Source organism: Schistocerca serialis, chromosome 2 (assembly GCF_023864345.2).
Source record: "Schistocerca serialis cubense isolate TAMUIC-IGC-003099 chromosome 2, iqSchSeri2.2, whole genome shotgun sequence".
NCBI classification, from domain to species: Eukaryota; Metazoa; Arthropoda; class Insecta; order Orthoptera; family Acrididae; genus Schistocerca; species Schistocerca serialis.
This window is the reverse complement of record NC_064639.1, coordinates 1,163,723,104-1,163,795,192: the sequence shown is the minus strand read 5'-3', so window position 1 is coordinate 1,163,795,192 and position 72,089 is coordinate 1,163,723,104.

Below are 72,089 nucleotides of genomic sequence, written 5' to 3'. Positions count from 1 at the left end.
TTATTCCCTCTATACTGCATCCCTCGCTCCCTCACATTGACTAATTGACACAGAAATTGCGTCGCTATGAAATACTTCAGGTTCTATGACTTCTCCTTCTAAATCGAGTAACGTTTGTATGGAGACGACAGGATTTTCTTTGGGATACGAGTATCTCCTTTCCGACGCAATATTCCGTCTTTACTGCATTCCTCCCTCACTCACATTTACGAATTGACACAGAAATTGCGTCTCTATGAAATACTATAGGTTCTATGACTTCTCCTTCTAAATCGAGTAACGTTTCTATCGAAACGACAGGATTTTCTTTTGGGATACGAGTGTCTCCTTCCGATGCACTATTCCTTCTCTACTGCTTCGCTCGCTACCTCTCATTGACGAATTAACACAGAAATTGCGTCGCTATGAAATACTATGTGTTCTAATACAACTCTTTCCAAATCGAGTAACGTTTCTGTGGAAACGACAGGATTTCTTTTGGGATACGACTATCGCCTGTCGATGCACTATTCCTTCCTTACTGCATCCCTCGCCCCCTCACATTAACGAATTAACACAGAAACTACGTCGCTATGAAATAAAATGTGTTCTATGACTTCTCCATCTAAATCGAGTAACGTTTCTATCGAAACGACAGGATTTTCTTTTGGGATACGAGTGTCGCCTTCCCGATGCACTATTCCTTCTTTACTGTATCCCTCGCTCTCTCACATTGACGAATTAACGCAGACATTGCGTCGCTATGAAATACTGTGCGTTATATGACTTCTCCTTCTAAATCGAGTAATGTTTCTATGGAAACGCAGGATATTATTTGGGAGACGACAATCTCCTTTCCGAAGCACTATACCTTCTTTACTGCATACCTCGCTCCCTCACATTCACGAATTAACACAGAAATGCCGTCGCTATGAAATACTATGGGTTCTATGACCTCTGGTTCTAAATCGAGTAACGTTTCTATGGAAACGACAGGATTTTCTTTTGGGATTCGAGTATCTCCTTCCGATGCACTATTCCTTCCATACTGCATCTTTCACTCCCTCACATTGACGAATTAACACAGAAATTGCGTCGCTATGACATACCATGGGTTCTAAGACTTCTCCTCCTAATTCGAGTAAAGTTTCTGTGGAAACGAGAGGATTTTGCTTTGGGATACGAGTATATCCTTTCCGATGCACTAATCTTTGTTTACTGCTTCCCTAGCTCCCTCACATTGACATATTAACACAGAAATTGCGTCGCTATGAAATACTATGGGTTCTATGATAACTCCTTCTAAATCGAGTAACGTTTCTTTGTGAAACGACAAGATTTTCCTTTGGGATATGAGTATCTCCTTTCCCATGCACTATTCGTTCTATACTGCTTCCCTCGCTCCCTCACATTGACGAATTAACACAGAAATTGCGTCGCTTTGAAATACTATGCGTTTTATGACTTCTTCTAAATCGAGTAACCTTTCCATGGAAACGACAGGATTCTCTTTTGGGAAACGAGTATCTCCTTTCCGATGCACTATTCCTCCTTTACTGCAAACCTCGCTCCCTCACATTGTCGAATTAACACAGAAATTACGTCGCTATGAAATACTATGGGTTCTATGACTTCTCCTTCTAAATCGAGTAACATTTCTATGGAAACGACAGAATTTTCTATTGGGATACGAGTATCACCTTTCCGATGCACTATTCCTCCTTTACTGCATCCCTCGGTCCCTCAAAATGTCGAATTAACACAGAAATTACGTCGCTATGAAATACTATGGTTTCTATGACTTCTCCTTCTAAATCGAGTAACTTTTTAATGGAGAAGACAGGATTTTCTTTTGGGACACGACTATCTCGTTTCCGATGCACTATTCCTTCTTTACTGCATCCCTCGCTCCCTGACATTGACGAATTACCACAGAAATTGCGTAGCTATGAAATACTGTGGGTTCTATGTGATCTCCGTCCAAATCGAGTAACGATTTTATGGAAACGGCAGGATTTTCGTTTGGGATACGAGTATCTCCTCCCAAAGCACTATTCCTTCTATACTGCATCCCTCGCTCAATCACATTGACGAATTAACGCAGAAATGGCGTCGCTATGACATACCATGGGTTCTATGACTTCTCCTTCAAAATCGAGTGAAGTTTCCATGGAAACGACAGGAGTTTGCTTTGGGATGCGAGTATCTCCTTTCCGATGCACTAATCTTTCTTTACTGCATCCCTCGCTCCCTCACATTGACGAAGTAACACAGAAATTGTGTCGTATGAAATACTATGGGTTTTATGATGTCTCCTTCTAAATCGAGTAACGTTTCTATGGAAACGACAGGAATTTCTTTTGGGATACGAGTATTTCCATTCCGATGCACTTTTCCCTTTTTACTGCATCCCTTGCTCCACCACATTGACGTACTAACACAGAAATTGCGTCGCAATGAAACACTATGGGTTCTATGACTTCTCCTTCTAAATCGAGTAAAGTTTCTATGGAAACGATAGGATTTTCTTTTGGAAACGAGTATCTCCTTTCCGATACACTAATCCTACTTCACTGCATCCCTCGCTCCCTCAAATTGACGAATTTACACAGAAATCGCGTAGCTATGAAATTATATGGGTTCTATGACAACTCTTTCTAAATTGAGTAACGTTATTGGAAACGACAGGATTTTCCTTTGGGATACGAGTATCTCCTCTCCGATGCACTATTCCTTATTTACTGCATCACTCGCTCCCTCCCATTGACGAAATAACGCAGAAATTGCGTCGCTATGAAATACTGTGGGTTCTATGACTTCTCCTTTTAAATCGAGTAACGTTTCTATGGAAACGAAAGGATTTTCCATTGGGATACGTGTATCTCCTTTCCGATGTAGTAATCCTTCTCTAATGCATCGCTCGCTCCCTCACATTGAAGAATTAACACAGAAATTGCGTCGCTATGAATCCTATGTGTTCTATGACCTCTCCTTTTAAAGCGAGTAACGTTTCTATGGAAACGACAGGATTTTCTTTTGGGGTACGAGTATCTCCTTTCCGATGCACTATTCCTTCTTTACTGCATCCCTCGCTCCTTCAAATTGACGAATTAACACAGAAATTGCGTCGCTATGAAATTCTGTGTGTTCTATGACACCTCCTCCTTAATCGAGTAACGTTTCTATGAAAACGACAGAATTTTCTTTTGAGATAGTATCTCCATTCCGATGCACTATTCCCTTTTTACTGCATCCCTTGCTCCATCACATTGACGAACTAACACCGAAATTGCGTTGCTATGAAATACTATGGGTTCTATGACTTCTCCTTCTGAATCGAGTAACGTTTCTATGGAAAAGGTAGAATTTTCTCTTGGTATACGTGTTTCTCCTTTCCGATGGACTAATCCTTCTTTACTGCATTCCTCGCTCCCTCAAATTGACGAATTTACACAGAAATTGTGTAGCTAGGAAATACTATGGGCCCTATGACAACTCCTTCTAAATCGAGTAACGTTTCTTTGGAAATGACAGGATTTTCCTTTGGGATACGAGTATCTCCTTTCCGATGCACTATTCCTTCTTTACTGCATCCCTCGCACCCTCACATTGACGAATTAACACAGAAATTGCGTCGCTATGAGATACTGTGGGTTCTATGACTTCTCCATCTAAATCGTTTACGTTTATATGGAAACGACAGGATTTTCATTTGGGATACGAGTATCTCCTTTCCGAAGCCCTATTCCTTCTTTACTGCATCCATCGCTCCCTCACATTGACGAATTAACACAGAAATTGCGTCGCTATGAAATACTATGTGTTTTATGACTTCTCCTTCTAAATCGAGTGACGTTTCAATGGTAACGGCAGGATTTTCCTTTTGGATACGAGTATCTCCTTTCTAATGCACTATTGCTTCTTTACTGCATCCCTCGCTCCCTCACATTGACGAATTAACACAGAAATTGCGGCGCTATTAAATACTATGTGTTTTATGACTTCTCCTTCTAAATCGAGTAACGTTTCAATGGAAACGGCAGGATTTTCCTTTTGGATACGAGTATCTCCTTTCCAATGCACTATTGCTTCTTTACTGCATCCCTCGCTCCCTCACATTGACGAATTAACACAGAAATTGCGGCGCTATTAAATACTATATGTTCTATGACTTCTCCTTCTAAATCGAGTAAAGTTTCTATGGAAACGACAAGATTTTCCATTGGGATACGAGTATCTCCTTCCGATGCACTATTCGTTTTTTACTGCATCGCTCGCTACCTCACTTTGACGAATTAACACAGAAATTGCGTCGGTATGAAATCCTATTTGTTCTATGACATCTCGTTCTAAATCAAGTAACGTTTCTATGGAAACGATAGAATTTTCTTTTGGGATACGAGTATTACTTTTCCGATGCACTATTCCTCCTTTGCCGCATCCCTCGCTCCCTCACATTGGCGAATTGACACAGAAATTATGTCGCTATGTAATACTTTGGGTTCTATGACTTCTCCTTCTAAATCGAATAACGTTTTAGTGGAAATGACAGGATTTTAGTTTGGGATACGAGTATCCCCATTCCGATGCACTAATCCTTCTTTACTGCATCCCTCGCTCCGTCAAATTGACGAATTTACACAGATATCGCGTAGCTATGAAATTCTATGGGTTCTATGACAACTCCTTCTAAATTGAGTAACGTTTCTATGGAAACGACAGGATTTTCCTTTTGGATACGAGTATCTCCTCTCCGTTGCACTATTCCTTCTTTACTGCATCCTACGCTGAATCACATTGACGACTTAACACAGAAATTACGTCGCTGTGAAATACTATGGATTCTATGACTTCTCCGTCTAAATCGAGTAACATTTCTATGGAAACAACAGAATTTTCTTTTGGGATACGAGTATCACCTTTCCGATGCACTATTCCTCCCTTACTGCATCCCTCGCTCCCTCAAATTGTCGAATTAACACAGAAATTACGTCGCTATGAAATACTATGGTTTCTATGACTTTTCCTTCTAAATCAAGTAAAGATTTAATGGAGACTACAGGATTTTCTTTTGGGACACGACTATCTCCTTTCCGATGCACTATTACTTCTTTACTGCATCCCTCGCTCCCTGACATTGACGAATTACCACAGAAATGGCGTCGCTATGAAATACTGTGGGTTCTATTACAATTCTTTCTAATTCGAGAAACGTTTCTATGGAAACGACAGGATTTTCTTTTGGGATACGACCATCTCCTCTCCGATGCACTAATCCTTCTTTACTGCATCCCTCGCTCCCTCACATGACGAATTAACACAGAAATTGCGTCGTTATGAAATACCGTGGGTTCTATGTGATCTCCTTCCAAATCGAGTAACGTTTCTATGGAAACGGCAGGATTTTCATTTGGGATACGAGTATCTCCTTCCGATGCACTATTACTTCAATACTGCATTCCTCGCTCCCTCACATTGACGAATTAACTCAGAAATGGCGTCGCTATGACGTACCATTGGTTCTATGACTTCTCCTCCAAAATCGAGTGAAGTTTCCATGGAAACGACAGGAGCTTGCTTTGGGATGCGAGTATCTCCTTTCCGATGCACTAATCTTTCTTTACCGCATCCCTCGCTCCCCCACATTGACGAAATAACGTAGAAATTGCGTCCCTATGAAATACTATGGGTTCTATGACTTCTCCCTTTAAATCGAGTAACGTTTCTATGGAAACGACAGGATTTTCCTTTGGGATACGGGTATCTCCTTTCCGATGTAGTAATCCTTCGTTAATGCATCGCTCGCTCCCGCACATTGAAGAATTAACACAGAAATTGCGTCGCTATGAAATACTATGGGTTCTATGACTTCTCCTTCTACATCGACTAAGGTTTCTATGGAAACGACAGGATTTTCTTTTGGGATACATCTCCATCCGATGCACTATTCCTTCTTTACTGCATCGCTCGCTACCTCACATTGACGAATTGACACAGAAATTGCGTCGGTATGAAATCCTATTGGTTCTATGACATCTCGTTCTAAATCAAGTAACGTTTCTATGGAAACGATAGGATTTTAGTTTGGGATACGAGTATCTACTTCCGATGCACTATTCCTTTTTTACTGCATCCCTCGTCCCTCACATTCACGAATTAACACAGAAATGCCGTCGCTATGAAATACTATGGGTACTTTGACTTCTCCGTCTAAATCGAGTAACATTTCTATGGAAACAACAGAATTTTCTTTTGGGATACGAGTATCACCTTTCCGATGCACTATTCCTCCTTTACTACATCCCTCACTCCCTCAAATTGTCGAATGTACACAGAAATGACGTCGCTATGAAATACTGTGGTTTCTATGGCTTCTCCTTCTACATCAAGTAACGATTTAATGGAGACTACAGGATTTTCTTTTGGGACACGAGAATCTCCTTTCCGATGCACTATTCCTTCTTTACTGCATCCCTCGCTCCCTGACATTGACGAATTACCACAGAAATGGCGTCGCTATGAAATACTGTGGGTTCTATTACAATTCTTTCTAATTCGAGAAACGTTTCTATGGAAACGACAGGATTTTCTTTTGGTATACGACCATCTCCTTTCCGATGCACTAATCCTTCTTTACTGCATCCCTCGCTCCCTCACAAGACGAATAAACACAGAAATTGCGTCGCTATGAAATACTGTGGGTTCTATTTGATCTCCTTCCAAATCGAGTAACGTTTCTATGGAAACGGCAGGATTTTCATTTGGGATACGAGTATCTCCTTCCAATGCGCTATTACTTCAATACTGCATCCCTCGCTCCCTCACATTGACGAATTAACGCAGAAATGGCGTCGCTATGACGTACCATGGGTTCTATGACTTCTCCTTCAAAATCGAGTGAAGTTTCCATGGAAACGACAGGAGTTTGCTTTGGGATGCGAGTATCTCCTTTCCGATGCACTAATCTTCCTTTACTGCATCCCTCGCTCCCCCACATTGACGAAGTATCACAGAAATTGTGTCGCTATGAAATACTATGGGTTCTATGATTTCTCCTTCTAAATCGAGTAACGTTTCTATGGATACGACAGGATTTTCTTTTGGGATACGAGTATCTCCTTTCCGAAGCCCTATTGCTCCTTTACTGCATCCATCGCTCCCTCACATTGACGAATTAACACAGCAGTCCATTCCGATGCACTATTCCCTTTTTACTGCATCCCTTGCTCCAACACATTGACGAATTACCATAGAAATTGCGTCTCATTGAAATACTATGTGATCTTTGACTTCTCCATCTATATCGGTTAACGTATCTATGGAAACGAAAGGATTTTCTTTTGGGATACGAGTATCTAATTTCCGATGCACTATTCCTTCTTTACTGCATCCCTCGCACCCTCACATTGACGACTTAACACAGAAATTGCGTCGCTATGACATACTATGGGTTCTATGACTTCTCCTTCTACATCGACTAAGGTTTCTATGGAAACGACAGGATTTTCTTTTGGGATACGAGTATCTCCATCCGATGCACTATTCCTTCTTTACTGCATCGCTCGCTACCTCACATTGACGAATTAACACAGAAATTGCGTCGGTATGAAATCCTATTGGTTCTATGACATCTCGTTCTAAATCAAGTAACGTTTCTATGGAAACGATAGGATTTTCTTTTGGGATACGAGTATTACTATTTCGATGCACTATTCCTCCTTTGCCGCATCCCTCGCTCCCTCAAATTGTCGAATTAACACAGAAATTACGTCGCTATGAAATACTACGGCTTCTATGACTACTCCTCCTAAATCAAGTAACGATGTAATGGAGACGACAGGATTTTCTTTTGGGACACGACTATCTCCTTTCCGATGCACTATTCCTTCTTTACTGCATTTCTCGCTCCCTGACATTGACGAATTACCACAGAAATTGCGTCGCTATGAAATACTACGGGTTATATGACATCTCCTTCTAAATCGAGTAAATTTTCTATGGAATCAACATGATTTTCTTTCGGGATACGAGTATGTCCTTCCGGTGCACTATTCCTCCTTTACTGCATCCCTCGCTCCCTCACATTGACGAATTAACACAGAAATTGCGTCGATACGAAATACAATAGGTTCTATGACTTCAACTTTTAAATCGAGTAACGTTTCTATGGAAACGACAGGATTTTCTTTTGGGATACGACTATCTCCGTTCCGATGCACAATTCCTTCTTTACTGTATCCAATGGTCCGTCACATTGACGAACTAACACAGACATTGCGTCGGTATGAAATCCTATTGGTTCTATGACATCTCCTTCTAGATCGAGTAACGTTTCTATGGAAACGACAGGATTTTCTTTTGGGATACGACTAACTCCTTTCCAATGCACTACTCTCTCTTTACTGCATCCCTCGCTCCCTCACATTGACGAAGTAACACAGAAAATGCGTCGCTATGAAATGCTATGTGTTCTATGACATCATATTCTAAATAGAGTAACGTTTACATGGAAACGACGGCATTTTCTTTTGGGATACGAGTATCTCCTTCCGATGCACTATTCCTTTCTTACTGCTTCCCTCGCTTCCTCACATTGACGAATTAACACAGAAATTGTGTCGGTATGAAATACTTTGCGTTCTATGATTTCTCCTTCTAAATCAAGTAACGTTTCTGTGGAAACGACAGGATTTTCTTTTGGGATACGAGTATGTCCTTCCGATGCACTATTCCTTTCTTACTGCTTCCCTCGCTCCCTCACATTGACGAATTAACACAGAAATTGCGTCGCTATGAAATACTATGGGTTTGATGACATATCCTTATAAATCGAGTAACGTCTCTATGGAAATGAATGGATTTTCTTTTGGGATACGAGTATCTCCTTTCCAATACACTATTGCTTCTTTACTGCATCCCTCGCTCCCTCACACTGACGAATTAACACAGAAATTGCGTCGCTATGAAATAATATGAGTTCTATGACTTCAGGTTCTAAATCGAGTATCGTTTATTTGGAAACGACAGCATTTTCTTTTGGGATACGAGTATCTCCTTCCGATGCACTAGTCCTTCTGTACTGCTTCCCTCGCTCCCTCACATTTACGAATTAACGCTGAAATTGCGTCGATATGAAATACTATGTGTTGTATGATTTCTCCTTCTAAATCGAGTAACTTTTCTGTGGAAACGACAGGATTTTCCTTTGGGATACGGTTATCTCCTTTCCGATGTACTATTCCTTCTTTGCTGCATCCCTCGCTCCCTCAGATTGACGAATTAACACAGAAATTGCGTCGCTATGACATACTATGAATTCCATGACCTCCTCTAAATCGAGTGAAGTTTCTATGGAAACGACAGGATTTTGCTTTGGGATACGAGTATCTCCTTTCCGATGCACTATTCCCTCTTTACTGCATCCCTCGCTTCCTCACATTGACGAATTAACACAGAAATTGCGTCGCTATGAAATACTATGGGTTCTATGACATCTCCATCTAAATCGAGTAACGTCTCTATGGAGTCGACAGGATTTTCTTTTGGGATACGACTATCTAATTTCCGATGCAATATTCCTTCTTTACAGTATCCCTCGCTCCCTCAAATTGACGAATTACCACAGAAATTGCGTTGCTATGAAATACTATGTGTACTATGACAACTCATGCAAAATGGAGTATCGTTTCTATGGAAACGACAGATTTTCTTTTGGGATACGAGTATCACCTTCCCGATGCACTATTCGTCCTTTACTGCATCCCTCGCTCCCTCACATTGATGAATTAATATAGAAATTGCGTCGCTATGAAATACTATGGGTTCTATGACTTCTCCTACTAAATCGAGTAACGTTGCTATGGAAACGACAGGATTTTCCTTTGGGATACGGTTATCTCCTTTCCGATGTACTATTCCTTCTTTGCTGCATCCCTCGCTCCCTCACATTGACAAATTAACACAGAAATTGCGTCGCAATGAAATACTATGGTTTCTATTACATCTTCTTCTAAATCGAGTAACGTTTCTATGGATACGACAGGATTTTCCTTTGGGATACGAGTATCTATATTCCGGTGCACTATTCCTTCTTTACTGCATTACTAGCTCTCTCACACTGACGAATTAACACAGCAATTACGTCGCTTTAAAATACTATGTGTTCTATGACTTCCCCTTCTAAATCGAGTAACGTTTCTAACGAAACGAAAGAATTTTCTTTTGGGGTACGAGTATATCCTTTCCGATGCACTATTCCTTCATTACTCCCTCCCTCGCACCCTCAAATTGACGAATTAAGACGGAAATTGCGTCGCTATGAAAGACTATGGGTTCTATGACAACTCCTTCAAAATCGAGCAACGTTTGTATGGAAACAACAAAATTTTCCTTTCGGAAGCGAGTATCTCCTTTCCGATGCACTATTCCTTCTTTACTGCATCCCTCGCTCCCTCACATTGACGAATTAACACAGAAATTGCGTCGCTATCAAATACTATGTGTTCTATAACTTCAGGTTCTAAATCGAGTAACGTTTATATGGAGACGACAGTATTTTCTTTTGGGATACGAGTATCTCCTTCCGATGCACTAGTCCTTTTTTACTGCATCCCTCGCTCCCTCACATTTAGGATTTAACGCAGAAATTGCGTCGATATGAAATACTATGGGTTTTACGACTTTTCCTTCTAAATCGAGTAACCTTTCTATGGAAACGAAAGGATTTTGTTTTGGGATACGGGTATCTCCTTTCCGATGTACTATTCCTTCTTTACTGCATCCCTCACTCTCTCACATTGACGAATTAACACAGAAATTGCGTCTACATGAATTACTATGGGTTCTATGTGTTCTCGTTATAAATCGAGTATCGTTTCTATGGAAACGACAGGATTTTCTTTTGGGATACGAGTTTCTCCTTTCCGATGCACTATTCCTCTTTTACTGCATCACTCGCTCCCTCACATTGACGAATTAACACAGAAATTGCGTCGCTATGAAATACTATGGGTTCTATTACAACTATTTCTAAATCGTGTAACGTTTCTATGGAAACGACAGGATTTTCTTTTGGAATATGGCCATCTCCATTCCGATGCACTATTAGTTCTTTACTGCATCCGCCGCACCCTCACATTGACGATTTAACACAGGTATTGAGTCGCTATGAAATACCTTGGGTTCTATGACATCCCATCCAAAACGAGTAACGTTTCTATGGAAACGACAGGATCCTCTTTTGGAATACGACAATCTCCTTTCTGATGCATTATTCCTTCTTTACTGCATCCCTCGCTCCCTCACATTGACGAATTAACACAGAAATTGCGTCGCTATGAAATACTGTGTGTTCTATGACATCAGGTTCTAAATCGAGTAACGTTTATATGGAAACGACAGCATTTTCTTTTGGGATACGAGTATCTCATTCCAAACCACTATTCCTCCCTTACTGCTTCCCTCGCTAACTCACATTGACAAATTAACACAGAAATTGCGTCGCTATGACATACTATGGGTTCTATGACATTTCATTCTACATCGAGGATCGTTTCTATGGAAGAATAGGTATTTTCCTTTGGGATACGAGTATCTATATTCCGATGCAATATTCCTGCTTTACTGAATTACTAGCTCTCTCACACTGACTAACACAGCAATTACGTCGCTTTGAAATACTATGTGTTCTATGACTTCCCCTTCTATATCGAGTAACGTTTATATCTAAACGAAAGAATTTATTTTGGGATTCGAATATCTCCTTTCCGATGCACTATTCCTTCGTTACTGCATCACTCGCTCCCCCTACATTATCGAATTAACACAGAAATTGCGTCGCTATGACATACTATGTGTTCTATGACTTCTCGTTCTAAATCGAGGAACGTTTCTGTGGAAACGAGAGGAATTCCTTTTGGGATATGAGTATCTCCTTTCGGATGCACTATACCTTCTTTACAGCGTGCCTCGCTCCCTCACATTGACGAATTAACACAGAAATTGCGTTGCTTTGAAATACTATGGGTTCTATGACTTCTCTTTCTAAAGCGAGCAACGTTTCTATGAAAACGACAGGATTTTCTTTGGGATACGACTATCTCCTTTCCGATGCACTTATCCTTGTTTACTGCATCACTCGCTCCCTCAAATTATCGAATTAACAAAGAAATTGCGTCGCTATGACAAACTATGGGTTCTATAACTTCTCGTTCTAAATCGAGGAACGTTTCTATGGAAACGAGTGGAATTCCTTTTGGGATACGAGTATCTCCTTTCCGATGCACTATTCCTTCTTTACTGCATCCCTTGCTCCATCACATTTACGAATTAACACAGAAATTGCGTCTCTAATAAATACAATGGTTTCGATTTATTGTCCTTATAAATCGAGTATCATTTCTATGGAAACGACAGGATTTTGTTATGGGATACGACTATCTCCTTTCCGATGCACTATTCGTTGTTTACTGCATCCCTCGCTCACTCACATTGACGAATTAACACAGAAATTGCGTCGCTTTGAAATACTATGGGTTCTATGACATCTCCTTGTAAATCGAGTAACGTTTCTGTGGAATCGACAGCACTTTCTTTTGGGATAGGAGTATCTCCTTCCGATGCACTATTCCTTCTTTACTGCATCGCTCGCTCCCTCACATTGACGATTTAAAACAGAAATGGCGTCGCTTTGAAATACTATGGGTTCTATGACTTGGCGTTCTAAATTGAGGAACGTTTCTATGGAAACGAGAGGAATTCCTTTTGGGATACGAGTATTTCCTTTCCGATACACTATTCCTTCTGTACTGCATCCCTTGCTCCCCACATTGACGAATTAACACAGAAATTGCGTCTCTAATAAATACTATTTGTTCGATGTACTCTCCTTATGAATCGAGTAACGTTTCTATGGAAACGACAGGATTTTCTTATGGGATAGGACTATCTCCTTTCCGATGCACTATTCTTTCGTTACTGCATCCCTCGCTCCCTCACACTGACGAATTAACACAGAAATTGCATCGCTATGAAATACTATGGGTTCTATGACATCTCCTTCTAAATCGAGTATCGTTTCTATGGAATCGAATGGATTTTCTTTAGGGATACGACTATCTGCTTTCCGATGCACTATTCCTTCTTTACAGCATCCCTCGCTCCCTCGCATTGACGAATTAACACAGAAATTGAGTCGTTATGAAATACAACGGGTTCTATGACATATCCTTCTAAATCGAGTAAAGTTTCTTTGGAAACGACATGATTTTCTTTTGGGATACGAGTATCTCCTTCCGGTGCACTATTCCTTCTATACTGAATCCCTCGCACCCTGACATTGACGAATTAACACAGAAATTGCGTCGCTAGGACATACTATGGTTTCTATGACTTCTTCTATATCGAGTGAAGTTTCTATGGAAACGACAGAATTTTGCTTTGGGATACGAGTATCTCCTTTCCGGTGCACTATTCCTTCTTTACTGCATCCCACGCTCCCTCACAACGACGAATTGACACAGAAGTTGCGTCGCTATGACATACTATGGGTTCTATGACTTCTCGTTCTAAATTGAGGAACGTTTCTATGGAAACGAGAGGATTTCCTTTTGGGATACGAGTATCATCTTTCCGGTGCACTATTCCTTCTTTACTGCATCCCTTTCCCCCTCACATTGACGAATAAACACTGACATTGCGTCGGTAATAAATATTATGGGTTCGATGCCTTCTCCATATGAAGCGAGCAACGTTTCAAAGGAAACCACGGGATTTTCTGATGGGATACGATTATCTCCTTTCCGATGCACTATTCCTTCTTTACTGCATCCCTCGCTCCCTCACATTGGCAAATTAACACAGAAATTGGGTCGCTATGAAATACTATGGGTTCCATGACATCTCCATCTAAATCGAGTAACGTTTCTATGGAATTAACAGGATTTTCTTTTGGGATACGAGTATTTCCTTCCGATGCACTATTCCATCTTTACTGCATCGCCCGCTCCCTCACATTGACGAATTAACACAGAAATTGCGTCGCTATGAAATACTATGTGTCCTATGACAACTCCTGCTAAATCGCGTAACGTTTCTATGGAAACGACAGAATTTTCTTTTGGGATACGACTATCTCCTTTCCGATGCACTATTCCTCTTTTACTGCATCCCTCGCTCCCTTACATTGGCAAATTAACACAGAAATTGGGTCGCTATGAAATACTATGGGTTCTATGACACCTCGTTCTAAATCGAGTAACCTTTCTATGGAAACGACAGGATTTTCTTTTGGGATATGAGTAACTCCATTCCGATGCACTATTCCTTCTTTACTGCATCCCTCGCTCCCACACATTGACGAATTAACACAGAGATTGCGTCGGTATGAAATGCTATAGTCTCTATTACATGTCCTTCTAAATCGAGTAACGTTTCTATGGAAACGACAGGATTTTCTTTTGGGATACGGGTATCTCCTTTCCGATACACTATTCCTTCTTTACTCCCTCCCTCGCTCCCTCAAATTGACGAATTAAAACGGAAATTGCGTCGGTGTGAAAGAATATGGGTTCTATGGCAACTCCTTCTAAATCGATTAACGTTTCTATGGAAACGACAGGATTTTCTTTTGGAATACGACTATCTCCTTTCCGATGCATTATTCCTTATTTACTGCATCCCTCGCTCCCTGACATTGACGAATTATCACAGAAATAGCGTCGCTATGAAATACTATAAGTTCTATTACATTTCCTTCTAAATCGAGTAACGTCTCTATGGAAACGACAGGATTTTCTTTTGGGATACAAGTATCTCCTTTCCGATGCACTACACCTTCTTTACTGCATCCGTCGCTCCCTCACATTTACAAATTAAGACAGAAATTGCGTCGCTTTGAAATACTATGCGTTCCATGACTTCTCCTTCTAAATCGAATAACGTTTCTATGGAAACGATAGGATTTTCTTTCGGGATACGAGTATCTCCTTTCCGACGCAATATTCCTTCTTTACTGTTCTCCTCGCTCCCTCACACTGACGAATTAACACAGAAATTGCGTCGCTATGAAATACTATGCGTTCTATGACTTCTCCTTCTAAATCGAGTAATGTTTCTACGAAACCGACAGGATTTTCTTTTGGCATGCGAGTATCTCCTTTCCGATGCACTATTCCTTCTTTACTGCATCCCTCGCTCCCTCAAATTGAAGAATTAACGCAGAAATTGCGTCGATATGAAATACTATGGGTTCAATGAGTTCCCGTTATAAATCGAGTATCGTTCGTATGGAAACGACAGGATTTTGTTTCGGGATACGAGCATCTCCTTTACGATGCATTATTCCTTATTTACTGCATCCCATGCTCCCTGACATTGACGAATTAACACAGAAATTGCGTGGCTATGAACTACTATGGTTTCTATTACATCTCCTTCAAAATCGAGTGACGTGTTATGGAAACGACAGGATTTTCTTTTGGGATACGAGTATGGCCTTTCCGTTGCCCTATTCCTTTTTTACTGCATCCCTTGCTCCCACACATTGACGAATTAACACAGAAATTGCGTCGCTATGAAATACTATTTGTTCTATGACTTCTCCATCTAAATCGAGTAACGTTTCTATGGAAACGACAGGATTTTCTTTTGGAATACGATAATCTCCTTTCCGATGCATTATTCCTTCTTAACTGCACCCTCGCTCCCTCACATTGACGAATTAACACAGACATTGTGTCGCTATGAAATACTATGGGTTCAATGAGATCCCTGTTATAAATCGAGTATCGTTCCTATGGAAACGACAGGATTTTGTTTCGGGATACGAGCATCTCCTTTACGATATAATATTCCTTATTTACTGCATCCCTCGCTCCCTGACATTGACGAATTATCACAGAAATAGCGTCGCTATGAAATACTATATGTTCTATTACATCTCCTTTTAAATCGAGTAACGTTTCTATGGAAACGATAGGATTTTCATTTGGGATACAAGTATCTCCTTTCCGATGCACTACACCTTCCTTACTGGATCCCTCGCTCCCTCACATAGTCAAATTAACACAGAAATTGCGTCGCTTTGAAATACTATTGGCTCTATGACAACTCCATCTAAATTGAGTAACGTTTCAATGGAAACGACAGGATTTTCTTTTGGGATACGAGTATCTCCTTTCCGATTCACTATTCCTTCTTTGCTGCATCCCTCGCTCCCTCACATTGACGAATTAACACAGAAATTGCGTCGCTATTAAATACTATGTGTTCTATGACTTCAGGTTCTAAATCGAGTAAAGTTTCTATGGAAACGACAACATTTTCTTTTGGGATACGGGTAACTCCTTTCCGATGTACTGTTCCTTCTTTACTGCATCCCTCGCTCCCTCACATAGACGAATTAACACAAAAATTGCGTCGCTATGAATTACTATGGGTTCTATGAGTTCTCCTTCTAAATCGAGTATCGTTTCTATGGAAACGAAAGGATTTTCTTGTTGGGATACGAGTATCTCCTTTACAATGCACTATTCCTTATTTACTGCATCCCATGCTCCCTGACATTGACGAATTAACACAGAAATTGCGTGGCTACGAACTACTATGGTTTCTATTACATCTCCTTCAAAATCGAGTAACGTTCCTATGGAAACGACAGGATTTTCTTTTGGGATACGAGTATCGCCTTTCCGTTGCCCTATTCGTCTTTTACTGCATCCCTCGCACCCACACATTTAGGAATTAACACAGAAATTACGTCGCTATGAAATACTATGTGTTCTATGACGTCTCCATCTAAATCGAGTAACGTTTCTATGGAAACGACAAGATTTTCTTGTGGAATACGAAAATCTCCTTTCCGATGCATTATTCCTTCTTTACTGCATCCCTCGCTCCCTCAAATTGACGTTTAACACGGAAATTGCGTCGCTATGAAATACTATAGGTTCTATGACAACTCCTTCTAAATCGAGTAACGTTTCTATGGAAACAACAGGATTCTCCTTTGGGATGCGAGTATCTCCTTTCCGATGCACTTTTCCTTCTTTACTGCATCCCTCGCTCCCTCTCATTGACGAATTAACACAGAAATTACGTCGCTATGAAATACTGTGGGTTCGATGACTACTCCATCTAAATCGAGTAACGTTTCTATGGAAAAGGCAGGATTTTCCTTTGGGACACGACAATCTCGTTTCCGATGCACTATACCTTCTTTACTGCATCCCTCGATCCCACACATTGAGGAATTAACACAGAAATTTCGTCGCTATGAAATACTATGGGTCCTATGACTTCTCACTCTATATCGAGTAACGTTTCTATGGAAACGACAGGAATTTCTTTTGGGATACCACTATCTCCTTTCCAATGCACTATTCCTTCTTTAGTGTTTCCCTCGCTCCCTCACATTGACGAATTAACACAGAAATTGCGTCGCTATGAGATACTATGCGTTCTATGACTTCTCGGTCTAAATCGAGTAACGTTTCTATGGAAACGACAGGATTTTCTTTTGGGATACGAGTATCTCCTTTCCATTAAACTATTCCTACATTACTGCATCCCTAGGTCCCTCACACTGACGAATTAGCACAGAAATTGCGTCGCTTAGAAATACTATGGGTTCTATGACTTCCCCTTCTATATCGAGTAACGTTTCTATCGAAACGAAAGAATTTTCTTTTGGCATACGAGTATCTCCTCTACAATGCACTATTCCTTATTTACTGCATTCCATGCTCCCTGACATTGACGAATTAACACAGAAATTGCGTGGCTATGAACTACTATGGGTTCGATGACTTCTCTTTCTAAATCGAGTAACGTTTTTACGGAAACGACAGGATTTTCTTTTGGGATACGAGTATCTCCTTTCCGATACACTGTTCCTTCTTTACTGCATCCCTCGCTCCCTCACACTGTCGAATTAACACAGAAATTGCGTCGCTATGCAATACTATGCGTTCTATGACTTCTTCTTCTAAATCGAGTAACGTTTCTGTGAAGTCGACAGGATTTTCTTTTGGCATGCGAGTATCTCCTTTCCGATGCACTATTCCTTCTTTACTGCATCCCTCGCTCCCTCAAATTGACGTTTAACACGGAAATTGCGTCGCTATGAAATACTATGTGTTCTATGATTTCTCCATTTATATTGAGTAACGTTTCTGTGGAAACGACAGGATTTTCTTTTGGGATATGAGTATCTCCATTCCGATGCACTATTCCTTCTTTACTGCATCCCCCGCTCCCACACATTGACGAATTAACGCAGAAATTGCGTCGGTATGAAATACTATGGTTTCTATCATATCTCCTTCTAAATCGAGTAACGTTTCTATGGAAACGACAGGTTTTACTTTTGGGATACGAGTATCTCCTTTCCGATACACTATTCCTTCTTTACTCCCTCCCTCGCACCCTCAAATTGACGAATCAAGACGGAAAATGCGTCGCTATGAAAGACTTTCGGTTCTATGACAACTCCTTCCAAATCGAGTGACGTTTCTATGGAAATAACAGGATTTTCCTTTAGGATGCGAGTATATCCTTTCCGATGCACTATTCCTTCTTTACTACATCCCTCGCTCCCTCACATTGAAGAAATAACACAGAAATTGCGTCGCTATGAAATATTATGTGTTCTATGACTTCAGGTTCTAAATCGAGTAAAGTTTATATGGAAACGACAGCATTTTCTTTTGGGATACGAGTATCTCCTTCCGATGCACTAGTCCTTCTTTACTGCTTCCCTCGCTCCCTCACATTGACGAATTAACGCTGAAATTGTGTCGATATGAAAAACTATGGGTTGTATGACTTCTCCTTATAAATCGAGTAACCTTTCTATGTAAACGACAGGATTTTTCTCTTGGGATACGGGTATCTCCTTTCCGATGTACTATTCCTTCTTTACTGCATCCCTCGCTCCCTCACATTGACGAATTAACACAGAAATTGCGTTGCAATGACATACTATGGATTCTATGACTTCTACTAAATCGAGTGAAGTTCCTATGGAAACGACAGGATTTTGCTTTGGAATACGACTATCTCCATTAAAATGCACTATTCCTTCTTTACTGCATACGCCGCTCCCTCACATTGACGAATTAACACAGGTATTGAGTCGCTATGAAATACTATGCGTTCTATGACATCTCCATCTAAATCGAGTAACGTTTCTATGGAAACGACAGGATCTTATTTTGGAATACGACAATCTCCTTTCCGATGCATTATTCCTTCTTTACTGCATCCCTCGCTCCCTCACATTGACGAATTAACACAGAAATTGCGTCGCTATGAAATACTATGGGTTCTATGACATCTCCATCTAAATCGAGTAACGTTTCTGTGGAATCGACAGGATTTTCTTCTGGGATACGAGTATTTCCCTCCCATGCACTATTCCTTCTTTACTGCATCCCGCGCTCCATCACATTGAGGAATTAACACAGAAATTGCGTCGCTATGAAATACTATGGGTTTGATGACCTCTCCTTCTAAATCGAGTAACGTTTCTATGGAAACGATTGGATTTCCTTTTGGGATACTACTATCTCCTTTCCGATGCACTATTGCTTCTTTCCTGCATCCCTCGCTCCCTCACATTGACGAATTAAATCAGAAATTGCGTCGCTATCAAATACTATGTGTTCTATAACTTCAGGTTCTAAATCGAGTAACGTTTATATGGAAACGACAGCATTTTCATTCGGGATACGTGTATATCCTTCCGATGCACTAGGCCTTTTTTACTGCATCCCTCGCTCCCTCACTTTGATGACTTAACGCAGAAATTGCGTCGATATGAAATACTATGGGTTTTATGACTTCTCCTTCTAAATCGAGTAACCTTTGTATGGAAACGACAGAATTTTGTTTTGGGATACGCGTATCTCCTTTCCGATGTACTATTCCTTCTTTACTGCATCACTCGCTCACTCACATTGACGAATTAACACAGAAATTGCGTCGCAATTAAATACTATGCGTTCTATGACTTCTCCTTCTAAATCGAGTAACGTTTCTATGAAAACGACAGGATTTTCTTTTGGCATGCGAGTATCTCCTTTCTGATGCACTATTTCTTCTTTACTGCATCGCTCGCTCCGTCACATTGACGAATTAACACAGAAATTGCGTCGCTATGAAATACTAAGCGTTCTATGACATCTCCATCTAAATCGAGTAACATTTCTATGGAAACGACAGGATTTTCTTTTGGGATACGACTATCTAATTTCCGATGCACTATTCCTTCTTTACAGTATCCCTCGCTCCCTCAAATTGACGAATTATCACAGAAATTGCTTTGCTATGAAATACTATGGGTTTGATGACTTCTCCTTTTAAATCGAGTAACGTTTCTATGGAAACGAATGGATTTTATTTTGGGATACTACTATCTCGTTTCCGATGCACTATTGCTTCTTTACTGCATCCCTCGCTCCCTCACATTGACGAATTAACACAGAAATTGCGTCGCTATGAAATACTATGTGTTCTATAACTTCAGGTTCTAAATCGAGTAACGTTTATATGGAAACGACAGCACTTTCTTTTGGGATACGTGTATCTCCTTCCGATGCACTGGTCCTTCTTTACTGCTTCCCTCGCTCCCTCACATTGACGAATTAACGCAGAAATTGCGTCGTTATGAAATACTATGGGTTCTATGACTTCTCCCTCTAAATCGAGTAACGTTTCTATCGAAACGAAAGAATTTTCTTTTGGGATTCGAGTATCTCCTTTCCGATGCACTATTCCTTCATTACTCCCTCTCACGCTCCCTCAAATTGACGAATTAAGACGGAAATTGTGTCGCTATGAAAGACTATGGGTTCCATGACAACTCCTTCAAAATCGAGTATTGTTTCTATGGAAACAACAGGATTTTCCTTTGGGATGCGAGTATCTCCTTTCCGATGCGCTATTCCTCCTTTACTGCATCCCTCGCTCCCTCACATTGACGAAGTAACACAGAAATGGCGTCGCTATGAAATGCTGTGGGTTCTGTGACTTCTCCTTCTAGATCGAGTAACGTTTCTATGGAAACGACAGGATTTTCTTTTGGGATACGACCATATCCTTTCCGATGCACTATTCCTTCTTTACTGCATCCCGCGCTCCCATACATTTACGAATTAACACAGAAATTGCGTCGCTATGAAATACTATGGGTTTGATGACTTTTCCTTCTACATCGAATAACGTTTCTATGGAAACGAATGGATTTCCTTTTGGGATACTACTATCTATTTTCCGATGCACTATTGCTTCTTTCCTGCATCCCTCGCTCCCTCACATTGACGAATTAAATCAGAAATTGCGTCGCTATCAAATACTATGTGTTCTATAACTTCAGGTTCTAAATCGAGTAACGTTTATATGGAAACGACAGCATTTTCTTTCGGGATACGTGTACATCCTTCCGATGCAGTAGACCTTTTTTACTGCATCCCTCGCTCCCTCACTTTGATGACTTAACGCAGAAATTGCGTCGATATGAAATACTATGGGTTTTATGACTTCTCCTTCTAAATCGAGTAACCGTTCTATGGAAACGACAGAATTTTGTTTGGGGATATGGGTATCTCCTTTCCGATGTACTATTCCTTGCTTACTGCATCCCTCGCTCACTCACATTGACGAATTAACACAGAAATTGCGTCGCTGTGAAATACTATGCGTTCTATGACTTCTCCTTCTAAATCGAGCAACGTTTCTGTGAAAACGACAGGATTTTCTTTTGGCATGCGAGTATCTCCTTTCTGATGCACTATTCCTTCTTTACTGCATCGCTCGCTCCGTCACATTGACGAATTAACACAGAAATTGCGACGCTATGAAATACTAAGCGTTCTAAGACATCTCCATCTAAATCGAGTAACGTTTCTATGGAATCGGCAGGATTTTCTTTTGGGATACGAGTATATCCTTCCGATGCACTATTCCTTCTTTACTGCATCGCTCGCTCCTTCACATTGACGAATAAACACAGAAATTGCATCGCTTTGAAATACTAGGGGTTCTATGACTTCTCCTTCTAAATCGAGTAACGTTTCTATGGAAACGACAGTATTTTCTTTTAGGATACGACTATCTAATTTCCGATGCACTATTCCTTCTTTACTGCATCCCTCGCTCCCTCACATTGACGAATTAACACAGAAATTGCGTCGCTATGAAATACTATGGGTTTGATGACTTCTCCTTCTAAATCGAGTAACGTTTCTCTGGAAACGAATGGATTTTCTTTTGGGATACTACTATCTCGTTTCCGATGCTCTATTCCTTCTTTACTGCATCCCTCGCTGCTTCACATTGACGAATTAACACAGAAATTGCATCGCTTTGAAATACTAGGGGTTCTATTACATCTCCTTCTAAATCGAGTAACGTTTCTATGGAAACGAGAGGATTTTCTTTTGGGATACGACTATCTAATTTCCGATGCACAATTCCTTCTTTACAGTATCCCTCGCTCCCTCAAATTGACGAATTATCACAGAAATTGCGTCGCTATGAAATACTATGTGTTCTATTACATCTCCTGCTAAATCGAGTAACGTTCCTATGGAAACGACAGAATTTTCTTTTGGGATACGAGTATCACCTTCCCGATGCACTATTCCTCCTTTGCTGCATCCCTCGCTCCCTCACATTGACGAATTAACACAGCAATTACGTCGCTATGAAATACTATGGGTTTTATGACTTCTCCTTCTAAATCGAGTAACCTTTCTATGGAAACGGCAGAATTTTGTTTTGGGATATGGGTATCTCCTTTCCGATGTACTATTCCTTCCTTACTGCATCCCTCGCTTACTCACATTGACGAATTAACACAGAAATTGCGTCGCTGTGAAATACTATGCGTTCTATGACTTCTCCTTCTAAATCGAGTAACGTTTCTGTGAAAACGACAGGATTTTCTTTTGGCATGCGAGTATCTCCTTTCTGATGCAGTATTCCTTCTTTACTGCATCCCTCGCTCCCTCACATTGACGAATTAACACAGAAATTGCGTCGCTATGAAATACTATGTGTTCTATAACCTCAGGTTCTAAATCGAGTAACGTTTATATGGAAACGACAGCAGTTTCTTTTGGGATACGTGTATCTCCATCCGATGCACTAGTCCTTCTTTACTGCTTCCCTCGCTCCCTCACATTGACGAATTAACGCAGAAATTGCGTCGTTATGAAATACTATGTGTTCTATGACCTCTCCTTCTAAATCCATTAACCTTTCTATCCAAACGACAGGATTTTCCTTTGGGATACGAGTATCTATATTCCGATGCAATATTCCTGCTTTACTGAATTACTAGCTCTCTCACACAGACTAACACAGCAATTACGTCGCTTTGAAATACTATGTGTTCTATGACTTCCCCTTCTATATCGAGTAACGTTTATATCTAAACGAAAGAATTTATTTTGGGATTCGAATATCTCCTTTCCGATGCACTATTCCTTCTTTACTGCATCACTCGCTCCCCCTACATTATCGAATTAACACAGAAATTGCGTCGCTATGACATACTATGTGTTCTATGACTTCTCGTTCTAAATCGAGGAACGTTTCTATGGAAACGAGAGGAATTCCTTTTGGGATACGAGTATCTCCTTTCGGATGCACTATACCTTCTTTACAGCGTGCCTCGCTCCCTCACATTGACGAATTAACACAGAAATTGCGTTGCTTTGAAATACTATGGGTTCTATGACTTCTCTTTCTAAAGCGAGCAACGTTTCTATGAAAACGACAGGATTTTCTTTGGGATACGACTATCTCCTTTCCGATGCACTTTTCCTTCTTTACTGCATCCCTCGCTCCCTCTCATTGACGAATTAACACAGAAATTACGTCGCTATGAAATACTATGGGTTCGATGACTACTCCATCTAAATCGAGTAACGTTTCTATGGAAAAGGCAGGATTTTCCTTTGGGACACGACAATCTCCTTTCCGATGCACTATACCTTCTTTACTGCATCCCTCGATCCCACACATTGAGGAATTAACACAGAAATTGCGTCGCTATGAAATACTATGGGTCCTATGACTTCTCACTCTATATCGAGTAACGTTTCTATGGAAACGACAGGAATTTCTTTTGGGATACCACTATCTCCTTTCCGATGCACTATTCCTTCTTTAGTGTTTACCTCGCTCCCTCACATTGACGAATTAACACAGAAATTGCGTCGCTATGAGATACTATGCGTTCTATGACTTCTCATTCTAAATCGAGTAACGTTTCTGTGGAAACGACTGGATTTTCTTTTGGGATACGACAATCTCCTTTCCGATGCACTATACCTTTCTTGCTGCAGGAAAATTTATTTGCTTAACAAGAGTGATAGGGCACAAATCGCAGAATATCTGAGTGACCACCATCAAACGTTCATTTCTGAGGAAGAGAATGTGGAACAAAAATGGAAAAAATTCAGAAACATCGTCCAGTACGCCTTAGATACGTTCGTATCGACTAAGGTCCAAAGCGAGGGGAAAGATCCACCGTGGTATAGCAATCATGTACGGAAGGTACTACGGAAACAAAGTAAGCTTCATCATAGGTTTAAGAGTAGTCGAATCATAGCTGATAAGGAAAAGCTGAACGAAGCGAAAAAGAGCGTAAAGAGAGCAATGAGAGAAGCATTCAACGAATTCGAACATAAAACATTGGCAAACAATCTAAACAAGAACCCTAAAAAGTTTTGGTCATATGTAAAATCGGTAAGCGGATCTAAATCCCCTATTCAGTCACTCGTTGACCACGATGGCACCGAAACAGAGGACGACCGAAGAAAGGCAGAAATACTGAATTCAGTGTTCCGAAACTGTTTCACTGCGGAAAATCGTAACACGGTCCCTGACTTCAGCCGTCGCACGGACGCCAAAACGGAAAATATTGAAATAAACGATATCGGAATCGAAAAACAACTGCCATCACTTAGTAGCGGAAAAGCATCCGGACCAGACGAGATACCCTTAAGATTCTACAGTGATTATGCTAAAGAACTTGCCCCCTTTCTATCAGCAATTTATCGTAGATCGCTGGAAGAACGTAAAGTACCTAGCGACTGGAAGAAAGCGCAGGTCGTTCCCATTTTCAAGAAGGGTCATAAATCAGATGCGAATAATTATAGGCCTATTTCGCTTACGTCAATCTGTTGTAGAATAATGGAACATGTTTTGTGTTCTCGTATTATGACGTTCTTAGATAATACAAATCTCCTTCATCATAACCAACATGGATTCCGCAAACAGAGATCATGTGAAACTCAGCTCGCCCTATTTGCCCAAGAAATTCACAGTGCCGTAGACACTGGCGAGCAGATTGATACCGTATTCCTGGACTTCAGGAAGGCATTTGATACGGTTCCGCACTTACGTTTAGTGAAAAAAATACGAGCTTACGGAATATCGGACCAGGTTTGTGATTGGATTCAGGATTTCCTAGAAGAAAGAACACAACATGTCATTCTTAACGGTTCAAAATCTGCAGATGTAGAGGTAATTTCGGGAGTACCGCAGGGAAGCGTGATAGGACCTTTATTGTTTACAATATACATAAATGACTTAGTTGACAACATCGGTAGCTCCGTGAGGCTATTTGCAGATGACACGGTTGTCTACAAGAAAGTAGCAACATCAGAAGACTCGTACGTACTCCAGGAGGACCTGCAGAGGATTAATGCATGGTGCGACAGCTGGCAGCTTTCCCTAAACGTAGATAAATGTAATATAATGCGCATACATAGGGGCAGAAATCCATTCCAGTACGATTATGCCATAGGTGGTAAATCATTGGAAGCGGTAACGACCGTAAAATACTTAGGAGTTACTATCCGGAGCGATCTGAAGTGGAATGATCACAAAAAACAAATAGAGGGGAAAAGCAGGCGCCAGGTTGAGATTCATAGGAAGAATTCTAAGAAAATGCGACTCATCGACGAAAGAAGTACCTTACAAAACGCTTGTTCGTCCGATTCTTGAGTATTGCTCATCAGTATGGGACCCTTACCAGGTTGGATTAATAGAAGAGATAGACATGATCCAGCGAAAAGCAGCGCGATTCGTCATGGGGACATTTAGTCAGCGCGAGAGCGTTACGGAGATGCTGAACAAGCTCCAGTGGCGGACACTTCAAGAAAGGCGTTACGCAATACGGAGAGGTTTATTATCGAAATTACGAGAGAGCACATTCCGGGAAGAGATGGGAAACATATTACTATCGCCCACATATATCTCGCGTAATGATCACAACGAAAAGATCCGAGAAATTAGAGCAAATACGGAGACTGACAAGCAGTCGTTCTTCCCACGCACAATTCGTGAATGGAACAGGGAAGGGGGGATCAGATAGTGGTACAATAAGTACCCTCCGCCACACACCGTAAGGTGGGTCGCGGAGTATAGATGTAGATGTAGATTGACGAATTAACACAGAAATGGCATCGCTATGAAATAGTATGGGTTCTATGACTTCTCGTTCTAAATCGAGTAACGTTTCTATGGAAACGACAAGATTTTCCTTTGGGATACGAGTATCTCCTTTCCATTAAACTATTCCTCCATTACTGCACCCCTAGGTCCCTCACACTGACGAATTAACACAGAAATTGCGTCGCTTAGAAATACTATGGGTTCTATGACTTCCCCTTCTATATCGAGTAACGTTTCTATCGAAACGAAGGAATTTTCTTTTGGCATACGAGTATCTCCTCTACAATGCACTATTCCTTATTTACTGCATCCCATGCTCCCTGACATTGACGAATTAACACAGAAATTGCGTGGCTATGAACTACTATGGGTTCGATGACTTCTCCTTCTAAATCGAGTAACGTTTCTATGGAAACGACAGGATTTTCTTTTGGGATACGAGTATCTCCTTTCCGATACACAGTTCCTTCTTTACTGCATCCCTCGCTCCCTCACACTGACGAATTAACACAGAAATAGCGTCGCTATGCAATACTATGCGTTCTATGACTTCTTCTTCTAAATCGAGTAACGTTTCTATGAAGTCGACAGGATTTTCTTTTGGCATGCGACTATCTCCTTTCCAATGCACTATTCCTTCTTTACTGCATCCCTCGCTCCCTCAAATTGACCTTTAACACGGAAATTGCGTCGCTATGAAATACTATAGGTTGTATGACAACTCCTTCTAAATCGAGTAACGTATCTATGGAAACAACAGGATTCTCCTTTGGGATGCGAGTATCTCCTTTCCGATGCACTTTTCCTTCTTTACTGCATCCCTCGCTCCCTCACACTGACGAATTAACACAGAAATTACGTCGCTATGAAATACTATGGTTTCGATGACTTCTCCTTCTAAATCGAGTAACGTTTCTATGGAAACGGCACTATTTTCCTTTGGGAAACGACAATCTCCTTTCCGATGCACTATACCTTCATTACTGCATCCCTCGATCCCACACATTGAGGAATTAACACAGAAATTGCGTCGCTATGAAATACTATGGGTCCTATGACTTCCCACTCTATATCGAGTAACGTTTCTATGGAAACGACAGGAATTTCTTTTGGGATACCACTATCTCCTCTCCGATGCACTATTCCTTCTTTAGTGTTTCCCTCGCTCCCTCACTTTGACGAATTAACACAGAAATTGCGTCGCTATGAAATACTATGCGTTCTATGACTTCTCCTTCTAAATCGAAGAACGTTTCTGTGGAAACGACAGGATTTTCTATTGGGATACGACAATCTCCTTTCCGATGCACTATACCTTCCTTGCTGCATCCCTCGATACCTCACATTGACGAATTAACACAGAAATGGCGTCGCTACGAAATAGTATGGGTTCTATGACTTCTCGTTCTAAATCGAGTAACGTTTCTAGGGAAACGACAGGATTTTCCTTTGGGATACGAGTATCTCCTTTCCATTAAACTATTCCTCCATTACTGCATCCCTAGGTCCCTCACACTGACGAATTAACACAGAAATTGCGTCGCTCAGAAATACTATGGGATCTATGACTTCCCCTTCTATATCGAGTAACGTTTCTATCAAAACGAAAGAATTTTCTTTTGGCATACGAGTATCTCCTTTCCGATGCACTATTCCTTCTTTACTGCATCCCTCGCTTCCTCACACTGAAGAATTAACACAGAAATTGCGTCGCTATGAAATACTATAAGTCCGATGACTTCTCCTTCTAAATCGAGTAACGTTTCTATGGAAACGGCACTATTTTCCTTTGGGAAACGACAATCTCCTTTCCGATGCACTATTCCTTCTTTTCTGCATCCCTCTTTCCCTCACATTGACGAATTAACACAGAAATTGCGTCGCTATGAAACACTGTGCGTTCTATGACTTCAGGTTCTAAATCGAGTAACGTTTCTATGGAATCGACAGGATTTGCTTTTGGGATACGAGTATCTCCTTCCGACGCCCTATTCCTACTTTACTGCATCCCTCGCTCCCTCACATTGACGAATTAACGCAGAAATTGCTCCGCTATGAAATACTATGGGTTCTATGACATTTTCTTCTAAATCGAGCAACCTTTCTATGGAAACGACTGGATTTTCTTTTGGGATACGGGTATCTGCTTTCCAATGTACTATTCATTCTTTACTGCATGCCTCGCTCCCTCACATTGAAAAATTAACACCGAAATTGCGAGCTATGAAGTACTATGTGTCCTACGACGTCTCCCTCTAATTCGAGTAACGTTTCTATGGAAACGACAGGAATTTTTTTGGGGTACGACTATCTCCTCTCCGATGCTCTAATCCCTCTTTACTGCATCCGTTGCTCCTTCACATTGACGAATTATCACAGAATTTGCGTCGCTATGAAATACTATTTGATCTATGACTTCTCCTTCTAAATCGTGTAACGTTTCTATGGAAACGACAGGAATTTCTTTTGGGATACGACTATCTCCTTTCCGATGCACTAATCCTTCTATACTGCATCCGTTGCTCCTTCACATTGACGAATTATCACAGAAATTGCGTCGCTATGAAATACTATGTGTTCAATGACTTCTCCTTCTAAATGGAGTAACGTTTCTATCGAAACAATAGGATTGTTGGGATAGAAGTATCTTCTTTCCGATGCACTCTTCCCTCTTTACAGCATCACTCGCTCCCTCACATTGACGAATCACCACAGAAAATGCGTCGGTATGAAATACTATTGGTTCTAAGACATCTCCTTCTAAATCGAGTAACGTTTCTATGGAAACGACAAGATATTCTTTGGGATACGAGTATCTCCTTTCCGACGCAAGATTCCTTCTTTACTGCATTCCTCGCTCACTCACATTGACGAATTAACACAGAAATGGCGTCGCTATGAAATACTATAGGTTGTAACCTCCCCACCGTAATTTTAAAAGGAATGAAAATGACAATACTCAATACAAATGGGAGCCGAGTGTAACCTCCCCACAAAAATTTGAAAGAAAGAAACACGACAATATTTAATTATGAATGCTAATGGACATTGCGCTAATTGTAACCTCGCCCACAATGAGAGGTATTGAAAATGGCAACAAAAATGTGAAATTCGCAATCTGACTCAAATATAAATTCCTCATGAAAAATTAAAGTCCATTCAGTGATAAGAAAATTTAATTAAACCGAAATATCGGTCTTTGGCCCTGTGTAAAACAATCAGAATTAAAGTCTTACCTCGGAATAAATGGATGTCACATATCTGCTCTTGTTGTTGCGCACCGCTTGGAGGAACTGCATTGCAAATAATAATATTCTGTTTTTTTTTTTTTTGATTCTAGTGAAATTTTCCTTCAAAAGAAGTGGAATGAAATGGGAAGTGCAACGAGATCTTTAGTTCAAAAAAATTAAACTTTTGAGAAAATGCTTTTGAAATAAAAAATTATTATTGGGAGACTTGTTGGAGAATAATTACAATAAATAAAATTTTTCATTATCTAATGATTATATTAATTAACAGTATACCTTATTCCTCATCTTGACCATTGTTGCCGACCGCCTACATCACACAACCGCACTGGGCTGCTACTACTGACCGACTGCTCTGCATGACGACTACAGACTGAGTACTGCTCTCAACTAGACAGAGCTACAGACTCGCAACGACTGACTGACTGCTACTCTGCATAGCGACAACTAACTCGCAAAGACTACTACTGACTGAGAACCGCTCGCAACACTCGCGCGGTCAAGCGCATACTCTCTGGTCACAGATGCTACAATGCCTCGCCATCGCTGCTGCGTTACATACGTGTTTCATAACCCTCCACTCGGGGGGCAAAAATTTGGCAGCGATGGTGAGTCATTTGGACTTGCCAAGCGCGGCAAAATTTTTCTTTAATTAACAAAATCCTACAACTTACAGAATATTTAAATGTTGTGCACACGCACTAAGTACAAAATATATCAGACAAGGACAAAATGTGAATACTAAACATAGTAGCAAATCAGAAAAAAGTATATACAAACTTTTTGACAGATAAAGTGCACAGGCACTGAAAAAATTCTTTAGCATATGCAGAACAAATAAACAGACTGGCAAGAATAATTAGATGTAGTACATAAAGTAAATGTTGTGCACACGCACTAAGTACAAAATATATCAGACAAGGACAAAATGTGAATACTAAACATAGTAGCAAATCAGAAAAAAGTATATACAAACTTTTTGACAGATAAAGTGCACAGGCACTGAAAAAATTCTTTAGCATATGCAGAACAAATAAACAGACTGGCAAGAATAATTAGATGTAGTACATAAAGTAAATGTTGTGCACACGCACTAAGTACAAAATATATCAGACAAAGACAAAATGTGAGTACAAAACATAGTAGCAAATCAGAAAAGTATATACAAATTATTTGACAGATAACAAAGTGCACAGGCACTGAAAAAATTCTTTAGCATATTCAGAACAAATAAACAGACTGGCAAAAAATATTATGTTGACAAGTGTACATGCACTGAAAAATGTCTTTAGCATTTTCACAACAAATAAACATAATGGCAAACATCATGTCGACCAGTGACATAAGTGTACTCACACTGGAGTTTAGCGAATCGAAAAATGTATAACCTATGAACATAAATGATGTTACCAAAAAAAATTTTTTCTTTATGTGACAAGAATCAGGATAGGAAAGGGAAGGATTGCATCATGGTTGTAGCACTTTAGATTGCACACAGCTGCTCTGAAAGTCCATATCTTTCCACAGTAGTACAACACCAAGTGACACAACTTGAAGTTCTTTTCCCATCAGAATTTATCAGTGTAGCCAAGACACTGAACTGTCGTAGTAATGTTCCATGTTTTCATTTTGGCAGTACATTAGGTACACCAAACAGTGGGACCATAATAATGTCTTCATCGCTCATGGTGGTGGACAGTATGTCGTGTCAACACCACACTCTTACAAGGCACACCAACGTAGAATTAGTGCAAAACCAAATATAGTGCTCCATGATCACTGGGATAAACAGGACAAATGGACATTGCAGTAATTCAGGGTAGTCAGCTTATGAGGTGAAGGACATCAAGTCACATAATATTGACAATTACAGTCTTCATTGATAGTTCGTGGCATTCATAGCCCAGTTATTGAACATTTCTGTACCAAGTATGTAGTATTACAGAAAAATGTTCATTAATTGTTTTACATAGAATCAGTAGCCTTCTTTTCCTGGTTACAAAATATTATGAAATAATCGCATTCTTTTCAGTTACAGAGTATAATTAAGAATCATTAACCTTTTCCTAATTACAGTTAATTAATCATTTGTCATTAATTAATCATTTGTCTAATTATAGTTAATTAATCATTTGTATAATTACAGTTAATTAATCATTTGTCGTTAATTAATCATTTGTCTAATTACAGTTAATTAATTAATCATTTGTAGCCTTAATTAATTACAAAGCATTATTAAACAGTACCAAAGTTAATTAATTATGTGTCATTCCAATCTATTAAGAATCATTAGTCTTTTCCTAATTACAAAGCATTATGAAACAGTCACATTTATTTCCAATTACAAAGTATGAACATTGAAAACAAGAGTTAATTAATGGCATAATTAATAACAATTTCGTTGATTGACATTAATTATTGGCACTCAGTGGCCATCAAGTATTGAATAAAATAAAACATAGTTCATCATTCAGTATTATTCAGATCATTACAAAGTCATTATTAAAAATCAGTTAATTACAGTCAAATCATTAGTAATCACAGGCATTACAATAAACAGTGGCAGTTATTAGCTAGTGACAAAGCATTATTTTGAATATAGTCTCATTAAGAGGTCATTACTCGAGTGACATGCTATTCAGAGTTGATCAGTATTATTCAGAATTATCATAAACTAGTGACATTATGTGGGACTGGTAATACATTTTTTTTTTTTGGTAGCAATGCATTGCGTTGGGATCGATAATTAATTGCTGAGGCATAATACTTTTTGCTTTTGACCTATTGCTGCAAATGAGGATAGGTAACGTCATTCGTCATGAGTCAGCTGTAGCAAGATTATGTAACAAGGCAGTACATGTGATCACATTTATAAACGATAGACACAAATGGGTAAAAAAATATAAAAATGCAAGTACTAGAACAGGTATAATAAGTAACAGGTTTAGTAAGTGTCATGAAAAACTTCTCCTGGAAAAAATACAAAAACGGATTATTGACCTGAAAGAAGAAACGCACACTATGCTGAAAAGTAGTGAACTTCGAATTAACAAGTAGTGAAATGTGTATAAAATGTGTTCCATAGCTGTCCTTTCCAAAACTTTCCGTCATCCTACTATGCAATGTAACACCTGCTGTCAAAGCAAACCGCAACAAATACTTAAATAACTACGTAGCATAAAGAAAAAAACTTCATTATCCATATCATCATAACTTCACCATTATCATCACCTGTAGAGAAAAACTTCATTATTCATAATACCATTTCCTTCATCATTATTCATCAGTATTCACTATCATCTGCAAAAAAATCACTTCATTACTCATTACCTAACTATTCCTTATCTCTAGCATATTTCATCACTAAAACTAAGATGTGTAGTTCTCTCTGACAGCCTGCATCAATCACCTTGTATTCTGAAAGAAAAAATTAGTTAAGACTGCTATTCTGTGATGAGTATAGTATAGTCTTGTTAATGCTTGTTAATCCTGATCCCTTTACTCTTCCTCATAAAGTTATTGCATCTCCTTTCGTTTATTCCGTAGGTGAAATTCCCATTTATGTTAAATTTATTTCTTAGAATCATCATTCCTTTCTGAAATTGATGAACAAAGATTAATGTCTTGCATTTAAATCCTATACCCACTAAATAATGACTGGTTTATGGTGACACAATTAACCATACAGCATAACATGACAGAAAACGTAATATGTCCAAGACATTGACAGTGTTCGGATGCGAAAAAATGTACATAGAATAATACAATGCAGTAGCAAAAAAAATGTGAAACAGTCACGATGTTGAGATGTCATAAGGCAAAAAAAAAAAAAATGTCAAAGTCGACTGGTGTGTGTTATATCTTAACTATTTCATAGTGCATACAAACAAAACTGGAGTACAGTCATATACACAAAAAAATGGAAAATGTGCACGGTCTGATGTGTAACGACAAGAAAAGCGACCTGCTAACCTTACCTTGCCGGGCACTTGCCAAGAAAAAAAAAATACGATAATCATCAATAAGTAGTCAGGTGAATTAATTGCATTAGTAAATGGCATCATAGTGTGTTGAATCATACAGTGGTTTCACTCAATAAACGGTTTAATGTTTGAGATATGGTGATTGCCTTTCGATTTTCTGGTTCTCAAAGTTTCGACGTGTACAACATTGGGGTGAGGGATACTGCGAATCCGATACGGACCTGCGTATAGAAGTTCAAATTTACTGCACTTACCTTTTAATTTGCTGGATAAATAGTGTGTACGTACTAATATCTTCTGTCCAACGTGAAAGTCGCGGCGTGTACAAACCTGTTTTTGCTGTCTTCTCCGGCGCTCTGCGGCACGTTTGATGTTGTTCAGCGCAATGTCAATTATTTCGTGGTGTCGTAGGCGACGATTTTTGGGGAATTCTATTAATTCTTTAATTTTGTTCGGTGGTTCAACGTTTTTCAGTATAACAGTCGGAGATAGCATAGTGGATTCATTTGGAATGGAATTAATTACATCTTGGAATGAGAGTATGTGTGTATCCCAATCAATATGTCTTTTGTGGCAGTATATTCTGCACAGCTTACCAATTTCCTTCATTAATCTTTCACAAGGGTTCGAAGAAGCGTGGTACTTGGATATATAGATCGGAGAAATGTTTCTAGCTCGTAACATGCGTGTCCATACACTACTACGAAATTGAGATCCATTATCAGAAATTACTTTCATTACATGCCCTACATGAAATAGAAAATGTTTTACAAATGCTTTCGAAACAGTTTTAGCAGTAGCTTTGCGTAACGGAGTGAAAGTAACAAATTTTGAAGTGAGCTCAACAGCGACAAAAATGTAGCAAAAACCTCTGTTAGTTCTCGGAATCGGACCAAAAATATCTACTGCGGCCGTGTGTCTTAATTTCACAGGTATAATGGGATATAAAGGAGGAATATGTGAAGTGGTGTCTGATTTAGCTTTCTGGCAAATTTTACAAGACGCTAAAACTCGTCGTATACGTTTTTCCATGTTGGTAAAATAACAGTTCTGTCTCAGTATAAGAAAACATTTTCGTGCTCCGTAATGTGCGTAACTTAAATGAGTGTACCAAATTAGTTTGTTAACCAGTTCGTCAGGAATGCATAATAACCAAATGTTGCTGTCAGGATGAGAGCGGCGAAACAGAATGTCATTGCGTACAGTGTAGTGGTTCCTAATCGTAACATTTTTCCTATCTTGCCAAAGGTGTTTAATTTCTTTCCACACATTGTCCTTATTTTGTTCTTGTGCTATGTCCTGTAATGACGATGAAATAAAATTTTCAAATGCAACCTGCTGAATGTACATGACACTGAAATTTGCTTTGCAGAAGTTGGTTGCTACGTCTTGCTGATTGTTACTGAGAGAACGCGATAGTGCGTCTGCTATAACATTTTGCGTACCTGGAATGTGAACTATTGTAAAATTAAATTCCTGTAAATATAGTTTCCATCTGCTTAACCTGTCGTGAGTGAATTTAGCTGAAAGTAAAAATTGTATCGCTCTATGGTCTGTGTAGACGGTGGTATGTCTGCCGTAAAGAAAGTGCCTAAATCTCGTGAAAGCCCATACAACACATAATGTTTCCAGTTCTGTAACGGAATAATTTCGTTCAGCAGGTGACAAAATGCGACTTGCAAATGCGATGTTTTTAATTACTGTAGAACCATCTTCTTCAATTTCCTGAAAAATATGTACACCTAAAGCGGTGTTAGAGCTGTCAGTGGCAATGGAAAAATTTCTGGTGAGATCTGGGTGCGATAAAAGTAGAGCATTCAATAAAGCATGTTTCAAATAACATTCTCGTGAACAAAATTCTGCGTGTCAAAAGTAATGTTTGCGTTACTGTAGTATGCAATCTGTGCTGTATCTGGTTAAATTCTATCGTTCGTCCTGTTATTTACGGGAGGATGCTGTGGCATATCCACTATATGAACTGTTCTGTTATTTCTTACTGACGTGTTACGCTATGGATGACACCTATTGTCTGTTCCATTCATGATTATTTGTTGTTGCTGATGTTGTTGCTGCTCATAAGATCGACTGTTATTAAATGTACGCTGAAAATTGTGCTCATCATTCTTTTTACGTCTGTCCTAATAATCATTCCTATACGGTGTATTGCGATAGGAATTGAAATAGAGTGTTGTCTGTACGTAGTTATTTCTTTGCTGCCATGCGTTACTATTTGTTGGAGCTGAGACTATACATGCACGCGGCGAAACATTAAAGTTTGGTTGACCTTGTAGACTGCATTGTTGGTTACGTATGCTAAGCGGTTGACTTTCATGCTATTGTGGTGAAAAACATCTATTGTTACCAAAAAATGCGTTTGCTGTTAATTTTACTTTTACACATACTGATGATTACGATTTTATCTGTAATTAAAATTACGGCGGTAGTTGTCATTACGGGAGTGCCTACTGAAAATTGTCACATTCGGTAAAAGTTTGTCACATCGGATATTCATTACTCGATTCTTAATACTACGTAGAGCAATAGTTAAAGAGCAGTTTTGATAGATATAAAGGATAGTAGAAGAGAAGGCAGCAGTGCAGAAAACTAAAGATGAAACAGCACTACTACAGCTCGGGGCCCTATGCTCGCTACGGCACATATTCATTAAAGCGTAATGAATCCCCTGAGGTCTATTACGCACTGCAAATAAATTTTAGCTTTTGCGTTACAGGCAATAGCGGTATAAATTCAAAACTAAATAGTTGTATCCAAGTTAATTCTGGTTTCTTCATTATAGGCAATGCTGTTGTAAATACAAAAATAAATTGTCGCATCTGGTTCAAAGCTAGTTTCTCCATTACAGATAATAGCGGTGAATGTACAAAGATAAATTGTCGTATACAGTGCAAAGCGTGTACCTGTACGCTGTCATTATTAAATTCCTTACATTTTCTGGCGGATAAAAATTGCTCGTAATCTACGTTCTCTTCATTGAATTTGAAAACACGTTCGGGTTTGTGTGTGAATCTGTTCGTCTGTGTCATTCCGGATTTCCAGTTGCATAGCTTTTCAGATTTTAAGTCGCGTGGCTTTTCGGATTTTAAGTCGCGTAGTTGCTGTAAATTGCTCACATTATACACGCTGCGTGAGTCTGACAATTGTTCATAAAGTGGCGTCTGTTGTGGTATGTTATTAACTGACATGTTTTTCATCTCTGTTACTTCTTGTTGTAAATTTGATAACTTCCGACGTAACGTGTTGTTAGATGAATCGATTTCATTAATTGTCAGCTGTAAATTTTGAAATTCAGGTGTTTGGATAAAAGAAACCGGTGCAGTATCGTCTGATTTATTGTCATTAGTATTTTCGATAACATCAATACGACTGGCCAATTCATCACATTTTTCAGTCAGTATTTTAACCTGATCATCGGTTTTAGAATCAGACGCATTAATCTGTTTTTGCAACTTGCGCGTAGTTTCGCTCAGTTTTTTAACATCAGCTTTGATGACATCGCAATCCTGTGTTAGATCTAGTTGTTCGAATCTATCTGTCACTGTTTGAATATTTACTGTGTGTGTATCCGTTTTTGCTTTAAGATCAGAAATTTCATCCCGTAATTCCGCGTTCAATTGTTCTATGGTATTAATTTTGTCGGACACAGTAGTAATATTATTGTCTACATACGTCTTCGCTTTCGCGAATATTTTACGTTTGTCCTCTTGTCTTTGTGCAGTGATTGTTTCCATGACTTGTCGTTTTACTTTGTTTTGATCCTGAATAAATCTGCGGAAACGCGTATCACTGTTCTGTATGTGCTGATTAAAGCGCTCGTTAATCTGAGTGTTCTGCTGTTCGAATTTCGCGTCTATCTTTGCGTCCATAGTGCGCGAAAGTTCTACCGTCATTGCTCTAAACTCGTCCCGTAATTGTGTAGCTTTTTCAGAGCACTGTTTGGCGACTCCGCTAATTTCGTCTCTGAGTGTATCTGTTGCGGCTGTTTGCATTTCCCTTAATTCTTGTGCAACAGACTTTATTTCTTCGCTATTTTTTCGTGAACAAGCCTCAATTTCCACGCGCAACTGTTCCTTAGTGTCATGGCACTGCGCGGCAACGTCTCTAATTTGTTCACTAAGCTGTCTGTTCTGTTCCCTAAGTTGTTTGAAATTTTCACTCTGTTGTCGGACCTGTTCACTAAGTTTGTCTTGTTTTTTGTCATTATTGTCAAGTTTTTCATTTAAGTGTTTGAAATTTTCGTCATTTTTGTTCTTAGACTGTAGCATTATTGTCATAAATTGTTCCAAAGTAACATTACCTACTTTATTCTCACTACTGTTTGATGGTGTATCTACAATTGTCGCGTTTTGTGTGACCATTTGGTCATTCTGTAATTTACAAAAACGTTTATCAGTCGGATGTACATTGTCAGACACTGTTCCGGAATTAAATAAATCCGTCGTACTTTGTGTATCCTGATCACTTTCTTTAGACAAATTTGCCTGTACGTTACTTGAATTTTCCAAATCGGGTGTGTTAAGCTCTGCAGCGCTCATTACCATAGAGCATTCTGCGTCATCAATTGTCGTCAAGTTAACAGACGAGACAATTGAGTTCGTTTGTTCATCATTAAGGTGAAAGTCATCATTAGTGGTTGGAATGCACTGATTGTTAGTGAACGCAGGATTGTCATCATTACGTTGCGTATCACAATTACTATCGGTCACGTTGTTTAAGTCGGTAATTTCATTCACAATACTTCGCGATACACTATTCACAGTCTTTCGCGGCATTTTTACAATAGTCAAAATTTTTCACAAAACAAATAAGCACAATGCAAAAGCAACACACAAATACAACAAAGCAGCAAATTGCCGTTGACCTGTAGAAAGAAAGTCACAATATTATTAAAAGCGTCGCGCCAAATCCTAATTATCTAAGCAAATAAGAGCAGATATCTGACTGTCGCTCAAAAGACTCTCAACGAAATACGATCCTGGACTGGGTGTCGCCAAGTGTAACCTCCCCACCGTAATTTTAAAAGGAATGAAAATGACAATACTCAATACAAATGGGAGCCGAGTGTAACCTCCCCACAAAAATTTGAAAGAAAGAAACACGACAATATTTAATTATGAATGCTAATGGACATTGCGCTAATTGTAACCTCGCCCACAATGAGAGGTATTGAAAATGGCAACAAAAATGTGAAATTCGCAATCTGACTCAAATATAAATTCCTCATGAAAAATTAAAGTCCATTCAGTGATAAGAAAATTTAATTAAACCGAAATATCGGTCTTTGGCCCTGTGTAAAACAATCAGAATTAAAGTCTTACCTCGGAATAAATGGATGTCACATATCTGCTCTTGTTGTTGCGCACCGCTTGGAGGAACTGCATTGCAAATAATAATATTCTGTTTTTTTTTTTTTTTGATTCTAGTGAAATTTTCCTTCAAAAGAAGTGGAATGAAATGGGAAGTGCAACGAGATCTTTAGTTCAAAAAAATTAAACTTTTGAGAAAATGCTTTTGAAATAAAAAATTATTATTGGGAGACTTGTTGGAGAATAATTATAATAAATAAAATTTTTCATTATCTAATGATTATATTAATTAACAGTATACCTTATTCCTCATCTTGACCATTGTTGCCGACCGCCTACATCACACAACCGCACTGGGCTGCTACTACTGACCGACCGCTCTGCATGACGACTACAGACTGAGTACTGCTCTCAACTAGACAGAGCTACAGACTCGCAACGACTGACTGACTGCTACTCTGCATAGCGACAACTAACTCGCAAAGACTACTACTGACTGAGAACCGCTCGCAACACTCGCGCGGTCAAGCGCATACTCTCTGGTCACAGATGCTACAATGCCTCGCCATCGCTGCTGCGTTACATACGTGTTTCAAGGTTCAATGATTTCTCGTTGTAAATCGAGAAACGTTTCTATGGAAGCGAAAGGATTTTCTTTTGCGATACGAGTATCTCCTATTCAATGCACTATTCCTTCTTTACTGCATCCCTCACTCCATCACATTGACGAATTAACACAGAAATTGCGTCGCTATGAAATACAATGGGTGCTATGTGTTCTCGTTATAAATCGAGTATCGTTTCAATGGAAACGACAGGATTTTGTTTTGGGATACGAGTATCTCCTTTCCGACGCAATATTCCTTCTTTACTGCATTCCTCGCTCACTCACATTGACGAATTAACATGAAATTGCGTCGCTATGAAATACTATGGGTCCTATGACTTCTCACTCTATATCGAGTAACGTTTCTATGGAAACGACAGGAATTTCTTTTGGGATACCACTATCTCCTTTCCGATGCACTATTCCTTCTTTAGTGTTTCCCTCGCTCCCTCACATTGACGAATTAACACAGAAATTGCGTCGCTATGAAATACTATCCGTTCTACGACTTCTCCTTCTAAATCGAGTAACGTTTCTGTGGAAAAGACAGGATTTTCTTTTGGGATACGACAATCTCCTTTTCGATGCACTATACCATCCTTGCTGCATCCCTCGATTCCTCACATTGACGAATTAACACAGAAAAGGCGTCGCTATGAAATAGTATGTGTTCTATGAATTCTCGTTCTAAGTCGAGTAACGTTTCTATGGAAACGACAGGATTTTCCTTTGGGATACGAGTATCTCCTTTTCATTAAACTATTCCTCCAATACTGCATCCCTCGCTCACTCACACTGACGAATTAACACAGAAATTGCGTCGCTTAGAAATGCTATGGGTTCTATGACTTCCCCTTCTATATCGAGTAACGTTTCTATCGAAACGAAAGAATTTTCTTTTGGCATACGAGTATCTCCTTTCCGATTCACTATTCCTTCTTTACTGGATCCCTCGCTCACTCACATTGATGAATTAACACAGAATTTGCGTCGCTATGAAATACTATGGGTTCTATGACTTCTCGTTCAGTATCAAGGAACGTTTCTATGGAAGCATAGGGATTTTCTTTTGGCATGCGAGTATCTCCTTTCCGATTCACTATTCCTTCTTTACTGGATCCCTCGCTCACTCACATTGATGAATTAACACAGAATTTGCGTCGCTATGAAATACTATGGGTTCTGTGACTTCTCCTTCTAAATCGAGAAACGTTTCTATGGAAACGACAGGATTTTCTTTTGGGATACTACCATCTCCTTTCCGATGCACTATTGCTTCTTTACTACATTCTTCACTCGCTCACATTGACGAATTAACACAGAAATTGCGTCGCTATGAAATACTATGCGTTCTATGACTTCTTCTTCTAAATCGAGTAACGTTTCTATGAAAACGACAGGATTTTCCTTTGGCGCGCGAGTATCTTCTCTCCGATGCACTATTCCATCTTTACTGCATCCCTCGCTCCCTCAAATTGACGAATTAACACGGAAATTGCGACGCTATGTAATACCATGGGTTCTATGACAACTCCTTCTAAATCGAGTAACGTTTCTATGGAAACAACAGGTTTCTCCTTTGGGATGCGAGTATCTCCTTTCCGATGCACTTTTCCTTCTTTACTGCATCCCTCGCTCCCTCACATTGACGAATTAACACAGACTTACGTCGCTATGAAATACTATGGGCTCGATGACTTCTCCTCCTAAATCGGGTAACGTTTCTATGGAAACGACAGGATTTTCTTTTGGGATACGACTATCTCCTTTCCGATGCACTAATCCTTCTTTACTGAATCCCGTGCTCCTTCACATTGACGAATTAACACAGAAATTGCGTCGCTATGAAATACTATTCGCTCTATGGCTTCTTCTAAATCGAGTAACGTTTCTGTGGAAACGACAGGATTTTCTTTTGGGATACGACAATCTCCTTTCTGAAGCACTATACCTGCTTTGCTGCATCCCTCAATCCCTCACATTGACGAATTAACACAGAAATGGCGTCGCTATGAAATACTATGGGTTCTATGACTTCTCGATCCAAATCGAGTAACGTTTCTATGGAAACGACGGGATTTTCCTTTGGGATACGAGTATCTCCTTTCCATTGCACTATTCCTACTTTACTGCATCCCTAGCTCCCTCACACTAACGATTTAACACAGTAATTGCGTGCTATGAAATACTATGTGTCCTATGACTTCTCCCTCTAATTCGAGTAACGTTTCTATGGAAACGACAGGAATATCTTTTGGGATACGACTATCTCCTTTCCGATGCACTAATCCTTCTATACTGCGTCCCTTGCTCCTTCACATTGACGAAATATCACAGAAATTGCGTCGCTATGAAATACTATATGTTCTATGACTTCTCCTTCTAAAGCGAGTAACGTTTCTATGGAAACGACAGGATTTTCTTTTGGTATACGGGTATCTCCTTTCCGATGTACTATTCCTTCTTTACTGCACCCCTCGCAACCTCACATTGACGAATTAACACAGAAATTTCGTGCTATGAAATACTATGTGTCCTATGACTTGTCCCTCTAATTCGAGTAACGATTCAATGGAAACGACAGGAATTTCTTTTGGGATACGACTATCTCCTTTCCGATGCACTAATCCGTTTTTACTGCATCCGTTGCTCCTTCACATTGACGAATTAGCACAGAAATTGCGTCGGTATGAAATACTATATGTTCTATGACTTCTCCTTCTAAATGGAGTAACGTTTCTATCGAAACGAACGGATTTTCTCTTGGGATACTAGTATCTCCTTTCCGATGCACTCTTCCTTCTTTACAGCATCCCTCGCTCCCTCACATTGACGAATTAACATAGAAATTGCGTCGGTATGAAATACCATTGGTTCTAGGACATCTCCTTCTAAATCGAGTAACGTTTCTATGGAAATGACAGGATTTACATTTGGGATACGAGTATCTCCTTTCCGATGCACTATTGCTTCTTTACAGCATCCCTCACTCCCTCACTTTGACGAATTAACACAGAAATTGCGTCGCAATGAAATACTATGTGTTCTATGACTTCTTCTTCTAAATCGAGTAACGTTTCTATGGAAACGACAGGATTTTCTTTTGGGATACGAGTCTTGCCCTTCCGACCCCTATTCCTTCTTTACTGCATCCGTCGATCCCACACATTGAGGAATTAACACAGAAATTGCGTCGCTATCAAATACTACGGGTTCAATGACTTCTCCTTCAAAAGCGAATAACGCTTCTATGGATACGACAGGATTTTCTTTTTGGATACGAGTATCTCCTTTCCGATGCACTATTGCATCTTTACTGCATCCCTCGCTCCCTTACATTGACGAATTAATACAGAAATTACGTCGCTATGAAATACTATGGGTTCTATGACTTCTCCTCCTAAATCGAACAACGATTGTATGGAAATGACAGGATTTCCTTTTGGGAAACGAATATCCCCTTTCCGATGCACTATTCTTTCTTTACTGCATCCCTCACTACCTCACATTGACGAATTAACACAGAAATTGCGTCGCTTTGAAATACTATGGGTTCTATGACTTCTCCTTCTAAATCAAGTAACGTTTCTATGGAAACGACAGGATATTCTTTGGGATACGACTATCTCCTTTCTGACGCAATATTCCTTCATTACTGCAGTCCTCGCTCACCCACATTGACGAATTAACACAGAAATTTCGTCGGTATGAAGTACTATTGGTTCAAAGACATCTCCTTCTAAATCGAGTAACGTTTCTATGGAAACGACAGGGTTTTCTTTTCGATACGAGTATCTCCTTTCCCATGCACTATTCCCTCTTTACTGCATCCCTAGCTCTCTCACGCTGACGAATCAACACAGAAATTACGTCGCTTTGAAATGCTACGTGTTCTATGACTTCCCCTTCTAAATCGAGTAACGATTCTATCGAAACGAAAGAATTTTCTCTTGGGATACGAGTATCTCCTTTCCGATGCACTATTCCTTCTTTACTCCATCCCTCGCTCCCTCAAATTGACGAATTAAGACGGAAATTGCGTCGCTATGAAATACTATGGGTGCTATGACAACTCCTTCTAAATCGAGTAACGTTTCTATGGAAACGGCAGAAATTTCTTTTGGGATACGGGTATCTCCTTTCCGACGCAATATTAATTCTTTAATGCATTCCTCGCTGTCTCTCATTGACGAATTAATACAGATATTGCGTCGGTATGACTTACTATGGGTTCTATGACTTCTCGTTCCAAATCGAAGAACGTTTCTATGGAATCGACAGCATTTTCTTTTGGGATACGTGTATCTGCTTTCCGATGCGCTATTCCTTCCTTACTGCATCCCTCGCTCCCTCATACTGACGAATTAACACAGAAATGGCGTCGCTGTGAAATTCAATGCGTTCTATGACTTCCCCTTCTATATCGAGTAACGTTTATAAGGAAACGAAAGGATTTTCCTTCGGGATATGAGATTCTCCTTTCCGATGCACTATACCTTCTTTAATGCATCCCTCCCTCCCTCACATAGATGAATTAACACAGAAATGGCGTCGCTATGAAATACCATGGGTTCTATGACTTCTCGCTATAAATCGAGTAACTTTTCTATGGAAACGACAGGTTTTTCATTTGGGATACGAGTATCTCCTTTCCGATGCGCCATTCCTTCTTTACTGCAACTTTCGTACCCTCACGTTGTCGAATTAACACAGAAATGGCGTCGCAATGAAATACTATGGGTTCTATGACTTCTCGTTCTAAATGGAGCAACTTTTCTGTGGAAACGACAGGATTTTCTTTTGGGATACGAGTATCTCCTTTCCGACCCCAATACCTTCTTTACTTCATCCGTCGCTCCCACACATTGACGAAATAACGCAGAAATTACGTCGCTATGAAATAGGATGGGTTCCATGACTTCTCCTACTAAATCGAATAACGTTTCTATGGAAACGACAGGATCTTCTTTTTGGATACGAGTGTCTCATTTCCAATGCGCTATTCGTTCATTAAAGCATCCCTTGCTCCCTCACATTGAAGAATTAACACAGAAATCGCGTCGATCTGAAATACTATTGGTTCTATGACTTCGAATTCAAAATTGAGTAACGTTTCTATGCAAACGTCAAAATTTTCTTTTGGGACTCGAGTATCTCCTTTCCGGCGCATTATTCCATCTATACTGCATCCCTCGCTCCCTCACATTGACGAATAACACACAAATTGCGTCGCTATGTAATACTATGGGTTCTATGACTTCTCGTTCTAAATCGAGGATCGTTTCTATGGAAACGGCAGGATTTTCTTTTTGGGATACGAGTATCTCCTCTCCAATGCACTATCCCTTCTTTACTGCATCCCTCGCTCCCTCACATTGACGAATTAACACAGAAATGGCGTCGTTATGTAATACAATGCGCTCTATGACTTCTCCTTCTAAATCGAGTAACGTTTCCATGGAAACGACAGGATTTTCTTTTGGGATATGAGTATCGCCTTCAGATGCACTATTCCTTCTTTACTGCATCCGTCGCCCCCTCACATTGACGAATTAACGCAGAAATTGCGTCGCTATGAAATACTATGTGTTCTATGACTTCTCCTTCTAAATCCAGTAACGTTTGGTATCTGCTTTCCGATGTACTATTCCTTCTTTACTGCATCTATCGCTCCCTTACATTGACGAATTAGCACAGAAATTGCGTGCTATGAAATACTATGTGTCCTATGACTTCTTCCCGTAAATCGAGTAACGTTTCTACGGAAACGACAGGATTCCCATTTAGGATACGAGTATTTCCTTTCCGACGCACTATTCCTTCATTAATGCATCCCTCGCTCCTTCACATTGACGTATTAACACAGAAATTGCGTCGCTATGAAATACTACGTGCTCTATGACTTCTTCTTTTAATTCGAGTAACGTTTCTATGGAAACGACAGGACTTTCTTTTGGGATACGACTATCCCTTTCCGATGCACTATTCCTCCTTTACTGCATCCTTCGCTCCCTCAAATTGACGAATTAACACAGAAATTGCGTCGCTATGAAATACTATGCGTTCTGTGACTTCTCGTTCGAAATCGAGGATCGTTTCAATGGAAAAAGCAGGATTTTCTTTTGGGATACGACTATCTCCTATCCGATGCTCTATTCCTCCTTTACTGCATCCCTCGCTCCCTTACATTGTCGATTTAGCACAGAAATTGCGTGCTATGGAGCACTATGGGCCCTATGACTTCTTCCTCTAAATCGAGTAACGGTTTCTACGGAAACGACAGGATTTTCATTTAGGATACGAGTATCTCCTTTCCGATGCACTATTCCTTCTTTAATGCATCCCACGCTCCTGCACATTGACGAGTTAACACAGAAATTGCGTCGCTATGAAATACTACGTGTTCTATTACTTCTTCTTTTAATTCGAGTAACGTTTCTATGGAAACGACAGGATTTTCTTTTGAGATACAACTATCTCCTTTCCGATGCACTATTCCTTCTTTACTGCATCGCTCGCACCCTCACATTGACGAATGAACACAGAAATTGCGTCGCTATGAAATACTATGGGTTCGATGACTTTTATTTCTACATCGACAAACGTGTCTATGGAAACGACAGAGTTTTCTTTTGGAATACGACAATCTCCCATCCCATTCATTATTCCTTCTCTACTGCATCCCTCGCTCCCTCACATTGACGAATTAACACAATAATTGCGTCGCTATGACATACTATGGGTTCTATGACTTCTCGTTCTCAATCGAGGATCGTTTCTATGGAAACGGCAGGATTTTCTTTTGGGATACGAGTATCTCGTTTCCAATGCACTATTCTTTCTTTACTGCATCCCTCGCCCCCTCACATTGACGAATTAACACAGAAAAGGCGTCGCTATGAAATACTCAGGGTCCTATGACTTCTCCTTCTGAATCGAGTAACGTTTCTACGGATACGACAGCACTTTCTTTTGGGATACGACTATCTCCTTTCCGATGCACTATTCCTCCTTTACTGCATCCTTCGCTCCCTCACATTGATGAATTAACACAGAAATTGAGTCGCTTTGAAATACTATGGGTTCTATGACTTCTCCTTCTACAGCGAGTAACGTTTCTATGGAAACGACAGGATTTTCATTGGGATACGAGTATCTACTTTCCGTCGCAATATTCCTTCTTTACTGCATCCCTCGCTCCCTCAAATTGACGAATTAACACAGAAATTGCGTTGCTATGAAATACTACGTGTTCTATGAGGTCTCCGTCTAAATCGTGTAACGTTACTATAGAAACGACAGGATTTTCATTTGAGATACGACTACCTCCTTTCCGATGCACTATTCCTTCTTTACTGCATCCCTCGCGCCCTCACATTGACGAATTGACACAGATGTTGCGTCGCTATGAAATACTATGGGTTCTATGACATCTCCTTGTAAATCTAGTAACGATTCTATGGGAGCGACGGGATTATCTTTTGGAATACGACAATCTCCCATCCGATGCATTATTCCCTCTTTACTGCGTCCCTCGCTCCCTCACATTGACGAATTAACACAGAAATTGCGTCGCCATGAAATACTAAGGGTTCTGTGACTTATCCTACTAATTAGAGTAACGTTTCTATGGAAACGACAGGATTTTCGGTTTGGATACGAGTATCTCCTTTCCGATGCACTATTGCTACTTTACTGCATCCCTCGCTCCATCACATTGGAGAATTAACACACAAATTGCGTCGCTACGAAATACTATGTGTTCTACGACTTCTCCTTCTAAATCGAGTAGCATTTCTATGGATACGACAGGATTTTCTTTGGGATACGAGTATCACATTTCCGACGCAATATTCCTTCTTCAGTGCATTCCTCGCCCACTTACATTGACGAATTAACGCAGAAATTGCGTCGCTATGACATACTATGGGTTCTATGACTTCTCGTTCTAAATCGAGATTCGTTTCTATGGAAAAGGCAGGATTTACTTCTGGGATTAGAGTATCTCCTTTCCGATGCACTATTCCTTCTTTACTGCATCCCTCGCTCCCTCACATTGACGAATTAACGCACAAATTGCCTCGCTATGAAATACTGTGGGTTCTATGACTTCTCCTTCTAAATCGAGTAACGTTTCTATGGAAACGACAGGATTTTCTTTTGGGATACGACTATCTCCTTTCTGATGCACTATTCCTCCTTTACTGCATCCCTCGCTCCCGCACATTGACGAATTAACACAGAAATTGCGTCGCTATGAAATACTATGTGTTCTATGAATTCTCCGTCTAAATCGAGTAACGTTACTATAGAAACGACAGGATTTTCATTTGGGATACGACTACCTCTTTTCCGATGCACTATTCCTCCTTTACAGCATCCCTCGCTCTCTGACATTGACGAATTAACACAGATATCTCATCGCTATGAAATACTATGGGTTCTATGACTCCTCGTTCTAAATCGAGTAACCTTTCTATGGAAACGACAGGAATTTATTTGGGATGCGACTATCTCCTTTCCAATGCACGGTTCTTCCTTTACTGCATCGCTCGCTCCCTCACATTGACGAATGAACACAGAAATTGCGTCGCTATGAAATACTATGGGTTCGATGACTTTTATTTCTACATCGAGAAACGTTTCTATGGAAACGAGAGGATTTTCTTTTGGAATACGACAATCTCCCATCCGATGCATTATTCCTTCTCTACTGCATCTCTCGCTCCCTCACATTGTCGAATTAACAAAGAAATTGCGTCGCTATGAAATACTATGGGTTCTATGACTACTCCTCCTAAATCGCGTAACGTATCTATGGAAAAGACAGGATTTTCTTTTGGGATACGAGTATCTCCTTTCCGATGCACTATTCCTTCTTTACTGCATCCCTCGCTCCCTCACATTGACGAATTAACACAGAAATTGCGTCGCTTTGAAATACTATGGGTTCTATGACTTCTCTTTCGACATCGAGTAACGTTTCTATGGAAACGACAGGATTTTCTTTGGGATACGAGTATCTAATTTCCGACGCCATATTCCTTCTTTACTGCAATCCTCGCTCACTCACATTGACCAATTAACACCGAATTTGCGTCGCTTTGAAATACTATGGGTTCTATGACTTCTCCTTCTACATCGAGTAACGCTTCTATGGAAACGACAGGATTTTCTTTGGGAAACGAGTATCTCCTTTCCGACGCAATATTCCTTCTTTTCTGCATTCCTCGCTCACTTACATTGACGAATTGACACAGAAATTGCGTCACTATATACTGATAAGGGTTCTTTGACGTCTCGTTCTAAATCGAGGCTCTTTTGTATGGAAACGGCAGGATTTTCTTTTGGGATACGAGTATCTCCCATTCAATGCACTATTGCTTCTTTACTGCATCCGTCGCTCCCTCACATTGACGAATTAACACAGAAATGGTACCGCTATGAAATACTATGGGTTCTATGACTCCTCGTTCTAAATCGAGTAACCTTTCTTTGGAAACGACAGGAATTTATTTGGGATACGAATATCTCCTTTCCGATGCACTATTCCTTCTTTACTACATCCGTTGCTCCCTAATATTTTCGAATTAACACAGAAATTGCGTCGCTATGAAATACTATGTGTTCTATGACTTCCCCTTCTAATTCGAGTACCGTTTCTATGGAAACGACAGGATTTCCTTTTTGGATACGAATTTCTCCTTTCCGATGCACTATTGCTTCGTTACTGCACCCCTTGCTCCCTTACATTCACGAATTAACACACAAATTGCGTCGCTATGAAATACTATATGTTCTATGACTCCTCGTTCTAAATCGCGTAACCTTTCTATGGAAACGACAGGAATTTATTTGGGATACGAATATCTCCTTTCCGATGCACTATTCCTTCATTACTGCATCCCTCGCTCCCTCACAATGACGAATTAACACAGAAATTGCGTCGCTATAAAATACTATGTGTTCTATGAGTTCTCTGTCTAAATCGAGTAACGTTACTATAGAAACGACAGGATTTTTATTTGGGATACGACTATCTCCTTTCCGATGCACTATTCCTCCTTTACTGCATCCCTCGCTCCTTGACATTGACTAATTAACACAGATATTGCGTCGCTATGAAACACTATGGGTTCTATGACATCCCCTTGTAAATCGAAAGACGTTGCTATGGAAACGACATGACTTTCTTTTGGAATACGACAATATCCCATCCGATGGTATATTCCTTCTCTACTGCATCCCTCGCTCCCTCACATTGACGAATTAACACAGAAATTGCATCGCTATGAAATACTATGGGTTCTATGACATCTCTTTCTAAATCGAGTAACGTCTCTATCGAAACGACAGGATTTTCTTTTTGGATACGAGTGTCTCCATTCCGATGCACTATTCCTACTTTACTGCATCCCTCGCCCCCTCACATTGACGAATTAACACAGAAATTGCGTCGCTTTAAAATACTATGTGTTCTATGACTTCTTCAAAGTCGAATAACATTTCTATGGAAACGACAAGAATTTCCTTGGGATACGAGTATCTCTTTTCCGACGCAAAATTCCTTCTTTACTGCATTTCTCGCTGACTTTCATTGACGAATTAACACAGAAATTGCGTCGCTATGACATACTATGGGTTCTATGACTTCTCGTTCTAAAACGAGGATCGTTTCTATGGAAGCGGCAATATTTTCTTTTGGGATACGAGTATCTCTATTCCAATGCACTATTCCTTCTTTACTGCATCCCTCGCTCCCTCACCTTGACGAATTAATACAGAAATGGCGTCGCTATGAAATACTGTGCTTTCTATGACTTCTCCTTCTAAATTGAGTAACATTTCTACAGAAACGACAGGATTTTCTTTTGGGATACGAGTATCTCCTTTCCGATGCACTATTCCTTCATTAAAGCATCCCTCGCTCCTGCACATTGACGAATTAACACAGAAATTGCGTCGCTATGAAATGCTATGTGTTCTATGACTTCATATTTTAAATCGAGTAACGTTTGTACGGAAACGACAGGATTTACTTTAGGGAGACGAGTATCCCCATTCCGATGCCCTATTCCTTCTTTACTGCATTCGTCGCTTCCACACATTGACGAATTAACACAGAAATTGCGTCGCTATGAAATACGATGGGTTCTATGACTTCTCCTTCTAAATTGAGTAACGTTTCGATGGAAACGACAGGATTTTCTTTTGGGATACGAATATCTCCTTTCCGACGCACTATGGCTTCTTTACTGCATCTCTCGCGCCCTCACATTCACGAATTAGCACAGAAATTGCGTCGCTGTGAAATACTATGGGTTCTATGACACCTAAATCGAGTAACATTTCAACGGAAACGACCGGATTTTCTTTTGGGATACGAGTATCTCCTATCCGATGCACTATTCCTTCTCTACTGCATCCCTCGCTCCTTCTTATTGACGAATTAACACAGAATTTGCGTCTCTATGACATACTATGGGTTCTATGACTTCTCGTTCTAAATCGAGGATCGTTTCTATGGAAACGGCAGGATTTTCTTTCGGGATACAAGTATCTCCTATTCAATGCACTATTCCTTCTTTACTGCATCCCTCGCTCCCACACATTGACGAATTAGCACAGAAATGGCGTGGCTATGAAATACTATGCGTTCTATGATTTCTCCTTCAAAATCGAGTAACGTTTCTATGGAAACGACAAGAATTTCTATTGGGATACGAGTATCTCCTTTCCGATGCACTATTCCTTCTTCACTGCATCCCTCGCTCCCTCACATTGACGAATTAACACAGAAAATGCGTCGCTTCAAAATACTATGTGTTCTATGACTTCTCCGTCTAAATCGAGTAACGTTTCCATGGAAACGACAGGATTTTCTTTGGGATACGAGTATCTCCTTTCCGATGCACTATTCCTTCTTCACTGCATCCCTCGCTCCCTCACATTGACGAATTAACACCGAATTTGCGTCGCTTTGAAATACTATGTGTTCTATGACTTCTCCTTCTAAATCGAGTAACGTTTCTATGGAAACGACAGGATTTTCTTTGGGATACGAGTATCTACTTTCCGACGCAATATTCCTTCTTTACAGCATTCCTCGCTCACTCACATTGACCAATTAACACAGAAATGGCGTCGCTATGAAATACTATGGGTTCTATCACTTCTCGTTGTAAATCTAATAACCTTTCTATGGAAATGACAGGATTTCCTTTTGGGATACGAGTATCTTTTTTCCGATGGCCTATTGCTTCTTTTCTGCATCCCTCGCTCCCTCACATTGATGAATTAACACACAAATTGCGTCGCTATGAAATACTATGGGATCTATGACTTCTCCTTCTAAATCGCGTAACGTTTCTATTGAAAGAACAGGATTTTCTTTTGGGATACGACAATCTCCTTTCCGATGCACTATTCCTTCTTTACTGCATCCCTCGCTCCCACACATTGACGAATTAACGCAGAAATTGCGTCGCTATGAAATACTATTGGTTCTTGGACATCTCCTTCTAAATCGAATTACGTTTCTGTGGAAACGACAGGATTTACTTTTGGGAAACGAGTATCTCCCTTCCGATGCACTATTCCATCTTTACTGCATCCCTCGCTCCCTAACATTGACGGATTAACACAGAAATTGCATCGCTTTGAAATACTATGGGTTCTATGACTTCTCCTTCTAAATCGATTAACGTTTCTATGGAAACGACAGGATTCTCTTTTGGGACTCGAGTATCTCCTTTCCGATGCACTATTCCATCTTTACTGCATCCCTCGCCCCCACACATTGACGAATTAACACAGAAATTGCGTCGCTACGAATTACTATGCGTTCTGTGACATCTCCTTCTAAATCGAGTAACGTTTCTATGGAAACGACAGGATTTTCTTTTGGGATACGAGTATCTCCTTTCCGATTTACTATTCCTTCTTTACTGCATCCCTCGCTCCCTCACATTACCGAATTAACACAGAAATTGCGTCGCTATGAAATACTATGCGTTCTATTACATCTCCTTCTAAATCGAGTAGCGTTTCAATGAAAACGACAGGATTTTTTTTTGGGATAAGGCTATCTCGTTTGCGATGCACTATTCCTCCTTTACTGCATCCCTCGCTCCCGCACATTGACCTATTAACACAGAAATTGCGCCTCCATGAAATACTATGGGTTCTAAGACTTCTCCTTCTAAATCGAGTAACGTTTCTATGTAATCGAGAGGATTTTCTTTTGGGATACGACTATCTCCTTTCCGATGCACTATTCCTTCTTTACTGCATCCCTCGCTCCCTCACATTGACGAATTAACACAGAAATTGCGTCGCTATGTAATACCATGTGTTCTATGACTTTTTCTTTCAAATCGAGTAACGTTTCTATGGAAACGACAGGAATTTCTTTTGGGATACGACTATCTCCTTTCCGATGCACTATTCCTTCTTTACTGCATCCCTCGCTCCCCCACAATTACGAACTAACACAGAAATTGCGTCGCTATGAAATACTATGTGTTCTATGACATCTCCTTCTAAATCGAGTAACGTTTCTATGGAAACGACAGGATTCTCCTTTGGGATACGACTATCTCCTTTCCGATGCACTATTCCTTCTTTACTGCATCCCTCGCTCCCTCACATTGACGAATTAACACAGAAATTGTGACGCTATGAAATACTATATGTTCTATGACATCTCCTTCTAAATCGAGTAACGTTTCTATGGAAACGACAGGATTTTCTTTTGGGATACGAGTATCTCCTTTCCGATGCACTATTCCTTCTTTACTGCATCCCTCTCTCCCTCACAATGACGAATTAACACAGTAATTGCGTCGCCATGAAATGCAATGTGTTCTATGACTTGCCCTTCTAAATCGAGTTACGATTCTATAGAAACGACAGGATTTTCATTTGGGATACGATTATCTCCTTTCCGATGCACTATTACTTCTTTACTGCTACCCTCGCACCTTCACATTGACGAATTAACACAGAAAAGGCGTCGCTATGAAATACTATGGGTTCTATGACATCTCCTTCCAAATCGTGTAACGTTTCTGGGGAAACGACATAATTTTCTTTTGGAATACGACAATCTCCTTTCCGATGCACTATTCGTTCTTTTCTGAATCCCTCGCTCCCTCACATTGACGAATTAACACAGAAATGGCGACGCTATGAAATAATATGCGTTCTATGACACCTCCTTCTAAATCGAGTAACGTTCCCATGGACATGACAGGATTTACATTTGGGATACGACTATATTTTTCCGATGCTCTATTCCTTATTTATTGCATCTCTTCCTCCCTCACATTGACGAATTAACACAGATATTGCACCGCTATGAATTGCTATGTGTTCTATGACTTATCCTTCTAAATCGAGTAACGTTTCTATGGAAACGACAGGATTTTCTTATGGATTACGAGTATCTCCTTTCCAATGCACTATTCCTTCTTTACTGCATCCCTCGATCCCTCACATTGACGAATTAACACAGAAATTGCGTCGCTATGAAATACTATGGGTTCTATGACTCCTCCTTCAAAATCGAGTAACGTTTCTATGGAAACGATATGATTATCTTTTCAGATACGAGTATGTCCTTTCCGATGCACTACTCCTTCTTTACTGCATCCCTCGCTCCCTCACATTGACGAATTAACACAGAAATTGCTTTGCTATGAAATACCTTGGGTTCTATGTTATCTCCTACTACATCGAGTAACGTTTCTATGGAAACGACAGGATTTTCTTTTGGATACGATTATCTCGTTTCCGATGCACTATTCCTTCTTTACTGCAACCCTTGCTCCCTCACATTGACGAATTAACACAGAAAATGCGTCGCTATGAAATACTACGGGTTCTATGACATCTCCCTCCAATTCGAGTAACGTTTCTGTGGAAACGACAACATTTTCTTTTGGAATACGACAATCTCCTTTCCGATGCACTATTCCTTCTTTACTGCATCCCTCGCTCCCTCACATAGACAAATTAAGACAGAAAATGCGTCGCTAAGAAAGACTATGGGGTCTATGACATCTTCTTCCAAATCGAGTAACGTTTCTATGGAAACGACAGGATTTTCTTTTGGGATACGGGTATCTCCTTTCCGATGCACTATTCCTGCTTTACTGAATCCCTCGCCACCTCACATTGACGAATTAACACAGAAAGTGCGTCGCTATGAAATACTATGGGTTCTATGACACATCCTTCTAAATCGAGTAACGTATCTGTGGAAACGACAGGATTTTCATTTGGCATACGACTATCTCTTTTCCGATGCTCTATTCCTTCTTCATTGCATTTCTTCCTCCCTCACATAGACGAATTAACACAGATATTGCGCCGCTATGAAATTCTATGTGCTCTATGAAATTTCCTTCTAAATCGAGTAACGTTTCTATGGAAACGACAGGATTTTCTTATGGAATACGAGTATCTCCTTTCCAATGCACTATGCCTTCTTTATTGCATCCCTCGCTCCCTCACATTGACGAATTAACACAAAGAATGCGTCGCTATGAAATACTATGGGTTCTATGACATGTCCTTCTTAATCGAGTAACGCTTCTATGGAATCGGCAGGATTTTCTTTTGGGGTACGAGTATCTCCTTTCCGATGCACTAATCCTTCTTTAATGCATCCCCCTCTCCCTCACATTGACGAATTAACACAGAAATTGCGTCGCTATGAAATACTATGCGTTCTATGACATCTCCTTCTAAATCGAGTAACGTTTCTATGGTTACGACAAGATTTTGTATTGGGATATGAGTATCTCCTTTCCGATGCAATATTCCTTCTTTAATGCATCCCTCGCTCCCTCACATTGAGGAATTAATACAGAAATTGCGTCGCTTTGAAATGCTATGGTTTTTATGACTCCTCCTTCTAAATCGAATAACGTTTCAATGGAAACGACATGATTTTCTTTTGGGATACGAGTATCTCCTTTCCGATGCACTGTTCCTCCTTTTCTGTATCCCTCGCTCCCTCACATTGACGAATCAACACATAAACTGCATCCCTATGAAATGCTATGAATTCTATGACACTCCTTATAAAACGAGGAACGCTTCTGTGGAAACGATTAGATTTACTTTTGGAATACGAGTATTTGATGCACAATTCCTTCTTTACTGCATCCCTCGCTCCCTCACATTGACGAATTAACAGTGAAATCGCGTCGCTATGAAATACTATGGGTTCCATGACTAATCCATCAAAATCGAGTAACGTTTCTATGGAAACGACAGGATTTTCTTTTGGATACGAGTATCTCGTTTCCGGTGCACCATCCCTTCTTTACTGCATTCCTCGCTCCCTCACATTGTCGAATTAACACAGTAATTGCGTCGCTATGAAATACAATGTGTTCATCCACTTCCCCTTCTAAATCGAGTAACGTTTCTATAGAAACGACAGGATTTTCATTTGGGATACGTTTATCTCCTTTCCCATGCACTATTCCTTCTTTACTGCAACCCTCGCTCCCTCACATAGACAAATTAAGACAGAAAATGTGTCGCTAAGAAAGACTATGGGGTCTATGACATCTTCTTCCAAATCGAGTAACGTTTCTATGGAAACGACAGTATTTTCATTTGGGGTACGATTATCTCCTTTCCGATGCACTATTCCTTCTTTACTGCATCCCTCGCTCCCTCACATTGACGAATTAACACAGAAATTGCTTTGCTATGAAATACCTTGGGTTCTATGTTATCTCCTACTACATCGAGTAACGTTTCTATGGAAACGACAGGATTTTCTTTTGGATACGATTATCTCGTTTCCGATGCACTATTCCTTCTTTACTGCAACCCTTGCTCCCTCACATTGACGAATTAACACAGAAAATGCGTCGCTATGAAATACTACGGGTTCTATGACATCTCCCTCCAATTCGAGTAACGTTTCTGTGGAAACGACAACATTTTCTTTTGGAATACGACAATCTCCTTTCCGATGCACTATTCCTTCTTTACTGCATCCCTCGCTCCCTCACATAGACAAATTAAGACAGAAAATGCGTCGCTAAGAAAGACTATGGGGTCTATGACATCTTCTTCCAAATCGAGTAACGTTTCTATGGAAACGACAGGATTTTCTTTTGGGATACGGGTATCTCCTTTCCGATGCACTATTCCTGCTTTACTGAATCCCTCGCCACCTCACATTGACGAATTAACACAGAAAGTGCGTCGCTATGAAATACTATGGGTTCTATGACACATCCTTCTAAATCGAGTAACGTATCTGTGGAAACGACAGGATTTTCATTTGGCATACGACTATCTCTTTTCCGATGCTCTATTCCTTCTTCATTGCATTTCTTCCTCCCTCACATAGACGAATTAACACAGATATTGCGCCGCTATGAAATTCTATGTGCTCTATGAAATTTCCTTCTAAATCGAGTAACGTTTCTATGGAAACGACAGGATTTTCTTATGGAATACGAGTATCTCCTTTCCAATGCACTATGCCTTCTTTATTGCATCCCTCGCTCCCTCACATTGACGAATTAACACAAAGAATGCGTCGCTATGAAATACTATGGGGTCTATGACATCTTCTTCCAAATCGAGTAACGTTTCTATGGAAACGACAGGATTTTCTTTTGGGATACGGGTATCTCCTTTCCGATGCACTATTCCTTCTTTACTGCATCCCTCGACCCCTCACATTGACGAATTAACACAGAAATCGCGTCGCTATGAAATACTATGGGTTCTATGACTCCTCCATCAAAATCGAGTAACGTTTCAATGGGAAAGACATGATTTTCTTTTCAGATACGAGTATCTCCTTTCCGATGCACTACTCCTTCTGTAATGCATCCCCCTCTCCCTCACATTGACGAATTAACACAGAAATTGCGTCGCTATGAAATACTATGCGTTCTATGACATCTCCTTCTAAATCGAGTAACGTTTCTATGGTTACGACAAGATTTTGTATTGGGATATGAGTATCTCCTTTCCGATGCAATATTCCTTCTTTAATGCATCCCTCGCTCCCTCACATTGAGGAATTAATACAGAAATTGCGTCGCTTTGAAATGCTATGGTTTTTATGACTCCTCCTTCTAAATCGAATAACGTTTCAATGGAAACGACATGATTTTCTTTTGGGATACGAGTATCTCCTTTCCGATGCACTGTTCCTCCTTTTCTGTATCCCTCGCTCCCTCACATTGACGAATCAACACATAAAATGCATCCCTATGAAATGCTATGAATTCTATGACACTCCTTATAAAACGAGGAACGCTTCTGTGGAAACGATTAGATTTACTTTTGGAATACGAGTATTTGATGCACAATTCCTTCTTTACTGCATCCCTCGCTCCCTCACATTGACGAATTAACAGTGAAATCGCGTCGCTATGAAATACTATGGGTTCCATGACTAATCCATCAAAATCGAGTAACGTTTCTATGGAAACGACAGGATTTTCTTTTGGATACGAGTATCTCGTTTCCGGTGCACCATCCCTTCTTTACTGCATTCCTCGCTCCCTCACATTGTCGAATTAACACAGTAATTGCGTCGCTATGAAATACAATGTGTTCATCCACTTCCCCTTCTAAATCGAGTAACGTTTCTATAGAAACGACAGGATTTTCATTTGGGATACGTTTATCTCCTTTCCCATGCACTATTCCTTCTTTACTGCAACCCTCGCTCCCTCATATCGACGAATTAACACAGAAAAAGCGTCGCTATGAAATACTATGGGTTCTATGACATCTCTTCCAAATCGAGTAACGTTTATGTGGAAACGACAGGATTTCCTTTTGGGATGCGAGAATCTCCTTTACGATGCACTTTTCCTTCTTTACTGCATCCCTCACTCCCTGACATTGAAAAATTAACACAGAAATTGCGTCGCTATGAAATACTCTGGGTTCTATGACATCTCCTTCTTTTGGGATACGAGTATCTCCTTTCCGTTGCACTATTCCTTCTTTACTGCATCCCTCGCTCCCTCACATTGACGAATTAACACAGAAATGGCGACGCTATGAAATACTATGGGTTCTATGACACCGCCTTCTAAATCGAGTAACGTTTCTATGGACACGACTGGATTTTCTTTTGGGATACGAGTATCTGATGCACTATTCCTTCTTTACTGCAATCAACGCTCCCTCACATTGACGATTTAACAGTGAAATTGCGTCGCTATGAAAAACTATGTGTTCTATGACATCTCCTTCTAAATCGAGTAACGTTTCTATGGAAGCGACAGGATTTTCTTTCGGGATACGAGTATCTCCTTTCCGTTGCTCTATTCCTTCTTTATTGCATATCTTCCTCCCTCACATAGACGAATTAACACAGATATTGCGCCGCTATGAAATACTATGTGTTCTATGAATTTTCCTTCTAAATCGATTAACGTTTCTATGGAAACGACAGGATTTTCTTATGGGATACGAGTATCTCCCTTCCAATGCACTATGCCATCTTTATTGCATCCCTCGCTCCCTCACATTGACGAATTAACACAGAAATTGCGTCGCTATGAAATTCTATATGTTCTACGACTTCCCCTTCTAAGTTGAGTAACGTTTCTATAGAAACGACAGGATTCTCTTTTGGGATACGATTATCTCCTTTCCGATGCACTATTCCTTCTTTGCTGCATCCCTCGCTCCCTCACATTGACGAATTAACACAGAAAACGCGTCGCTATGGAATACTATGGGTTGTATGACATCTCCTTCCAAATTGAGTAACGTTTCTATAGAAACGACAGTATTTTCATTTGGGGTACGATTATCTCCTTTCCGATGCACTATTCCTTCTTTACTGCATCCCTCGCTCCCTCACATTGACGAATTAACACAGAAAATGCGTCGCTATGAAATACTAAGGGTTCTATGACATCTCCTTCCAAATCGAGTAACGTTTGTATGGAAACGACAGAATTTTCCTTTGGGATACGGGTATCTCCTTTCCGATGCGCTATTCCTTCTTTACTGAATCCCTCGCTCCCTCATATTGACGAATTAACACAGACATGGCGACGCTATGAAATACTGTGGGTTCTACGACACCGCCTTCTAAATCGAGTAACGTTTCAATGGACACGTCTGAATTTTCTTTTGGGATACGAGTATCTGATGCACTATTCCTTTTTTACTGCATCCCTCGCTCCCTCACATTGACGATTTATCAGTGAAATTGCTTCGCTATGAAAAACTATGTGTTCTAGGACATCTCCTTATAAATCGAGTAACGTTTCTATGGAAACGACAGGATCTAATATTGGGATACGAGTATCTACTTTCCGATGCTCTATTCCTTCTTTACTGCATCCCTCGCTCCCTCACATTGACGAACTAACACAGAAATTGCGTCGCTATGAAATACTAAGGGTTCTATGACTCCTCCTTCAAAATCAAGTAACGTTTCTATGGAAACGACAGGATTTTCCTTTGGGATACGAGTATCTCGCTTCCGATGCACTATTCCTCCTTTTCTGCATCCCTCGCTCCCTCACACTGACGAACTAACACATAAAATGCGTCGCTATGAAATACTATGGATTCTATGACATCTGCATCTAAAACGAGGAACGCTTCTGTGGAAACGACTGGATTTTCTTTTGGGATACGAGTCTCTGATGCACTATTCCTTTTTTACTGCATCCCTCGCTCCCTCACATTGACGATTTATCAGTGAAATTGCTTCGCTATGAAATACTATGTGTTCTAGGACATCTCCTTATAAATCGAGTAACGTTTCTATGGAAACGACAGGATCTAATATTGGGATACGAGTATCTCTTTTCCGATGCTCTATTCCTTCTTTACTGCATCCCTCGCTCCCTCACATTGAGGAATTATTACAGTACCATAGTCGCTATGAAATACTATGTGTTCTATGACATCACATTCTAAATCGAGTAACGTTTCTACGGAAGCGACAGGATTTACATTTGGGATACGACTATCTCTTTTCCGATGCTCTACTCCTTCTTTATTGCAACCCTTCCTCCCTCACATTGACGATTTAACACAGATATTGCGCCGCTATGAATTACTATGTGTTCTATGACTTTTCCCTCTACATCGAGTAACGTTTCTATGGAAACGACAGGATTTTATTTTGGGATACGAGTGTCTCCTTTCCGATGCACTATTCCTCCTTTTCTGCATCCCTCGATCCCTCACATTGACGAATTAACACAGATATTGCGTCGCTATGAACTAATATGGGTTCTATGACTCCTCCTTCAAAATCGAGTAACGTTTCTATGGAAACGACATGATTATCTTTTCAGACACGAGTATCTCCTTTCCGATGCACTACTCCTTCTTTACTGCATCCCTCGCTCCCTCACAATGACGGACTAACACAGAAATTGCGTTGCTATGAAATACTATGTTTTCTATGACATCTCCTTCCAAATCGAGTAACGTTTCTGTGGAAACGACAGGATTTTCTTTTGGAATACAACAATCTCCTTTCCCATGCACTATTCCTTCTTTACTGCATCCCTCGCTCCCTCACATTGACGTTTTAACAGTGAAATTGCGTCGCTATGAATTACTATGTGTTCTATGACATCTCCTTCTAATCGAGCAACGTTTCTATGGAAACGACAGGATGTTCTTTTGGGAAACGAGTATCCCATTTCCGATGCTCTATTCCTTCCTTACTGCATTTCTCGCTCCATCACATCGACGAAGTAACACAGAAAATGCGTCGCTATGACATACTATGGGTTCTATGACATCTCCTTCTAAATCGAGGAACGCTTCTATGGAAACGCCAGGATTTTCATTTGGGATACGACTATCTCTTTTCCGATGCTCTATTCCTTCTTTATAGCATCTCTTCCTCCCTCACATTGTCGAATTAACACAGATATTGCGTCGCTATGAAATACTTTGTGTTCTATGACTTCTCCTTCTAAATCGAGTAACGTTTCTATGGAAACGACAGGATTTTCTTTTCAGATACGAGTATATCCTTTCCGATGCACTACTCCTTCTTTTCAGCATCCTTCGCTCCCTCACATTGACGAACTATTACAGAAATTGCGTCGCTATGAAATACTATATGTTCTATGACATTTCCTTCTAAATCGAGTAACGTTTCTATGGAAACGACAGGATTTTCTTTTGGGATACGACAACCTCCTTTCCGATGCACAATTCCTTCTTTACTACATCCCTCGCTCCCTCACATTGACGAACCAACATAGAAATTGCGCCGCTGTGGAATACCATGCGTACTATGACATCTCCTTCTAAATCGAATAACGTTTCTATGGAAACGAAAGGATTTTCTTTTAGGATACGACAATCTCCTTTCCGATGCACTATTCCTTCTTCACTACATCCCTAGCTCCATCACATTGACGAATTAACACAGACATTGCGTCGCTATGAAATAATATGGGTTCTATGACATCTCCTTCCAAATTGAGTAACGTTTCTATGGAAACGAAAGGATTTTCTTTTGGAATACGACAATCTCCTTTTCGATGCACTATTTCTTCCTTACTGCATCCCTCGCTCCCTCACATTGAAGAATTAACACAGAAATTGCGTCGCTATGAAATACTATGCGTTCTATGACTTATCCCTCTAAATCGAGAACGGTTCTAAGGAAACGACATTATTTTCTTATGTGATACGAGTATCTCTTTTCCGATGCACTATTCCTTCTTTACAGCATCCCTCGCTCCCTAACATTGACGAATTTACACATAAAATGCGTCGCTATTAAATACTATGTGTTCTATGACATCTCCTTCAAAATCGAGTAACGTTTCTATGGAAACGACAGGATTTTGTTTTGGGATACGAGTATCTCCATTACGATGCACTATTCCATCTTTACTGCATCCCTCGCTCCGTCACATTGACGAACTAACACAGAAAATGCGTCGCTATGAAATAGTATAGGTTTTATGACATCTTCTTCTAAAACGACTAACGTTTCTACGGAAACGACAGGATTTTCTTTTGGGAATACGACTATCTACTTTCCGATGCACTATTCCTTCTTTACTGCATCTCTCGCTCATTCACATTGACGAACTAACACAGAAATTGCGTCGCTATGAAATACAATGTGTTCTATGACATCTCCTTCTAAATCGAGTAACGTTTCTATGGAAACGACAGGATTTTCTTTTGGCATACGACAATCTACTTTCCGATGCACTATTCTTTCTTTACTGCATCCCTCGCTCCCTCACATTGACGAGTTAACACAGAAATGGCGTCGCTATGTTATACTTTGGGTTCTATGACATCTCCTTCTAAATCGAGTAACGTTTCTATGGAAACGACAGGATCCTCTTTTGGGATACGGCTATCTCCTTTCCAAAGCACTATTCCTTCTTTACTGCATCCCTAGCTCCCTCACATTGACGAATTAACACAGAAATTGCGTCGCTATGAAATACTATGGCTTCTATGACATCTCCATCTAAATCGAGTAACGTTTCTATGTAAACAACAGGATTTTCTTTTGGGATGCGACTATCTCCTTTACGATGCACTATTCCTTCTTAACTGCATCCCTCGCTACCACACATTGACTAGTTAACACAGAAATTGCGTCGCTATGTTATACTTTTGGTTCTATGACATCTCCTTCTAAATCGAGTAACGCTGCTGTGGAAACGACAGGATCCTCTTTTGGGATACGGCTACCTCCTTTCCAAAGCACTATTCCTTCTTTACTGCATCCCTAGCTCCATCACATTGACGAACTAACACAGAAAATGCGTCGCTATGAAATAGTATAAGTTTTATGACATCTTCTTCTAAATCGACTAACGTTTCTATGGAAACGACAGGATTTTCTTTTGGGATACGAGTATCTCCTTTCCGATGCACCACTCCTTCTTTACTGCAACCCTCGCTCCCTCACATTGACGAATTAACACAGAAAATGCGTCGCTATGAAATACTATGTGTTCTATGACATCTCTTTCTAAATCGAGTAACGTTTCTATGGAAACGACAGGATTTTCTTTTGGGATACAAGTATCTCCTTTCCGATGCACCATTCCTTCTTTACTGCATCCCTCGCTTCCTCACATTGACGAATTAACACAGAAATTGCGTCGCTTCGTAATACTATGGGTTCTATGACTACTCCCTCTAAATTGAGTAACGTTTCTGTGGGAATGTAAGGATTTTCTTTTGGGATACGAGTATCTCCTTTCCGATGCACTATTCCTTCTTTACTGCATGCCTCGCTCCCTCACATTGACGAATTGACACAGAAAATGCGTCGCTATGAAATACTATGGGTTCTATGACATCTTCTTCTAAATCGAGTAACCATTCTATGGAAACGACAGAATTTTCTTTTGGGATACGAGTATCTCCTTACCGATGCACTATTCCTTCTTTACTGCATCCCTCGCTCCCTCACGTTGACGAATTGACACAGAAAATGCGTCGCTATGAAACACTATGGGCTCTATGACATCTCCTTGTAAATCGAGTAACGTTTTTATGGATACGACAAGATTTTGTTTTGGGATACTAGTATCTCCTTTCCGATGCAATATTCCATCCTTAATGCATCCGTCGCTCCCTCACATTGACGAATTAACACAGAAATTGCGTCGCTTTGAAATACTATGGTTTCTATGAGTTCTCGTTCTAAATCGAGTAACGTTGATATGGAAACGACAGATTCTCTTTTGGGTTACTAGTATCTCCTTCCCGATGCACTATTCCTTCTTTTCTGCATCCCTCGCTCCGTCACGTTGACGAATTAACACATTAAATGCGTCGCTAAGAAATACTATGGGTTCTACGACATCTCCTTCCAAATCGAGGAACGCTTCTATGGAAACGACAGGATTTTCTTTTGGGATACGAGTATCTCCTTTCCGATGCACTATTCCTTCTTTACTGCATCTCTCGTTCCCCCACATTGACGAACTAACACAGAAATTGCGTTGCTATGAAATACTATGTGTTCTATGACATCTCCTTCTAAATCGAGTAACGTTTCTATGGAAACGACAGGATTTTCTTTTGGCATACGACAATCTACTTTCCGATGCACTATTCTTTCTTTACTGCATCCCTCGCTCCCTCACATTGACGAATTAACACAGAAATTGCGTCGCTATGTTATACTATGGGTTCTATGACATCTCCTTCTAAATCGAGTAACGCTTTTATGGAAACGACAGGGTTTTCTTTTGGGATACGGCTATCTCCTTTCCAAAGCACTATTCCTTCTTTACTGCATCCCTAGCTCTCTCACATTGACGAATTAACACAGAAATTGCGTCGCTATGAAATACTATGGCTTCTATGACATCTCCATCTAAATCGAGTAATGTTTCCATCGAATCGACAGGATTTTCTTTTGGAATACGAGTATCTCGTCTCCGATGCAATATTCCTTCTTTAATGCATACGTCGATCCCTCACATTGACGAATTTACTCAGGCATTGCGCCGCTATGAAATACTATGGTTTCTATGACTTCTCCTTCTAAATCGAGTAACGTTTCTATGGAACGACAGGATTTTCATTTCAGATACGAGTATCTGTTTTCCGATGCACTACCCCTTCTTTACTGCATCCCTCGCTCCCTCACATTGACGAATCGACACAGAAATTGAGTCGCTATGAAACACCATGGGTTCTATGACATCTCCTAGTAAATCGAGTAACGTTTCTATGGATACGACAAGATTTTGTTTTGGGATACGAGTATCTCCTTTCCGATGCAATACTCCTTCTTTAATGCATCCCTCGCTCCCTCACATTGACGAATTAACACAGAAATTGCGTCATTTTGAAATACTATGCCTTCTATGACTTGTCCTTCTAAATCGGGTATCGTTTATATTTAAACGACAGATATTCTTTTGGGATACGAGTATCTCCTTTCCGATGCACTATTCCTTCTTTTCTGCATCCCTCGCTCCGTCACATTGTCGAATTAACACATAAAATGCGTCGCTATGAAATACTATGGGTTCTATGACATCTCCTTCTAAATCGAGGAACGCTTCTATGGAAACGACAGGATTTTCTTTTGGGATACGAGTATCTCCTTTCCGATGCACTAATCCTTCTTTACTGCATCCTTCGCTCTCTCACTTTGACGAACTAACACAGAAATTGCGTCGCTAAGTTATACTATGGGTTCTATGACATCTTCTTCTAAATCGAATAACGTTTGTATGGAAACGACAGGATCTTCTTTTGGGAAACTGCTATCTCCTTTCCAATGCACTATTCCTTCTTTACTGCATCCCTCGCTCCCTCACATTGACGAATTAACACAGAAATGGCGTCGCTATGCAATACATTGTGTTCTATGACATCACCTTGTAAATCGAGTAACGTTTCTATGAAATCGACAGGATTTTCTTTTGGGATACGAGTATCTCGTTTCCGATGCAATATTCTTTCTTTAAGACAACCCTCGATCCCTCACATTGAGGAATGAACACAGAAATTGCGTCGTTATGGAATACTATGGGTTCTATGATATCTCCTTCTAAATCGAATTACGATTCTATGGAAAAGACGGGATTTTCTTTTGGGATACGAGTATCTCCATTACGATGCACTGTTCCTTCTTTACTGCATCCCTCGCTCCCTCACATTGACGAACTAACACAGAAATTGCGTCGCTATGAAGTACTATGGGTTCTACGACATCTTCTTCTAAATCGACTAACGTTTCTATGGAAAAGACAGGATTGTCTTTTGTGATACGTCTATCTACTTTCCGATGTACTATTCTTTCTTTACTGCATCCCTCGCTCCCACACATTGACGAATCAACACAGAAATTGCGTCGCTATGAAATACAATGTGTCCTATGACATCATCCTTCAAATCGAGTAACGTTTGTATGGATTCGACAGGATTACCTTTTGGAATACGAGTATCTCGTTTCCGATGCAATATTCCTTCTTTAATGCATCCCTGGATCCCCCAAATTTACGAATTAACACAGAAATTGCGTCGCTATAAAATACTACGAGTTCTATGACTTCTCCTTCTAAATCGAGTAACGTGTCTATGGAAAAGACAGGATTTTCTTTTCAGATGCGAGTATCTCCTTTACGATGCACTACTCCTTCTTTACTGCATCCCTCGCTCCCTCACATTGACGAATTAACACAGAAATTGCGTCGCTATGAAATACTAAGCGTTCTATGACTTCTCCCTCTAGATCGAGTAACGTTTCTATGGAAACGACACGATTTTCTGTTGGAATACGACTATCTCCTTTCCAATGCGCTATTCCATCTTTATTGCATCTCTTGCTCTCCCTCATTGACGAATTAACACAGAAATTGCATCGCTATGAAATACAATGTGTTCTATGACTTCTCCATGTAAATCGAATAACGTTTGTATGGAACGACAGGATTGTCTTTTGGGAATACGACTATCTACTTTCCGATGCACTATTCCTTCTTTACTGCATCCCTCGCTCCCTCACATTGACGAATTGACACAGAAATTGAGTCGCTATGAAACACTATGGGTTCTATGACATCTCCTTGTAAATCGAGTAACGTTTTTATGGATACGACAAGATTTTGTTTTGGGATACTAGTATCTCCTCGGCGATGCAATATTCCTTCCTTAATGCATCCCTCGCTCCCTCACATTGACGAATTAACACAGAAATTGCGTCGCTTTTAAATACTATGGTTTCTATGACTTCTCGTTCTAAATCGAGTAACGTTGATATGGAAACGGCAGATTCTCTTTTGGGATACGAGTATCTCCTTTCCGATGCACTATTCCTTCTTTTCTGCATCCCTCGCTCCCTCACATTGACGAATTGACACAGAAATTGAGTCGCTATGAAACACTATGGGTTCTATGACATCTCCTTGTAAATCGAGTAACGTTTCTATGGATACGACAATATTTTGTTTTGGGATACCAGAATCTCCTTTCCGATGCAATATTCCTTCTTTAATGCATCCCTCGCTCCCTCACATTGACGAATTAACACAGAAAATGCGTCGCTTTGAAATACTATGGCTTCTATGACTTGTCCTTCTACATCGGGTAACGTTTATATTTAAACGACAGATTTTCTTTTGGGATACGAGTATCTCCTTTCCGATGCACTATTCCTTCTTTTCTGCATCCCTCGCTCCGTCACATTGTCGAATTAACACATAAAATGCGTCGCTATGAAATACTACGGGTTCTATGACATCTCCTTCTAAATCGAGGAACGCTTCTATGGAAACGACAGGATTTTCTTTTGGGATACGAGTATCTCCTTTCCGATGCACAAATCCTTCTCTACTGCATCCCTCGCTCTCTCAATTTGACGAACTAACACAGAAATTGCGTCGCTAAGTTATACTATGGGTTCTATGACATCTTCTTCTAAATCGAATAACGTTTGTATGGAAACGACAGGATCTTCTTTTGGGATACGGCTATCTCCTTTCCAATCCACTATTCCTTCTTTACTGCATCCCTCGCACCCTCACATTGACGAATTAACACAGAAATGGCGTCGCTATGCAATACAACGGGTTCTATGACATCACCTTGTAAATCGAGTAACGTTTCTATGGAATCGACAGGATTTTCTTTTGGGATACGAGTATCTCGTTTCCGATGCAATATTCTTTCTTTAAGACAACCCTCGACCCCTCAAATTGACGAATGAACACAGAAATTGCGTCGTTATGAAATACTATGGGTTCTATGATTTCTCCTTCTAAATCGAATTACGATTCTATGAAAAAGACAGGATTTTCTTTTGGGATACGAGTATCTCCTTTACGATGCACTATTCCTTCTTTACTGCATCCCTCGCTCCCTCACATTGACGAACTAACACAGAAATTGCGTCGCTATGAAGTACTATGGGTTCACGACATCTTCTTCTAAATCGACTAACGTTTCTATGGAAAAGACAGGATTGTCTTTTGTGATACGTCTATCTACTTTACGATGTACTATTCCTTCTTTACTGCATCCCTCGCTGCCTCAAATTGACGAATAAACACAGAAATTGCGTCACTATGAATACAATGTGTTCTATGACATCTTCCTTCAAATCGAGTAACGTTTCTATGGATTCGACAGAATTACCTTTTGGAATACGAGTATCTCGTTTCCGATGCAATATTCCTTCTTTAATGCATCCCTGGATCCCCCAAATTGACGAATTAACACAGAAATTGCGTCGCTATGAAATACTACGAGTTCTATGACTTCTCCTTCTAATTCGAGTAACGTGTCTATGGAAAAGACAGGATTTTCTTTTCAGATGCGAGTATCATCTTTCCGATGCACTACTCCTTCTTTACTGCATCCCTCGCTCCCTTACATTGACGAATTAACACAGAAATTGCGTCGCTATGAAATACTAAGCGTTCTATGACTTTTCCCTCTAAATCGAGTAACGTTTCTTTGGAAACGACACGATTTTCTGTTGGAATACGACTATCTCCTTTCCAATGCGTTATTCCATCTTTATTGCATCTCTTGCTCCCCCTCATTGACGAATTAACACAGAAATTGCGTCGCTATGAAATACTATGTGTTCTATGACATCCCCTTCTAAATCGAGTAACGTTTCTATGTAAATGACAGGATTCTCTTTTGGGAGACGACTATCTCCTTTACGATGCACTATTCCTTCTTTACTGCATCACTCGCTACCTCACATTGACGAATTAATACAGAAATTGCGTCGCTATGAAATACAGTGGGTTCTATGACATCTCCCTCTAAATCGAGTAACGTTTCTATGGAAACGACAGGCTTTTCTTTTGGGATACGAGTAGCATCTTTCCGATGCACTATTTCTTTTTTAATGCATCCCTCGCTCTCTCACATTGACGAAATTACACAGTAATTGTGTCGCTATGAAATAATATGTGTTCTATGACATCTCCTTTTAAATCGAGTAACGTTTCTATGGAAACGACAGGATTTTCTTTTGGCATACGACAATCTCCTTTCCGATGCACTATTCCTTCTTAACTGCATCCCTCGCTACCACACATAGACGAATTAACACAGAATTGCGTCACCATGAAGTACTACGGTCTCTATGACATCTCTTTCTAAACCGATTAACGTTCTTGTGGAAACGACAGAATTTACTTTTGGGATACGAGTATCTCCTTTCCGAAGCAATATTCCTTCATAATGCATCCCTCGATCCCTCACATTGACGAATTAACAAAAGAAACTGCGTCGCTATGAAATACTATGTGTTCTTTGTCCTCTCGTTGTAAATCGAGCAACGTTTCAATGGAAATGACAGGATTTTCTTTTGGGATACGACTATCTCCTTTCCGATGCAGTATTCCTTCTTTACTGCACGCCTCGCTCCCTCACATTGACGAATTGACACAGAAAATGCGTCGCTATGAAATACTATGGGTTCTATGACATCTTCTTCTAAATCGACTAACGTTTCTATGGAAACGACAGGATTTTCTTTTGGGAATACGACTAACTACTTTCCGATGCACTATTCCTTGTTTACTGCATCCCTTGCTCCCTCACATTGACGAATTGACACAGAAATTGAGTCGGTATGAAACACTATGGGTTCTATGACATCTTCTAAATCGAGTAACGTTTCTATGGAAACGACACGCTTTTCTTTTGGGATACGGGTAGCCTCCTTCCGATGCACTATTTCTTTTTTAATGCATCCCTCGCTCTCTCACATTGACGAATTTACACAGAAATTGTGTCGCTATGAAATACTATGTGTTCTATGACATCTCCTTCTAAATTGAGTAACGTTTCTATGGAAACGACAGGATTTTCTTTTGACATACGACATTCTCCTTTCCGATGCACTATTCCTTCTGTACTGCATCCCTCGCTCCCTCACATTGACGAATTAACACAGAATTTGCGTCGCTATGAAATACTATGTGTTTTGTGACTTCTCCTTCTAAATCGAGTAACGTTTCTATATATACGACAGATTTTTCTGTTGGAATACGACAATCTCCTTTGCGATGCATTATTCTTTCCTTACTGCATCCCTCGCTCCCTGACATTGAAAAAATAACACAGAAAGTGCGTCGCTATGAAATACTATGGGTTCCATAACATCTCCTACTAAATCAAGTAACGTTTCTATGGAAACTACAGGTTTTTCTTTTGGGATACAAGTATCTGCTTTCCGATGCACTACTCCTTCTTTACTGCATCCTTCGCTCCCTCACATTGACGAATTAACACAGAAATTGCGTCGCTTCGTAATACTATGGGTTCTATGACTACTCCTCCTAAATTGAGTAACGTTTCTATGGAAACGTAAGGATTTTCTTTTGGGATACGAGTATCTCCTTTCCGATGCACTATTCCTTCTTTCCTGCATCCCTCGCCCAATGACATTGGCGAATTAACACGGAAAATGCGTCGCTATGAAATACTATGGGTTCTATGACATCTCCTTCTAAATCGAGTAACGTTTCTATGGAAACGAAAGGATTTTCTTTTGGGATTCGAGTATCTCCTTTCCGATGCACTATTCCTTCTTTACTGCATGCCTCGCTCCCTCACATTGACGAATTGACACAGAAAATGCGTCGCTATGAAATACTATGGGTTCTATGACATCTCCTTCTAAATCGAGTAACCTTTCTATGGAAACGACAGGATTTTCTTTTTGGGATACGAGTATCTCCTTGCCGATGCACTATTCCTTCTTTACTGCATCCGTCAGTCCCTCAAATTGACGAATTAACACAGAAATTGCATCGCTATGAAATACTATGCGTTCTATGACATCTTCTAAATCGAGTAACGTTTCTGTGGAAACGACAGGCTTTTCTTTTGGGATACGAGTAGCCTCTTTCCGATGCACTATTTCTTCTTTAATGGATCCCTCGCTCCCTCACATTGACGAATTAACACAGAAATTGTGTCGCTATGCAATACTATGAGTTCTAAGACTTCTCCTTTCAAATCGAGTAACGTTTCTTTGGAAAAGACAGGTTATGCTATTGGGATACGACTAACTCCTTTCCGATGCACTATTCCTTCCCTACTGCATCCCTCGCTCCCTTACATTGACGAATTAACACAGAAATTGCGTCGCTATGACATACTATGTGTTCCTTGACTTCTCCTTTTAAATCGAGTTACGTTTCGATGGAAACGACAGGATTTTCTGTTGGTATACGAGTATCTCCATTCCGATGCACTTTTCTCCCTTTACTGCATCCCTCGTTCCCTCACGTTCATGAATTTACACAGAAATTGCGTCGCTATGAAATACTATGGGTGCTATGACTTCTCTTTCTAAATCGAGTAACGTTTCTATGGATACGACAGGATTTTCCTTTTGGATGGGAGTATATCCTTTCTGATGCACTATTGCATGTTTACTGCATCCCTCGCTCCCTCACATTGACGAATTAACGCAGAAGTTGCGTAGCTATGAAATACTATTGGTTCTATGACTTAA